Source organism: Phocoena phocoena, chromosome 5 (genome assembly GCF_963924675.1).
Source record: "Phocoena phocoena chromosome 5, mPhoPho1.1, whole genome shotgun sequence".
NCBI lineage: Eukaryota > Metazoa > Chordata > Mammalia > Artiodactyla > Phocoenidae > Phocoena > Phocoena phocoena.
The window spans coordinates 139,377,892-139,438,839 of NC_089223.1; the positions used below are offsets into that span (position 1 = coordinate 139,377,892).

The window sequence follows — 60,948 nt, forward strand, 5'->3', positions numbered from 1 at the left end:
AAGCTGCCCTGTTGATGTGCCTCTGTGTCTGGTGTTTCCTCCCTGCCTGTGTCTCACTTCTCACTCTTTCCTGCTTCCTAAAATCATCTCCTGAGAGCAGCTCCTGACCCAGGTCTTTATCTGAGAGCAGCTCCTGACCCAGGCACCCCGGCAGGAGGGAGGCAGCTCGGGAAGCTCGGAAGCTGCCGCGCGAGAGGCTCCGCTTCTTCCAAGAACAACTTGCGAGGGACTGAAAAGATACAGTGAGGGAAACTAGAGATGGAGAAGGAGGTGAGCGTAGACCAATGACTGGTTTGTGTCCTGAATCAAACAAACTGAACTAAATTAAACTAAACACACAGGCATCAGTTGGAGCGACTGGACGCTGCAGCGATGCTTGATGGTCAGTTTTCCAGATGGAATCATGGGATTATGGTTATCTTTATCTTACCCTTATCTTTCAGAGATAGACACTAAAATATCTAGGGATGGAAATGGTATGGTGTCTGAGTAATTTCTCAGAATAATTTGGAGGAGTAGAGGTGGGGAGGAATCCGGAGAAGGCAAGATTGGCCACAAGCTGTCCGTAGCTGGAGCTGAGTGATATATTCACGTGTGTTTATGATACAATCTCTCTCCCTTTGTGTTTGTTTCCATTTTTCCATAATAAAAACTTTAAAAGTTGCAAGCACATTCGCTGCTGGCCCTCTCTGCTCTTTTTCTGAAGTGCTCACCCGCTTTGGGCGCAGTACAGACTCTTGTCTTCTTCACTCTCCTCTCTGGAAATCAGGCTCCCCTGGGAGGCGGGGGTGCCTTTGTCAGTTTCTTCAGAGCTGTAGACCCTGCACCTGGAGTGGAGCCTGGTCCCGAGGCCACGTCCACGTGCAGATGACGGCCAGAGGCTGAGGCTGGGGCAGCGGAGCAGGAAGGTGGGTGAACACTGAAGGGTGGTCAAGGGCTGGCCCAGCAGACAGATTTAACAGAAGAAAGGTGGGAGGACACAGAGGCGACAGTTGATTAGAGAGTAGCTGAAGTTTCAGATTTAAAGACTAACCGCAGATCCAGACACTAACGTAAAGATGAGAGCATGCTGAAAGCCCTGAAGCTGGGGAAGGACGGGGGAGGTCAGCCACCCACCAGCCTCCTCTGGCCAGAGAAGGCACACGCTGATGGGAGAACAGCACCTACACCGTCAGAAGACACCACGTTGGCGATAGCTGAAGCCTGATTCTGACCAGGTATTCAATCACAAAGAAAGTCTCAGACAATTTGAAAAAAAATTATTTCATACAAATGACACTTTCTGACATCTCTGCAAGTAATATGGAATTAAACAATAAGACAGTTTTCTAAAAATTCTTGTTTGGAAAATTAGAAATACATTTCAAACTAACTTGTGAATTGCGTACAGAAACTAATGTGGAAAACTACAAGTCTCTGACGAAAGAAATCAAGAAGATCCCAACAAATGGAGAGATATTCCATGTACATGGACAGGGTGACGCAATACTGTCAAGATTTCAGTTCCTCCCAGCTGGATCTATCGATTCAATGCAATCTCAATCAAAATCCCAGCTAATTATTTTGTGGATATGGACAAACTGAATCTAAAGTTTATATGGAGAGGACTTCCCTGGTGGCGCAGTGGTTAAGAATCTGCCTGCCAATGCAGGGGACACAGGTTCGAGTCCTGGTCCAGGAAGATCCCACGTACCATGGAGCAACTAAGCCCGTGCGCCACAACTACTGGGCCTGCACTCTAGATCCCGCGAGCCACAACTACTGAGCCCATGCACCACAACTACTGAGCCTACACGCCTAGAGCCTGTGCTCTGCAACAAGAGAAGCCACCACAATGAGAAGCCCGCACACTGCAACGAAGAGTAGCCCCTGCTCGCCGCAACTAGAGACAGCCCGCACACGGCAACAAAGACCCTACGTCGCAAAAAATGAATAAAAAAAAAATCATCTTAAAAAAAAAAGTTTATATGGAGAGACAAAAAGTCCAGAACAGCCAACCTAATATTGAAGGAGAAGAAAAATTTGGAGGACTGAGGTTACCCCACTTCCAGACTCACCATAAAGTTACAGTGATCAAGTTAGTACGGTACTGGTGAAAACAGATAAATCGATCAATGGGAGAGAATAGAGAGCCTAGAAATAGAATCACACAGATTTGGTCAACTGATCTTCAACAAAGGAACAAAGGCAGTTCTATGGAGAAAAGACAGTCTTTTCAACAAATGTTACTGGATCAAGTAGACACCCACATGCCAAAACATGTAACACATGTAAAGACACAGATTTTACAACTTTCACAAAAATTATACACCTAAGTGTAAGACACAAAACTGTAAAACCCATAGAAGATAACATAGAAGAAAATACAAGTGACTGTGGGTTCGGTGGTGACTTCTTAGATACAACACTGAAAGTGTAAGCCATGAAGGAAAAAGGTGGATAAATTGGACTTCGTTAAAATTAAAAACTTCTGCTCTGTGAAAGACACTGTTAAGAGAATGAAACGAAAAGCCACAGACTGGGGGGAAATTTGCAAAACACGTCTGTTATGCAAAACATGCAAAGAACTATTAAATCTCAACAATAAGAAAATAACCGAAGTTTAAAATGGGCAAAAGACCTCACCAAAGATGATTTACAGATGGCAAACAAACACATGAAAAGATGGTCCACATCATATGTAATCAGGGAAATGCAAATCAAAGCAACATTTTGATACCGCGACATACCCAATGGAATGGCCCAAATCCAGAACACTGACAACACCAAGTGTGGAGCGACAGGAACTCTCGTCATTTCTGGCGGGAATGCAAAATGGTGCAGCCACGTTGGAAGACAGTGTGGCAATATCCTAGAAAATTAAACGTTCTCTTACCATTAGATCCAATAGCTGTGCTCCTTGGTATTTACCCAAAGGAGCTGAAAATGTATGTCCACACAGAAAGTCACACATGAATGTTTATAGCAGTTTTACTCATAATTGTCAAAACTTGGAAGCAACTAAAATGTCCCTCAGTAGGTGAATGGACAAACTGTGGTCTATCCAGACAATGGAATACTATTCAGCCCTAAAAATAAATGAGCTATCAAGCCATGAAAAGACACGGAGGAACTTTAAGTGCATATTTCTAAGTGAAAGAAAGAAGCCAGTGGGAAAGCCTGCACACTGTATGATTCCAACTACATGACATTCTGGAAAAGGCAAAACAGTGGCGCTAAAGGAAGGATGAGTGGTTACTAGGGGTCTGGGCGGGAAGGGATGGGCAGGTGGAGCACAGAGGATCTTTAGGGCAGGGAAACTGCTCTGTGTCACACTATAATGGTGATCATGCCGTCATACATTTCTCAGACCCATAGAATGTACAACACCAAGGGTGATCCCAATGTTAACCACAGACTTTAGTTAGTAACTGCATTGACACTGGCTCACAATTACAACAAATATACTGATGTTAATAGGGGAGGTGGTATACGGGGGCTGGGGGAGAGGGGACATGTGGGAACTCTCTGTATTTTGTGACGAATTTTTCTGTAAACCTAAAACTGCTCTAAAAAGTACAGCGTTATTAATTAAAAAACAAATTACTAATAAATATAATGAAAGAGTACAATACTTATATTCTGAAAACTATGAAACATTTTTTTTTTTTTTTTTTAAATTTATTTATTTTATTATTTATTTATTTATTTAGGCTGTGTTGGGTCTTTTGTTGCTGTGCACGGGCTTTCTCTAGTTGCGGCGAGCGGGGGCTACTCTTCGTTGCAGTGCACGGGCCTCTCATTGCGATGGCCTCTCTCGCTGCAGAGCACGGGCTCCAGGCACATGGGCCTCAGTAGCTGTGGCACACGGGCTCTAGAGCACAGGCTCAGTAGTTGTTGCGCACTGGCTCAGCCGCTCCGCAGCATGTGGGATCCTCCCAGACCAGGGCTCGAACCCGCGTCTCCTGGATTGGCAGGCGGATTCTCAACCACTGCGCCACCAGGGAAGCCCGAAACATTTTTGAAGAAAATTAAAGAAGACCTAAACGAATGGAAACACATCCATGTTCATGGATTGGAGACAATATTGTTAAAATATCAATTTTCCAGGACTTCCCTGGTGGTCCAGTGGTTAAGAATCTTCCTCCCAATGCAGGGGATGAGGGTTCAATCCCTGGTAGGAGAACTAAGATCCCACATGTCATGGGGCAACTATGCCTGTGCGCTCTAGAGCCCGCGCCACAACTAGAGAGCCTGTGCACTGCAACTACTGAGCCTGTGTGCTCTGGAGCCTGTGAGCCACGACTAGAGACAAGCCCTTGCATCACAACGAAAGATCCTGCATGCCCTAATGAAGATCCCGCGTGACACAACTAAGACCCGATGCAGCCACCCCAAAATAAAAAGATATCAATGTTCACCCATCTGATCTACAATCCATATCAAAACCCAGCTGGCTTCTTTGCAGAAACTGATGATGTGTATGGAAATTCATGGGACTCAGAATAGCCAGAACAATCTAGGAAAAGAAGAACAGGGCCTTCTTTGTTCTGGTGGCTTCTGGTTCTTCTTAACCGCTGGTGGCTCAGCGGTTAAGAATCCACCTGCTTATGCAGGGGACACAGGTTCGAGCCCTGGTCCGAGAAGATCCCACATGCCGCGGAGCAGCTAAGCCTGTGCGCCACAACTACTGAGTGCACGTGCTGCGAGACTGAAGCCCGTGCGCCTAGAGCTCGTGCTCCGCAACAAGAGAAGCCACAGCAATGAGAAGCCCGCGCACCGCAACGAAGAGTAGCCCCCGCTCGCCACAACTAGAGAAAACAACAAAGACCCAATGCAGCCAGTATATATATACATATACATCATATACGTATATATATATATATATATATATATATATATATATATATAAATTAGAAAAGAAAAGAACAAAGTTGGAGAACTCCCATTTCCTGATTTCAAAATTTACTATAAAGTGACAGTGAACAAGACAGTGTGGTACTGGCATAGGAACAGACATACAGATCAATGGATTAGAGTTGAGAGTCCAGAAATAAGCCCTCACATTTTTTTTTTAATTTTTTTTTTTTTTTGGCGGTACGCAGGCCTCTCACTGTTGTGGCCTCTCCCGTTGCGGAGCACAGGCTCCGGACGCGCAGGCTCAGCGGCCATGGCTCACGGGCCTAGCCGCTCCGCGGCATGTGGGATCTTCCCGGACCGGGGCACGAACCTGTGTCCCCTGCATCAGCAGGCGGACTCTCAACCACTGCGCCACCAGGGAAGCCCAAGCCCTCACATTTATGATCAACTGATTTTCAAGAACGATGCCAAGACAAGTCAGTGGAGAAAGCATAGTCTTTTCAAGAAACGGAAAACTGAATATTCACACGCAAAAGAATGAAATTGGACTCCTACCACACACCGTACACGAAAATTAACTCAAATGCACCAAAGGCCTAAACGTAAGGGGTCAAACTTTTAAACCCTTAGAAGAAAACATAGGTATAAATCTTGGATTAGGCATTGTTTCTTAGACATGATACCATAGGTACACGCAACAAAAGGAAAAATGGATAAATTGAATATCATCAAAACAAAAAACATACGTATTCAAAGGACGCCATCAAGAAAGTGAAGAGACAGCTCGAGGAATGGGAGGAAACTTTTGCAAATCATATATCTGATAAGAGCTTCATACCTAGAACACATAAAATGTGTAAGAATACAAACAACACATAAACCCTTATAACTCAACAAAAGAAAGGCAAACACTCAAAAAAATGAACAAATTGGGACTTCCCTGGTGGCGCAGTGGTTAAGAATCCGCCTGCCAATGCAGGGGACACAGGTTCGAGCCCTGGTCCGGGAAGATCCCACATTCCGCAGAACAACTAAGCCCGTGTGCCACAACTACTGAGCCTGCGCTCTAGAGCCCGCGCGCCAGAGCTACTGAGCCCATGTGCCACAACTACTGAAGCCCGTGCGCCTAGACCCCATGCTCCACAACAAGAGAAGCCACCTCAATGAGAAGCCCGTGCATGGTAAGGAAGAGTAGCCCCCACTCGCCGCAACTAGAGAAAGCCCACATGCAGCAACGAAGACCTAACACAGCCAAAAATAAATAAAATAAATAAATAAATTTTAAAAATGAACAAATTATCTGAATAGATATTTCTCTAAAGAAGATGCACAAATGGCCAAAAAGCACATGAAAAGATGCTCAACATCATTAGCCATCAGGGAAGCGCAAATCAAAACCACAAGATACCACTTCACACCCACTAGGATGGCTAGAATCAAAAAGACAGGCAAACACAAATGTTGCCAAGGACGGAGATAAATTGGACTCCTCAGGCATTGTTGGTGGGAATGTAAAATGGTGCAGCTGCTTTGGAAGGGTCTGGCAGTTCCTCAGAAAAAATTAAATGTGAAGTTAGCATATAACCCAGCAGTTCCACACCTCTAGACCCAAGAGAAACGAAAGCAAATGTCTGCCCCAAACTGGCATATAACTGTCCATAGCAGCATTATTGATAACAGCCTCAAGGTGGAAATAACCCAATGTCCATCAACTGATGAATGGATAAACAAAATGTGGTCCATCCATACAATGAAATATTATTTGGCAATAAAAAGAAAGGAAGTACTAACACATGCATAAACATGGATGAACCTTGAAAACGTTACACTCAGTGAAAGAAGACAGTCACAAAAGACCACATATTATGACTCTACTTAAATGAATTATCTAGAATCTGCCAGTTGAAGAGACAGAAGGCAGATTAGTGACTGCCAGGGGCTGGAATGCTGGGGGGACTGGGGAGAGCCTGCTAATGAGGACAGGGCTCCTTTCGGGGGTGAGAAACTGCTCTAGAATTGATCATAGTGATAGCTGCATATATATGCAAATATACTCAAATCGATTTAATTTACACATTAAATGGGTGAATTATATGACATGAGGATTGTATCTCAATAAAGCTGTTATTTAAAAGAGAGAATTACAAAGGAAAGTACAAAATATTTAGAACTGATGAAAATGAAAGTGCTACATGTTTATCTCCATGGTAAAAATAAAATTAGATAACTCACACCATAAATACACACGAAGATATACATAAATGACCATCTCACGCAATACACAAAACAGATATCCATCTCAAAAACACATATATGAAAAATTAGATACCCTCTCTCACCATACATACAAAAAATGAGATATCAATTTCATATCATACACAAAATATTAGATATTCAACTTACAGCACACACACAAATAGATACCTATTTCCAATGTACACCAGAAAATTTGGTAACTATCTCATACCATACACAAAATATCATGCCACACAGTAGACAGAAAAATGAGATACTAATTTCAGCCATATAGAGAAAAAAGCTAGACACTCACCTCACATTTTAAACAAATTAGTCAGTCATGTCTCACACACACACACACACACACACACACACACACACACACACCATACTTTTCCAGCTCAGAACACCATGCTAAAAGATTTATCGCGCCATATCCACACATAGAAAATTTGACACCCATCTTGAAGTATTTTTAAACAATAGATGCTGTTGGGAAGCAGTTCTCCGTGAACATCTCACACCTCTGTTTCTGCGAGGTCCAGGCTCTCAGAGCAAGGTCGTTTACAGCCAAGTCAAGAAGGTTTGTCTCAGAGACATTCCAGGGCAGACAGGAATGTCCCCACTGGGAGAAGATTTGCTTACATTTCAGAGTAAGGAGAAGGTTTCTCTCTCTGGAAGGCAGGATGGGGAGGTACCCAGCAGTCCTGTATAAGATCAGAGTTTCCTAATTTCAGGGTTCTTCTGAAACACACCCCTCTGCGGGTGCGGGTGCCACCTGCATGCCCGTGGAGACGAAGTGGAGGAGCTGCTCGGTGGCATCGCCGTGGCTGCAGGGAACCAACACTCTTTGCCTCTGACCCAGGGGTCGCGATCCCGCAGATGCACACGTGGGAGACTGTGCTGTCACCTTGCCAGCTGCAGGGAGAGCAGTCTCAGACCCTTCACGGTTTCTGACCTAACACACGCATCTTACCCCAAAGAACGAGATGCCCATTTTTTCCATTCAGGCAGAAAAATTAGGTAAACTTTCTACCCCATATATACACACAAAAGACAAAACCCATCTCACACCACACATACCTTATTAACCACTAGCCACACAGCCTTACATAACACACTGTGAACACACACTGGATACACATCTAATAACACACACACGAAATAGATGGACATCAGACCACGCACAACATTACATACCTACCTCCCTCTCCCCCTTCCTCTCTCTCCCTCCCTCTCTCCCCCTCCTTCTCTCTCTCCCTCTCTCCCCCTCCCTCTCCCCCTCCCTCTCCCTCTCCCCCCTCCCTCTCCCCCTCCCTCTCCCCCTCCCTCTCCCCTCCCCCTCCCTCTCCCCCTCCCTCTCCCCCTCCCCCTCCCTCTCCCCCTCCCTCTCCCCTCCCTCTCTCCCCTCCCTCTCTCCCCTCCTTCTCTCCCCTCCCTCTCCCCCTCCCTCTCCCCCTCCCTCTCTCCTCCCTCTCTCCCCTCCCTCTCCCCCTCCCTCTCCCCTCCCTCTCCCCTCCCTCTCTCCCCCTCCCTCTCCCCCTCCCTCTCCCCCTCCCTCTCTCCCCCTCCTTCTCCCCCTCCCTCTCCCTCTCCCCTCCCCCTCCCCCTCCCTCTCCCCCTCTCTCTCCCCCTCCCTCTCCCCTCCCTCTCCCCCTCCCTCTCTACCCTCCCTCTCTCCCCCTCCCTCTCTCCCCTCCTTCTCTCCCCTCCCTCTCCCCCTCCCTCTCCCCTCCCTCTCCCCTCCCTCTCTCCCCTCCCTCTCCCCCTCCCTCTCTCCCCTCCTTCTCTCCCCTCCCTCTCTCCCCCTCCCTCTCTCCCCTCCCTCTCTCCCCCTCCCTCTCTCCCCTCCTTCTCTCCCCTCCCTCTCCCCTCCCTCTCCCCTCCCTCTCTCCCCTCCCTCTCCCCCTCCCTCTCCCCTCCCTCTCCCCTCCCTCTCTCCCCCTCCCTCTCTCCCCTCCCTCTCTCCCCCTCCCTCTCTCCCCTCCTTCTCTCCCCTCCCTCTCTCTCACTCCCTCTCTCCCCCTTCCTCTCTCTCCCTCCCTCTCCCCCTCCCTCTCTCTCCCTCCCTCTCTCTCCTCCGTCTCCCTCCCTTCCTTTTCTTCCCTCTCCCCCTCCCTCTCCCCCTCCCTGTCTCTCCCTCCCTCTCTCTTTTTCTCCCCGCCCCAACAATATGACCTCACATCTTGCACATACAAAAAGTTGTGCATCTTGTTTATACACACACACACACACACACACACACACAAAAGAAGCCCCTACTTCTTCAAAGGCTGAATGGTTCTGGAAAGCGTGGGTGGATGGGGTCACAGGCTCCCCAGTGGGAAGGGGCAGCAAGTTGGGTCGCAGGTACTTGTTGCCAGGACCTTGGGGTGTATGTAAGCCTGTGCTGACCTTCCCCAGCTATGCTGGGGGAAGACAGAGGGGCAGACGTGGGCAGTGGGGAGCCGCCGCCCTAAGGGCTTCTCCTGGGGAGAGTCAACTGCACACAGGCCACAGTGGCCAGAGCGCTCCTTTGTTTGAGTAGATAGGCTCATGGTCCGGTGCAGGTCTGTCAAGCGTTTTCAGTGGACAGATTCCCTGCTCGGCCTCCCGCACGGATAAGGCTGAAGTCACGTCACTGTGATGGGCCGGAGAATCCGGATGCTGATTTGCTTACTCACCTCCCTGTCAGGTGGTGCTGGGGTGTGTGGCCTTCAGCAGCTGGGGACCGAGGGAAGCAGTAAAGGCTTAGACTCTGGGAGGGACGCTGTGCTTCGGGACCAGACAGGCTGGCCGGCTCCGCCCCAGGGGTGCGCTCTGGGGGAGTGGGCCCCCTCCGAGAACCTGCCAGGCTGGCCGGGGCCTGGCGACGCAGGGGCTACGGAGGGGGGCACAAGGCAGAAAGCGCGCCCACCCCACACAGTCCACTCTCAGCCACAACCGCATGCCGGCCCCGCCCTGCCTCAGGGATTCGGGTGTGGACAGACTGATTCCTGCCCCCACGTAGCTGGTCTTCTCCTGAGGGGAGAAGATAAAAACCAAGTAAAAACCAAACAAACGGATGAGGCAGCGCCTCTTGGAAGGTGAGTTTTCTTCTCCAATATCATCCTCAGCAAAAGCGTGCTGCCTTCGCTCCAATCTTGGCAAAGAGACGCCCCTCAGCTGCCTAATCGCGAGCAGGAGACAGTTTAAGGAGGACACATCAGCCTGAAAAAGCTTCGGTTAATGGCAGAGTGGGATGCTGATCGGAGTCTATATTTGGTTAAGAAAAAAGGAAAAAAAGAAATTGAAACAGATTTAGCCATAATTGTGTGCGTTGTATGTTATTTTAAACAAGCCTTTAAAGATGATTTTCGACCGTAAGATGCAAGGTGGGTTTTGTGCGGAGATCACTAAAGGGTATGTACCTCCGAGCTGTGATGGTTCCAGAGATGTGCACATGGGTTCCAGGTGCAGAAGCACACTTGTGTGGGTGCCGGTACAGCTTGAGTCAAAACCTGAACAGTGTAGATGCTAACGGTAAAGATAGTTGTCCAGAACTTAAACAAAACTCTTTCATTAAATGTGAGTAGAAAAAGTCATTGTTTCCAAATGAATGGACTTTCCACATTATGTAAGTTTTAAAAGTTAAGCTTCTTATTTTGAGATAATTATAGGTTCAAATGCAGTTGTAAGAAATAATACCAAGATTCCTTGTACACTTTGCCCAGTTTCCCCCAAAAGTAACATCTTGCAAAACACAGATGTACTCTATCACAGCCATAAAAAAGTTGCTCATATAATCCACGATCTTTTTAAGATTTCTCGTTTCACTTGCATTCACCGTGTGTGTGTACCTGACACGAGTGTATCACGTGTGTGGGTCCGTGTATCCACGCCACAGTCGAGATACAGACACATGCCCCTTGACAGCCTTTGCCCGTTTTCTAATTGGACATGTTTTTGTTGTTGAGTTTGGAGGGCTCTTTATATACTCCGGATACCAGTCCTTTGTGGGGTACATGGTTTGCAAATATTTTCTCCCAGTCTATGTCTACAATAACCCTTTGATAAGAATTGTTACACCTACAGATCACTCTGAGAAGACTTGACATCTTTACTGTGCTGAGTTCTCTGATCCATGAAAATGGTATCTCTCTCCATTTTTTTACGTCTTTATTGGTTTCTTTCATTACCTTTGCATAATTTTTAGCATACAAGTCCTGTGTACACTTTGCTGTTTACACCCAAGTATTTAAATTTCTTTGACATAATTGTAAATGGTATGTGTCTTTAATTTTGGTTTCCACACGTTCCAAGTTGGTGTATAGAAATGTGATTGATTGTTCTGTGCTGCCTCCGCGTAAGAGCCCTCTGGGTGGGGAGGGGAGTCCCACAGCAGAGCTGGAGCATCACAGAGGCGGAGAGCACAAGGCAGCATCACGTCCGTTTATGTCAGCCCCACACAGGGGGCTACAGAGGTGCCCTCAGGAGGAGTAATACTAGGGGAGCCATGGAGAGGTGTCCAAGGTGGACCTCGGGGGGGAGGGAGGAAGCTGGACAAGAGACTTCCCGCGCCCACAGGGGAGCTCTTGTGGAAGAGGGACAAGGTGGTAGCTCCCTCCTCCCTCCCTTCCAGCGCACAGAAACCTACATCTCCTAGCTGGGCCCCAGCTGTTTTCTCAGCTGTAAACTGCAGATAATAACCAGGTGGGAGAGGCTGCCTTCCCCCGCCCTGGGCGAAGGCCCGTGGTCTGGCACAGCTCCTTCCCCTGTCGGGGGATCTGCTCTACGGGGCTGAGTCTAATAACTAGTGCGGATTCGAGGCGCTTTGCAAACTGACCCCAGCCTCCTCTTCCAGGCCGGCCTTCTGCTGCTCCTTGTGACTTGTTTGGACCTCAGGCATTGGCGGCGGGGGTCGGGGGGGGGTGGGGCGGGGCTGGGGGTGTGGGTAAGGATCTTTCCATAACACCTTCCAGGAAGTGTGGCCCCCCCTCGGGGCGGTGACTTCCCGGCGCCCTGTCCTGCACCGGCCGCGTGGGCGCCTCCACCGCTGGGAGCACACAGAGGCCGCGGCCCTGCTTGGCCCCTGCCAGGGGACCTTGTTCTTGTTTCTGCGGCCGCCTTCTGTCCCGGCCGACGGGGGAAGATCCAGCTTCTGAATCGTCCCTCTTCCGCCTGGCGGGGTGGTGACCCCTGCCCGACCCCGCCTCCGAGGGCGGTCCCAGCCCACGCGCGGCTCCGAAAGCCGGCAGAGCCGGGGCGCGGCGGCGACGGCGAGGCGGGCGGTGGCCCGGCCTGGGGGCGCCGCGACTCCGCCCGGGGCGTGCTGGGGGGCTACCGCCCCTGCGCGCACCGCCGCGCCTTCCTGCTGCTGATCAGGGAGGCGGGGAGGCAGGCCTGGCGAGGCCGCTGCTCCAACGCCACGGTACGGGGCTCGGGGCGCTGGGGCGGGGCTGCGAGCCGAGGCCGGGACCCCGCTGAGCCCCGACTGCCGCGCCCAAGGGCTCGCGCTCCTCGCACCCGCCAGCGTCCCGGTGCTCGCCGGCCGCCGGCTCTCCGGAGAATCGGACAGTGAGAACCCGGTTGCGGCCGGTCTGGGACCGGCCCTCCACCTCTCGGGACCTGCGGGACGGTGGGAGCGCGGGGGCGGGGCCGCCGGCCACCTCAGGGTGGGACAGGCGCGGATAACCCCTTCCCTGGCCGCGGCTGAGCAGGGAGAACGGGGCTTGTGTCTGCCCTCGCGGGGGCTGCGTCTAGATCCTGTGACCATCGCTGGTTTGGAAAGGATCCCTCTCCTGCCACAGGAGGGGGTCACTGTCCACAGACAAGAAGGTCTCCTCCAGTGGTGCCCCCCTCCCTTCTGCAAAGCCAAACCCCTGGCACAGGCCTTGGCATCTGGCTCTGGCTCTTGCCCTCCCCACCCCCTTACCTGTGCCCTGGATGCCCTCCTTGGGTTTCTGACTCAGTTCCAAGGTCCCTCACAGGAGGCCTTCCTTACCTGCCCAACCGTTCTCTTCATAGCTACCCAGCTGGGGTCTGCAGTGACCCGTCACCTGTTCTAGAACTGTCCCCACTGTTGTCTGGGACTGTGTTCATCACCACAGCCCCTGAGACCAGAGAAGCAGGCAGTGAGAACCGGGTCTGCCAGTTCCAGGGACCCAGCTCTCCCTACCTGCTTCTCCCCCAGACTCACCCCCGAGGCCCCAGTCGCTCTGCCCAGCCCGTCACACGCTGCCTGCCGGGCTCAGCCGGTGGACCTCTCTCCTCCCTTCCAGCCCTGGGCCGGGCCACCTCGTGGGCAGCTATCTGCACGCGTGTCCCAAAGCTGACCCCCGTGGCCGCCTTCCCCGGGGACCAGGCTGCAGTGCTGCCTGCACCGGCTCCCTGGGCTCCCCTCGCCTGTGCTGCTGCGTCTGCCTGAAGGAACATCGCTTGGCCTCCCTCAGGATCCCAGGGCCTGGTTGGGCAGCCTTGGGATCACGTAGTGCAGAGCTACAGGTGGCGGCGGGACCCACAGCTCAGGGAGGTGCCAAGCGGTCGAGGGACAGTCAGAAGCAGAGGCCGAGAGGAGGAGAGGTGGCAGGCGAGGCAGGAAGACATCGCCTCGGAGAGGTTCTCGGGTGGCAGCCCCTCTTGGATGTCATTCCAGACTTCTTGGGGCCTTTTCCCTCCTCTCCTTGCTGGCTGGCCCCATGCTGGGACAGGTGGCCTCTGCAGCCTGGGCCTGGGGTCTGCCGGGACTCCAGAAGCCTCTTTTCTCTGCAGGACTCACCACGTCCCTGTGTCTAGACGCTGTGAAGCCAGAACTGGTTGGGGTGCATTGGTCTCCCCCAGCCCCCTGAGCTGCTCTGATGAGTCTGGGTGTGGACAGGCATTGGGCGGCCCTAAGAAGGCCCTTGGACACCGCAGCTGTCCCACTGCACTTGTCTCGTTCACAAGTCATTATGGAACAAACAAGAATCGCACTGGGAATTGTCATGATCTCTGCGTGGTCACGACGGAGCAGGGACCATCAGGTGTGCCCTGGCCAAGTCCGCGTGGCCCCTTGCTTACTCCCTTTGCAGCCAGATGAGCAGGGCCCTCGGGTTCTGAGGGGCAGTGTGAAGGGAAGGTGGGGCTGTGCTTGGAATGAGGTCTGGGTGGCCCCGGAGTGGGTCTGGGTGAGAGCCAGCGTGTGGGGCGGCCGCCAGCGTTCTCACAGGACGTGCGGGGGCACCTGGCAGGCTGGGAACAGGTGGAAGGGAAATGTCGTGCAGTGGGGGCAAACAGTTGTCCCCACGTCACTGTGTGTGTTTTAGACCTGTCTCTGCCCCTCTGGCCACAAGCTCTGGGGAGGAAGGAGGGTGGGGCGAGGCTGGCGAGGGATGATGAGCTTGGCTGCTCAGCAGGGCGGGTGTGGTAACCAGATGCCAGGCTTTCTTGCCGCTGGGTCAGGCCGGGCAGGAAGCAGCTGGGCCTGCGTGGAGCTCTTCCTAAACCTGGGAGATCTGCGCCCGGCTCTGTCCTGAAGAAAGGGAAGGAAGGGCAGCTGTTGCCTAAGCTCGGTGTCACGTGAGGCTTTGTGGTCAGAGCTCCGTCTGGGTTAGGAAGCCTGGATCTCGGAGCCTCCACGGTGGGGAGCCTGGCCCGGGGCGAGCTCCTGCGTTGCTGGGTCCGCGAGCTGGAGCGCTCACAGGCTTGTTTTGCGCCTTCATCTCTGGGCCCAGCTGGGCCTGCCTCCCCCTCCCTCCTGCATAAGCCCTTGTCCACCTGGGTGTCCCCCACGGGCACTGAGTGTCCGCTGAGTGGCCCCCAGTGTGCTCCTCTGCCTGGCCCATCTGGGCAAACTACGCATGCACGTGGCTGGGGGCGGGGGCCCTCTCCCGTGCTCCAGCTCTGGCCGCACCCAGTCTAGGTGCCCCCTCCCGCCCCCGCACGGTGGCCACCTCTCTTCTGCTGACAGCCCTTGGGCCTTCTCCTTGGAGGGTCAGTCCTGGGGCGGACTTGCTGTCCTGCAGGCTCCAGCCAGGTTGTGGCCTCTGTCTGCCCCCAGGACCACGCCTGCAGAGACGCTGCTGGTCTGTGGCCCGGGCGTGCTGGCTGAGCCCCCACTCCGTGCCTTCCCTCTGGCGTGACCGGGAGAAAACCTGGCCCTGACAGGACCACTGGGCCTTTTCCTCCCGCAGACCAGCCAGCCACGCGCAGGACAGCAGGCAGTCGTGGTGTCGGTAGTGCCTCCTGGGCTGGTGCCGGCCTGTGTCCGCAGCTGTGGCCCAGCTTCGCACCCGTGACCGACACGGTCAGCCGGCACTTCCTCCTCTCCACCGAGCAGATCAACTGGCTCTCACTGGCCTACCTGGTGGTGTCCATCCCATTCGGCGTGGTGGCCATCTGGGTTCTGGACTCTGCTGGGCTCCGCTGGGTGGTGAGTCAGACCCCACACCGGGGCCCGCTCTGGGATGGGCGGGGTCCCCGAATGTGGGCTCGAGAGCCATCACCTCCTCCCTAGATCCGGGTCCCCAGCCATTGCATGGTGGGTGGAGGTTGGGGTGCTGGAAGGGGGAGTCTGGGCTGGTGGGCAGCTCTTCTGACCCCAGCCCTGCAGACCGTCCTATGTGCGTGGCTGAACTTTGCTGCATGACCACCAGCCGCCAGGACCCATTTGCTTTCCTCACGGGTGGGCAGAGCCTCTGTGCCCTCGCCCAGACCCTGGTCATCTCTCCAGCCAAGCTGGCCGCCTGTGGTTTCCCGAGTACCAGAGAGCCACAGCCAACACGATTGGCACTGTGTGTGAGTCCCGGGGGTGAGGCCGACGTCCCCGCTGGCTTAGCGCGTGGCCCGGCACCTCTGCGCTCCCCGCTCTTGGAGGGTGGGGACTCCTCCTGGGGGCTGGGGACCAGCCTGCCACTCTGAGCTGACATATGTCCCCGTCCATTCAGCAAACCCCCTGGGCATCCTGGTGGCCAACCCGCTGTCTCCCACCCTGGTGAAGAAGGAGGAGGACATCCCCTTGATGGTGAGGGAGCTCAGGAGTGCGCGCACGTGAGTGTGTGTGCATGCGTGCACATGTACATGTGTTTGTGTGCATGTGTGTGTGCCCGTGTGTATGGTGTAGAGTGTGTCCATGGATAGCCACGTGTTTGCGTGTGTGTGTGCATGCGTGCACGTGTACATGTGTGTGTGCATGTGTGTGCCCGTGTGTATGGTGTAGAGTGTGTCGGTGTGCATGGATGGCCACGTGTTTGTGTGTGTGTGTGTGTGTGCATGCGTGCACATGTGTTTGCATGTGTGTGTGCCCATGTGTATGGTGAGTGTGTCGGTGTGCATGGATGGCCACGTGTTTGCATGTGTGTGTGCCCGTGTGTATGGTGTAGAGTGTGTCGGTGTGCATGGATGGCCACGTGTTTGCGTGTGTGTGTGTGCATGCGTGCACATGTACATGTGTTTGTGTGCATGTGTGTGCCCGTGTGTATAGTGTAGAGTGTGTCGGTGTGCATGGATGGCCACGTGTTTGCGTGTGTGTGTGCATGCGTGCACATGTACATGTGTGTGCATGTGTGTGCCCGTGTGTATGGTGTAGAGTGTGTCGGTGTGCATAGATGGCCACGTGTTTGCGTGTGTGTGTGTTTATGGGCTGTGTGTGCACGAGTGCCGTAGCGGCGGGCTCGTGCGTCCACACCTGTCTGTGAGTGTGCACTTGCCACCGTCTGCGGTCACACATGGGTTGCACTCCATGCTTGTGGGGTTTCCTCATGTGCAAGTGTGCAAGTACTGGGCACCTTCCCGGCATCAGGCACAACTCCAGGGGCCGGGATGTTCGGCGGTTTCCTTGGCGGGGAGACAGCTCCGGAGAGGCGAGAGGCCGGCTGGAGCAGAAGGAAGCGTTTGTGGGGGGCGAGGGAGGGAGATGGGGGGGCGAGGGAGGGAGATGTGGGGGGCGATGGAGGGAGATGTGGGGGGCGAGGGAGGGAGATGAGGGGGGGCGAGGGAGGGAGATGGGGGGGCGAGGGAGGGAGATGAGGGGCGAGGGAGGGAGATGTGGGGGGCGAGGGAGGGAGATGAGGGGGGCGAGGGAGGGAGATGTGGGGGGCGATGGAGGGAGATGAGGGGGACGAGGGAGGGAGATGTGGGGGGCGATGGAGGGAGATGAGGGGGGCGATGGAGGGAGATGAGGGACCAGCAGACTCTGAGGTGGATGTGAGGCTGAGGGGTGGGGCCTGCAGCCAGAGGCCAGTGTGTCCACTGAGCAAGGGGAGGGTGGCGGGAAGGGTCAGCCCAGGTGCAAAGCACTGGCGTGATGGACACCTCGGGGGCGTCTGAGGGGAGAGTGACTCCATCTGGTCCAGAATGACTCGGAGAGCCAAGGGTGTGCCGAGTGTCCAGGGAGAGAGCCAGGGCTTTGATCGGGTGGGGCAGTGGGGCAGGCTTAGGGCTGGGGGGTTGGAGGTGCGCCGAGGTGAGAGGGGCTTCCAGCTGGGCGAGTGTTGGGGTCATTCACAGAGGTGGGAAGGGGTTCCAGGTGGCCATTGGATGGAGCTCCCGGAGAGCGCTGAGCTGAGGCTGTCGCTGTTGCGGTCATCTTTGGGTGGTATTTTGAAAGCTGGGTTTCCAAATGCAGCAAAGCAGAGCAGCCCCAGCACAGCCCTGGGGCTTGCCGACGTCCACCTGGGGATGACCTGTGGGGGTGGCCGGCAAGGAGCCTGGAGCAGCGGGCGTGAGGCACCCACACGCGTGTGCACTCATGCATACCCTCCTGGCAGCTGGGCATCTACATCATCCCTGCTGGCCCCTGCTTGCGTCTGGGAGAGCAAGCCCCCCGCCCCACCCTCCGCGGGGGCTGTCCACTCCACTGCACAGAAGTTCCTAGCGGGGCTGGAGCTGGTCAGTGCCGCGTGTGTGCTGTGGGATCCCGGGGCGGGGGATCCCAGGAGGGGGATCCCAGGAGGGGAAGGGGGCGGGGCTGCCCGGGGAGCCTCTGGCTGTGCTGCTGGAGCTCCTGGGCTGAGCAGCCCCTCCCCTTTAGCTCGCAGGGAACAAGGCCTACATCATCCTGGCCCCTGGCCGCGTGCCTTGGGGGCAGCATTGGCATCTTCTCCAGCTTCTCGTCCCTCCTGGAGCAGATCCTCTGCGTGAACGGGCACTCCGGCATGGGTGCCGGCCCTGCCCTGGGGGCCACGGCAGGACGGAGCTTTGGGGGCCCGTCACCCCACAGGCTCTCTTCCGCCGCTGCTCTCCCGCTGGTGGCTGTGGAATGGCCCACGACCTCCCCAGGCGCTGGGTTTCCACACCTGGACGGGGTGATGTGGGTGCTACTGAGATGCTGTGTGAAAATTTGTGTCTGCAGACAGCAGGGTGGTGGCCGTGGGGAGGGGGTGCTGGCAGAGCCCAAGTGTGTTCCACTGGGATTTCGTGTGGCGCTTTCCGCCATGCCCCAGCCACCCCAGCCCTGGGGGACCCGCTGATATTGGAGATGCAGAGGAGGGGGCCTTGCTCTGCTCATAGCACCTCTGGCCGCGCCCTCCACTGTCTGCATCAGCCCTGGGTGTGGGGTTCAGGCCTCTCGTGTTCCCAGTTTTTCAGGGGTGACCGGCACTGAGGGGTGTCTGCAGTAGGCAGGCCCTTTCTCTAGCAATTGTTGAGCTCCTGGCTGGGGGTAGCGCAGGGAAATGGCACCTCCAGGGGAGGACACCTCTTCCCCCAGCCAATGATGCAGCCAAGCCTTCTGTGCCATCCTGCCTGGGCCTCAGGCTCCGTTCAGTGACCCTGCCGTGGGCTCCCCGGTGACGGCGTACATCCTAAGGGTGAGGGCCTCCTCCTGGGGCCCAGATGACAGGTGCCCCCGCCTCCTCTCCTCCTCCAGGAATTTGTAGGCTCTGCGGGGCTCTCTTCATTGCGTTTGGGGTCTCGGGGGCGCTGCCTCTTGGCCTGTCCGTGGACCAGACCGAGCATTTCGCTGGAGCTGTCAGGATGGGCCCCGCCTGACGTCTCTGGTCTGCTGGCCTTTGCCCTGGGGAGAGTGCTCTGGGCCGAGACCACCTTGCACGGGTCAAAGTGGGGTGCCCCGGGGCGGGGGAGTCGGCAGGTCGGCCGTAGCGGACATCCAGGCCCACTCTGACCCTGGGCGCTGCCCCGGCCCCCGGTGCAGGGCCTGGCTGGGTCTGGGCTGGGTCTGACTCCTGCCGCAACCGTCTGCACAGCTCACCGCCCCCAGGGGTCCCAGCTGGCCGCCACCTGCTCGCTGCTTGGGCCTTGGGCTGTTTGCTTCTCAGCGGCGCCTGTGGCTGTGCAGCTGGCTGTCGAGCGCTCCTTCCCTGTGGGTGAGGGTGGGCCGCGGGCCTGGTCCTCGTGCCGGGGTGAGTGCCCGTCCCCCAATGCTTCCCTGGGGACCCGGAGAGCCTCCCCTCACCCCACCCCAGGCCACACAGCAGGTGACCTGAGCGCCTGCCGTGTGCTGGCCTGGGCTGGCCGCAGGGCCCACGGTGACCAGAGCAGCGCCCTGCCCTCGGGATGACTACGGGTGCCGGGGAAGCAAGCAGTGCCCCAGGCAGGGCTGAGGGCCTCGTGGCTGTGCAGGCAGCCCGAGGGTGTGCTAGCATGGCGCTGCTGGCCTCCCTGACCGTGCGCCGCGTGGAGCTATCCTTCTCCGCCTGCCGGGACGGCCAGGACCCGCTGGCCTGAAGGGTGAGGGCCGCAGCCTGTGGGGCTCCGAGGGCGCAGACCAGCAGGTCGGCCCCCACCCAGCCCTGGAAATCTCCCCTCCGTGCGCCTCTTGGCGACTTCCGCTGCCCTTGGTGGGCGGGTGCGGGGCACCCACGGCGGGGGTTGGGGGCGTCGGGTGGGGTCAGAAGGCAACAGGCCGAACCTCAGGCTCAGCCTGGTGGGAGCAGCCCTGAGGCCCTTACGAGAGCTCAACCTCTAACCCCTATGTGACTGGTTTTGAAATGAGATCAAAGAGAGACAGGGAGAGTCAGAGAGTGAGAATGACAAAGACGGAGACAGAGAGTGTGAGAGACGGGAGTGGGGTCGCCACCAGAGAGATGGTTGCACGCCCTCGTCCCCAGACCCGGTGCGGTGACCTCGGGGCTCATGACTGTGAACCCACCTTTGGGGCCCCTTGGGGCTGGGACAGGATCTGTCCCCGGGGTCACTCTGAGGTCATGGTTAGTGGGGTTCGGGGTCCCCTGCACCCGGGGGGCACTCTGGCACTTGGGGAACCTCGGCAGAGCTGGGCCACGGCCCCCCGGAGTCCACGTTGCTGGTGGCCGGCCTGTGCGTCCTTTTCGGCTGCCTTGAGGTGCTCTTCTTATACACCCCATACCGGCGCCTGCAGGCCGAGGCCGACGCAGCCCCTCTGTCCAGGAAGACGTGCGCCCGGCAAGCTCGGCAGCCACCCCCGAGGCCCCCGCGGCCCCCCCTCCGGCCCCAGCAGCCCCTCCTGGAGCCGGTGATCCTGGCTCCGCCTCCCTCCCCCTGGGAGTCCTCTGAGACGTCATGGGGCCCCTGCAGCAGACCAGAGGCCGGGGAGCAGTTGGTGCAATGAGAAGCGGGCCTGGGGCCGTGAAGGGGCAGCCAGGAAAGGCAGGCCCTGGTCCCCTCGGCTACACCAGTCACGCCTGAGGCTGGGACAGTGCCAGCATCCGGGGGGCCCGGGGTCCTCGAACACAGGCAGGCTGGCCCAGGGGACTCCCTGTGGATGTAGCAAGGAGAGCTGCCGCTGTGTAGGCAAGAGGCCGCTGACCAGGCAGGGCACTCCGGTGGCCAGGCCAGACCCAGGGTGGCTGGGGCAGGGGCTGCGTATGGGCAGGCCGACCTGGCCTGGGGGCACGGCTGAGGGGCGCTGAGTGGGCTGGGGATTCTGAGGGCCCCAGCATGGCTGAGTCTGGAGTGGACAGGTGTGGGGAAGGCCTTCCTTGAAGGAGCCTATCCCAGAGCCATGCTCAACCTCTGCTGAGCCCTGAATGAGCAGCCCCCCAGCCAGGCGCGAGCACAGGTGGGGAGAGCAGGTGGGGCCAGGCTGGGCCGGAAGCAGAGGGTGGGCCCCACGCAGACGCTCCCACCCCCTGAAGACCCTCCTACCCCCAAGGACACTCCCACCCCCAGGGGGGCACCTTCTCCCCCAGAAAGAGACACTCGCAGGCCAGTTTGTGGGTTTGCATTTATTGAACTGGCTGCGCCCCAGTGCGGGAGGGGTGCCCCTCACTCCGCCTCCCCGTGGGTGAGCACGTAGCTCAGTGCCTTGTAGTCCAGGTTGCCTGCAGCGTCGATGGTGGAGAACTGGAACATCTGGTCAACCTGCGAGTTTGGTGGGGGTCGTGAGGCCCAGGCAGGGGTGGGAGGGAGTGGGAGGGTCCCCGAGGCCGCAGCCAGCAGGTGAATTAATTACAGGAACTGGACTCCAGGCTCCTTCTTGTTTCTGTGCTTGGGGGGAAGGAAGTTGGGGGGAGACCCTGCAGAGCAAGGGTTGGGGCCGGGGCGGGTGTCTCCCTTCCTGGACACCGGGCGTCCCACCCTCCCCAAGGCTGCAGCCTCTGGGGGCTGAGGCACCTCCCCTTCTTGAGCCCCCAGAGCCCCGAGAGCCATGCTTGGGCTCCACAGAGGGCCTTGGGGACGGGGGTGGGGTGGGGCGAGGGGACAGACCTCCTCAGCAGTCATCCTGTCGGCCTGGGACATGAGCAGCCGCCTGATACTGAGGACGGGAGGGAGGGGCCAAGTTAGGCTGCTCTGGAGCAGGCATGGCCCTGACTGGAGGGGTGGCCCCGGGGGAGCCCCGTGACGGGTCCACATGGGGGGACAGCGCTGCTCCGAGGTGGGTGTGCCCCCCCTTCAATCCCAGCCGCTCACAGGGCAGATGCCTCTTGGGAGCCTGGCTCCGGGTGAGTCCTGGGCACTGGGGTGGGGTGGGGGGGTGCCCACAGGGAGCCTTCCCTGACCCCCATGCCCCTGGGGGCCAGTGCCTGGCGCACCGAATAGGTCCGTTCACGGTGCCTGGCTGAAGTAGCCCCCAGAGGGGCTAAAGACCCAGCGATGGCACTGAAAGGCAGTGACCACTGGCCCCGTGTGGGTAGGGCTGATCCGGCCCTCGGGTACCCTGAGGGACTCAGGATCCCGGGCAGGCCAATCAGGACCTGAAAGCGGGGTGGGGCGGTTGGCACCCCTCCTACCCTGGTGACGCCCGGGCGCCTGCGGCCACACTCACTAGTCCTTGTTGATGCTGCCTTTGCCGTCGGAGTCCAGCATCTTGAATGCGTTGAGGATGGTCTCCTCGGCATCCGTGCCTGCCCACAGGAGGCCTTGAGTCCTGGGCGACTTGGGGTCCACGCCCTTGCCCACTCAGTGCCCTGAATGGCCTTCCCACTCTGAGCACCTGGGAGACCCTCAGCTCCCACCCCAGGGGTACTGTTCTCGGGGTCCCTTGGGTCCCGCTAGGCCCAGAGCTGGGCGAGTTCCCAGTGAGGGACAGAGGCCCCCATCAGTGGGCGAAGAGTTGGGTTTGGGCTGTCAGCTCACCCACCCTGGGGGACTGACAGGGCCCCACAGATGTGGGTCCCAGAATGCCAGGTCCTGGGGCTTTTCAAGGGATCTGCAAATTTGGGTTTTTAGGTGAGACGTGTGGATCTCTAAGTGCCTGGAACCACGTAAGCGCACACGCTGCGCTGGCAGACCTGTGGGCTGGCCCGCACTCACCGCTCAGCTTCTCCCCAAACATGTTCAGGAACATGGTGAAGTTGATGGGCCCTGAGGCCTCCCTGAGCATGGCGTCCAGCTCCTCTTCCTTGACGTTGGTTTTGCCTGTTGCACACGTCAGGGGTGGGGCGGGGGGGGTCACAGGGCAGGAGTGTCGCCCGCCCTGGCTGCCTTGTGGTCCGAATAGGTGCCCCACGGGGCCACCCCCCTCCATCATTCTCCAGGCAACCCCAGAACAAAGATGGGGCGACCGGAGAGAGGGAGGTGAGTCAGTGCAGGCACCCTTGGCCCAGGCATGGTGGATGGATACAGGTTCTGAGGGTCAGCAGAGCCCCAAACCCCAGCCCCAGGAGGTGGACTGAGTGGGGAAGAGAAGCCGGAAGGCCTGTGATCTGTTACCTGGGTGTGAGGGGGCACCCCCCAGGTAGAAACCAGCCTGCCCCCCGCCCAGCTCCAAGGGCAGGGCCGCCTCAGGCTGAGGACAGCCGTCCCCAGGTGGGGAGGGAGGCAGAGCTGCAGGCTGGGCCGTGACGCCTGCGAAGGACGAGCCTCTGGTGGGTCTCTGTGTCCTCTGCCAGCTGCACTCCTGGGCCTCCTGACCGTGCCGGGGGTGGGAGTGCCAGCCTCCGCCGCGCGGGGGCAGCAGCGCCTTCCTCGAGCTCTTTACCGTCTCCGGCTCTGGGACGCCCATGCTTGGGTTGTGCCACCCGCCCTGTGATGCCCTCTGCCTGCCCTGGTCAAACTAGAGGGGAATTTCTCCCCAGGAGAGGCCCCCCTCCCCCTCAGAGCCCATGGGAAGTCAGGTCAGGCTTTAAGGCCCAGGAGCGGAGCGAGGCTCTCTGGGACTGGAGCCGGAGGGCGGGGGAGTCAGGGTGCTGTGCTGGAGTTCTGCCCCCGGGGCACATACCCAGGGAGGCGTAGGTGTCCTTCAGGTCCTCCTTGTCAATGAAGCCGTCTCGGTTCTGGTCCATGAGTGTGAACGCCTGAAACCGAGGCCAGGTTCACCAGGCTGCACCCCCTTTCCTGGCTCTGGATCGAGGGTCTTGTCACCTGCGTTACACTTCCCAGGGGACCCCTCAGGTATGAGCTTCTGGGTGGAGGGGTTCCCGGTACAAGAGCAGGGCCTCACCTCCTTGAACTCCTGGATCTGGGTCTGCTCAAAGTTGGAGAAGACATTGGATGACGCCCTCTGGGCCCGCAGGGCTCCCCCCTCCTTCTTCTTGGCCTTCCTGCTGGCCTGAGATGAGAACACCAAGGCTCAGGGTCCCCTAGCCTGCCCGAGGGTCTCCTTGGGGGCAGCCAGGCATTTGAGGAGACTTTATGCAGAGGGATGGGTGCACCGTGGCATCTGGGGCTCCAGGGGGCCCCAAGCCCGTGTCCCTGGGCTGGGGCAGCTGCCCGTGCTTGGCATGGTCAGAGGGACCCGTGGGGGGCCCCTGACAGAGCACAGCACCCAGGGTTCACCCTGAACTATGCCCTGCTCAGTCTGCAGTCCAGCCAGGAGGACCAGGGAGCAAATGAACCGTGCTGGCGGCCAGAAGGTGGAAGGGCTTGTTCTGGGGATCCCACTAGGGTGAAGGCCAGGACCCCCACCTTCCAGCCCCAGGCTGTCACCAGGGCTTTCATAGGGCACAGATCTCCCCCAAACCCCAGCACACACAGACCCTCACACATGTGCACAAACTCAACTTGTGTGCACACGTAATCAGGCAAAACACACTCATGCGTGTGACACGTGCATACACACCCATCCACACGGTCCCACGTGCACATCAGGTACAGACACACCTATGTGTGTACACACAGCACACTCACCATGCCTGGGTCTGCCTGATGCAACGGTCTGTGCCCTCCCTGCTGAGGTCGTCCGTCTTAAGCTCTTACCGAGTCCCCCAGGACAGCTCAGACTCCGGCTGCCACTCCCTACAAGGACAGGCTCAGGGCTACCCGGGGGACTGGACAACTGCAGAGCGAGCTTTGGCAGCCAGCAGTGAGTCAGACGCCCCCATCCTGCTGGCCCAATAGGCCCCTGGCCTTCAGGCACCTCCCCACCTGCCCCCTACCCTGGAGTCTGTGTTCTGTGCATCTCTGGGGTGACCTGCACATGGGTCAAGGGCCTGGGGACTGCGGGAACCAGAGGAAGGGGCACCGTTCCCAGACTTGCACACACTCTGGTGGCCAGTCGGCAAGCGCTCCCTGAGTATGTCTGTCTGCCCTTGCCTCCCCGCCTTGGTGGCAGAGACGTCCCAGGCCCTGACCCCAGCCCTGGGGCCAGCCCTCCTGTCTCCACGGCAGGGAGCTCCTTGCCTGGCCCTCAGAGGGGGATGACATTTCTGGGATAGAGGATGGCCCATGTGGGCTGGGCTGGGCCCAGCACTCAGCCAGATCTTCCTGCTACAGCATGGCCCCAGGGGCAGAGTCTGGGGAGGGGACCTGGCCCAGGTGCCCGTTGGTGGTGCCAGATGTTGGAGGCCACCACAGAGCCAGGGAGAAGATGCCCTGGTCCTTGATGGTGGGGAAGTGCAGAGTTAGTGGCAGGAAGGGGTGGGGGTGGTGGGTCTGCAGGCTGAACAGGAGGAGGAGGCCAGTGGGCGGATGAAGTGGGCAGATGGAATTCCACGGTGGTTTCATACCTGGAGAACAAGTTTTCTGAGCCTCCGGGGCCAGGTCTGGGTGGGGTTGGGATGAGCTGCAATCACTGGGTGGGGGTCCTCAGGGGCACATCTCCGAGCCACACAGCACCTGCTGCGGCTGGAAGGCGAGGGGCACACACCCTCCATCACGTGGTGCTGCTGAGGTGCTGCCATCCGCGATCCCAGGGCCAGCTCACCATTTGAGGAACCTGGCTGGGGATGCGTGACCCGCCTGGAGGGACCTGGGGGCTCCTGGTGGCTCTGTCTGGAGGACCCCTGGAGGGCTAATGTGTGACCGATGTGGGACACCTGGGCCTGGGCTGCTCGGGGACCCCATCACTCCCAGCCAGGCGGGTCTAGGTGCGACGCCGGGACGGACCTTGGCTGGGCTGCGGGAGTGGGGAACAGCACACCGAGAGAGGGCTAGGCCCGTGGGGTCTGTGCTCAGGAGGCCCAGGCTTGGGGAGGGCCGGAGGAGGCTAGCTGAGCCCCTGGGGAGGTGTCCTGCGGCCGGCCTCGGTCTGAGCACAGCTCTAAAGATAGCCACAGAGCCTGGCTCCTGGGAGAATATCGGGACTCAGCACGGACAGCTGCCCTGACAGGTGCAGGGGTGTCAGCAGGCAGCCCCTGCGTCCTGAGCCAGGTTGGATGCCCCCGCCCCGACCCCACCCCGACGTCCCCAGGAAGGACTCCGGGCCAATGTGGGTCTTCCCAGCTTCAGGGGTTCCCTGGACGGTTTCCGTAAACGTGTGTTCCTGGGCCTGTGCGTGCCCTCCGCTGGCCGCCACTCCCCCCGGCACCGTGGAAGCTACTGGTATGTGGTCCCCCCACCAGCACTCTGGCCCCACCTTCAGCCCCAGAGAAATTTATTTTTGATTCTGGAAAAATGAGTTGCTGAGGAATCTGGTTTATTTTAAAATCCAGGGAAGGGAAAACACATTTGCCACCTGAGGTCATCTGCCTGGCTGCTCCAGGGCAAGATGGAGGTGGAGGGGTGGTGCTCAGCATTGACACAGCATGTGGGTGGTGGAGGAGGGTTACTTTGTGCCTTGTGGAGTCAATGTGTGCCTACAGCTTCCTTGGGAATGAATGAGTGGGGAGGGGGTGGGTCAAGAGGCCCTCCCCCCACCCCAGGCCCCCCAGAGGCCACAGAGGATGGGTGTCAGGCAGGAGTCCTCAGAGGGTTCAGAAAAGAGCCCAGCTGCCCTGTAGGATCCACCTTGGCGTTCCCACTCCCAGCCCAGGAAACAGCACAGGTGATTTACTAGCTTCCCAGTGGAAGGCCCAGAGCCAGGACTCCCCAGCAAATGGAGACGGAGCAGGGTCTGCTCAGGCCCCTGGTGGCTGCCGAGGGGCTTCCCCTTGGTGCAGATTTACTGAGCGCATTCTGTGCGCCCTGGAATTTTTGTCCCTGCATTCTATTCTCTTTAGAATCGGAAGTGATCTCCCCTAGCAGTGGAGCAGGGATGCTTGTGAGCCCCGAGCCCTGGTTCTCCGGGAGTTTATGCCTGGAGCAGCACAGGGCCCAAGGCATGGGTGGTCCTACCACCAGACCCCCAAGCCCCGTTGCCATGGGAACCATGTGTCAGCGCAGCAGGCTCAGTTGGGAGGCTGTCCGGCCACCACTGCCCATCTCTGGGCAGCCTCTTTGCACACCTGGTCTTGGTCAGCTGTGTCTTCGCTGGGGCTGACCACAGATCTGGGGGAGACAGTCTTCTCCTCTGAGGGGGCCAGAGTACCCCACCAGTGCAACCCCTGCCTCCCCAACAGAGGGCAGCAGAAGTGAGCGAGGACCTATCTGATGTGAACCTTGAAGCTTGGGGCTCCATGATCCTGAGGGCCGGAGTCGGGGAGACCCAGGGAGCAGGTTCTGCTAGGGTGGCCTTCTCAGGAAGACCTGAGCCCCCTTCTGCTGGAGAGGCTCCTAGGGTGAGGAAACTCTAGCTCTGCCGGGGGGCTGGGTCTGGGACCGGGGGTGGGGGTGGCAGGAGGGGGCACCCCAGGCAGTGCGGTCCTGGGAAGCGACTCGGAGGCCACATGGTCGGCCTGGCCTCTCTGTGAGCCCAGAGGGGCCGGCCACAGCCACCCCTCTCTGCTGGGAGCCGGCCTGCACTCAGGTTACATTTTGTACCCGGACCCCGGATTCCCTGCCCAGAGCCTCTAGCCCCTTCCTGGGCTGTCCTCTGGGCTGGCCTGGGGCTGCTGCGGGCCTGGACTAGCCTCGGCGTGGCTGGGGCCGCCCTGCAGCAGTGGGCGGGGCGGGACAGCCCAGGGAAGGAGAATAGCGAGAACTCTATTTCGCACTTTGTAATGTGGACTTATACTTTTCAAATATTTGTACCTGTGGTGTGCGGGCCTCGATGTGTGCTCAACCTGGTCCGAAAACGTCAGTGCCTGGAAGGGTCGCACCCGCTCTGGGGAACAAGCACGTGCCGCCTGGGCCACTGCGCATGCGGAGCCAGTCGCGAGCCGCGCGCCTGGTGACGTCAACCCTCCGCGAACGGGTGCGCGCGCCGTTCTCCCTCCGGCCGCCAGGGGGCGGCTCCGGCGCCTTCTCGCTGCTGACGGCGCATGCGCCCACCCGGGTGAGCTTCTGCGTCTCCAATGTTTTCCGGGCCCTTGGAGCGTCCTCCTCGGTCCGCGTTGTGCTTCCGGCGCGAAGGTCACGGGCAAGATGGTTCCGCCAGTGCAGGTCTCTCCGCTCATCAAGGTGAACCAGGTTTCGCGGCCGCGGCCGGGTGCTCGGCTTCGCGTAGGCCCGCGCGTGAGCGACTCCGCGGAGCTCGAGACCTCCGGCCCGGCCTCCGCTCGGCAGGACAACCACCCCTCTCTCACCCCGCCCCCGCGCCCCGACCCGGAGGCTGCGATTTTCCCCCGCCCCCCGCATCGGCCCCAGACGCCGCGGGTGCGAGCCCCCCCTTCCCCGCACGCGTCCCCCGCGCCCGGGACCCCCCGCGGGCTGAGAAAGCCCCCGGACCCCGGTTCCGCTCCGCCGGTCCTGACCGCCCTTTCCCCGCAGCTCGGCCGTTACTCCGCCTTGTTCCTCGGCGTGGTTTACGGAGCCAAGCGCTACGGTGAGTGACCACGGGCGTATAAAGCCGTCCCAGCCCACGGGGCGCTCACGGGGCTTCTCGACGACGGTGCGGGGTCCCGGGTGCCGGGCAGGAGAGGGGGCAGGGCGGGAGGCGCCGGACCCAGAAACCCGAGCGGGCTGGACCCTTGAGCGCCGCCGCGGCAGGCGTGTAGTTTGGTCGGGCAGCCTCTTGCAGCACAGAGACCTGAGTGAGGGGCGGCAAGACGCCCGGGGTGGCAGCGGGGACCCTGTAGCTGCCCTCCGGGTGGGGCTCTGTGTTGAGGAGTGAGTGTCAGGCCTTTACGCATATCTAGGTAAAACAGGTATCTCTGGCGTTCACGGTGCACTTGAAGATGACTTTGCTTGTGCACTGAGTTCCTTTTACTCAGTGCGTCGGTGAAAAAGTTCACTGATATCATCCCTCCCTTTCCCTTTCCTTTAACAGATTACCTGAAACCCCGGGCAGAGGAGGAGAGGAGGATAGCAGCCGAGGAGAAGAAGAAGCAGGATGAGCAGAGGCGCATTGAGAGAGAACTGGCAGAAGGTACTCGTGCTGCCGAACCTCGTGGATTTGCTCTCCACCCGCATTTCCAGAAACAGCTGCTGGTCCAGATGAGCCCCACAGTGGAGGGGAAGGGCCGCTGTCTTGGTCCCTGCTGGCCCCTGGGTCCTCTTCTGGGGGAGTGGGAGGGAGAGCAGCTGTGGGTGTTGGGGGTGCATGGTGCTAACTCCCTTTAGTGAGGCCTTGGGCGTGAACTGTCAGCCACCCTCAGCGAGGCCCCAGGACCAGAACCAGGCTCACCTCTCCCTGCCTGCGGCGGCAGCTTGCGGTCAGGACGGGCAGGGGTGAGGAAGGCCCAGGCTGGGAGTGCAGCAGGGCATAGCCAGGCCCACCACGGAGTGAGATACTGGGTGGTTTAACGCCACGCGTCGAAAGTGGGCCCTTTGGATGGCCCGAGTGTGTAATGGCGCGTCTGTTTTCCTTCCAATCTTTCAGCCCAAGAGGACAGCATATTAAAGTGAGCCCGCCTTTCCCCGGAGCAGTGTGGATGAATAAAGCCTCCTGTACTGTGTGATTCTCTGACTTCCCTTTATTGTCCTCGGTTGTTTGGTTTCTGGACTCAGACTCAGCAGTTGTGTTCCTACCTTCTCAGGTTATGTGGGGTGTGGGTGGGGAGGGATTCCAGAAGAACCAGTCAGTGACCAGTGCATAAACCGGGCGGGATGCACAGAACCTCCATCGCCTGCTCCGGGGTATCTGTGGTGGAGGCCAAAGGATGCAGTCTGTAGCGGAGACACAGCTGGCCAGGCGTTGTGAGCACTGCTTGGTCTTCTGTGCTCCGAGCCTGGCCCAGACCCTTGGATGGGCAGGGGAGGGGCAGGCTTTGCAGATGGTGGGGGTGGAGATGGCCTGATGCCTTTATGGTTGGGACCTGGATCTCCATCGCCCTCCTGCACGTTCTCCCCTTGACCCCAGGGAGGGGATGTGGCCTCCTGAGGACCAGGCTGGGGTGCAGCTAGGTGTTCAGGGGGCTTAGGCCTTTGTGCCTGAGCAGACGGCAGACTCCACCCCTGGTGGCTGTGGCCTTTCATCCCCAGGCCTGGTGTCAGAAGTTGCTGTTCCCGGTTTTGTGCCAGGAGCAGATTGCCTAGGCTTAGAGCCCCAGTTTATTTGTCAAACGGGTTCATCTGCAAACGTGAGGAGAAGGTGAGAAGCGGCGTACAGCCCTGTTTTCAGTTAAGGTGAGGCTGGAGTGCGTGATGGTGCACACGCCCTGGGGTATCGTGAGGTTGGTGGGTAGCTGGCACTGGTCCCCCTGGGAATCTGGAGGAGCCCCAGGTGCCACTGTGAGCTGAAGGTTTTGTGGGGCGTGTCCATCCCCCCCGACCCCCCACCCCCGCCGGGAGTGCTGGCAGAGGGCAGCATCTTGAACCGGCCTTAAAACAACTCATTTGGCCTTGCAGTTCTGGCCAAGGCTGCAGCCAAGAAGAGTTTCCAGTATCTGGAAACATTTGCTTTGGAGCTAACGTTATGAGCTAAAGGTCCTTAATTTCTATCAGGTAATTTAGGACCCATTTCAAGCGTGAGTTTTGCATTGCCCCATTCGGGTCTGACTCGCTTTTCTTCCCGGCTCAGAACCATTAATTAGGTCCTTGGAGGCATATGGTTGCTCCCATGAAGGAAACCTCAGTGGTGCAGGAGGACTTGGGCAGGCCACCGGCGCTGGTCCGTCAGCGCGGTCCAGAGCAGCTCCCGGGCAGCGTTCGTTACAGATTATGTTTGCACGGATCGCTCACGTCTGATCACTGCTGTTCTCGCAGCCTGGACCTTTCTGGCAGGATTTTGCGGTTGGTCACAAATGAGCGTCCTCCACCAAGTAAAAAAAGGGCAGTGTGTTTTCTTTTGATTTTATTCTCAATTTTTGTGCATGCATTTCTTCCTAGACCAGATGGGAATTGGCATCTATGTATCCATTTCTCCACCCATATATACATAGATACACGTGCAGTGTGAACATATTCACCCGGTGCTTTTAGACACACAGTTTACAGACCCTTTTTGAAGATCTTGGTGGCATTACTGTGCATCCAGAATGTGGGTGAGTGTAAGGTGGGCTGTACCGTTCAGACCATTCATGGTTGGCTTTGGTTCGTAAACACACAAACCTTAAATTGAAAATATCCAAAATGGTCTTCAGCTGTTTTCTCAGGCTTCTTAAGCTCTTGTACCAGTGGTTAGAGGCACAGCCCCAGTCGGGTGAGGGGGCAGGGGGCCCGCTGACCGGCTCACAGGATGCAGCAGGTGGAAGACTGGGGTGCCGGGCCGCCGTTGCAAACTTCTGTGCCGGCTGCAAGAGAAGACAGGATGGTGAGCGGTGAGTGAGAAACGGGCGCGCCAAGCTCCTCCCCTCCACACACCCTGCAGGAGGAAGGGCAGAGACAAGCCGATTAGCCCAGCAGTTACTAGTTTAGCCCTTGGTGATGCTCCAGCCTGGGCCTCTGAAGCTGGCTTGTTTCTATTGGTTCCCTCCCCTGCGGGACATTTCAGGGAATGGCGACAAAAGTCCCAGAGCGCAAGCAAAAACCAAGGCAGCAGCTCACAGGTTCTGATTTGGGGGGCGCGCTGAGTGGTTCCAATAGAGCCACGCTCCCGCAGTGCAGGGTGAAGGTGAACAAGTGCAGCGGCGCAGGGAAGGACACCGCGCGCTGACTCCTAGCTCGCTTCCTGTCATTTTCTATGTGTCTGCTCTTTATCTCTGAAGCTGGCGTGGGAGCGTAGGTAGAGTTTCTGAGTCCTTAAGAGGGCACTGCTGATTGATTATGGAACAGAGGAGCTGTTAAGAGTTCACGAAAAAAAAAAAAAAAAAAAAAAAAAAAAAAAAAAAAGAGTTCACGATATTTCAGCGTGGCTTTGCTCCCTTTTATAGAGGAAGTAACACTCAGTTACTTCCCTCCTGAGTCCCCGGCTAGGACCCCAAGCGCGCCCCCGTGCTCGCCAGCTACGCTGAATCAGCAGGGCTGTTCCTGTGGGATGGGCCTCCCCACGTGGCCGCCTGTGCCCTGTGCAGCCAGGAGCCGTGGTGCGCCGACCACAGGGCCTCCTGAAGGCTGGCTTTTCTCCGGGTTGAACTCTGTTGCCTCGTGCCCGCCCCCGCAGGCCGAGGCCCGGCTGTGTGGTCTTGGCGGCGGCAGGTGTGGAGCGCAGACCTTTTTTGGCCGCCGTCCTCTCCGCCTCCTTCCTCTGCTCGTCCTCCAGGGCCTTCACCTTCACCTCGTACTCGTCGGCCAGGGTCTTCCACTCCTTCCTGTTGTTCTGCAGCCGGTCGAACATGGGCAGGATCTCCTCGTGGAAGCGGGAGAACTCCTGGAAAGGGAACCGAGAAGTCGGACCACAGCCCCAGCGGCTCCTGGGAGGGCTGGGCTGGGCTGGGCTGGGCTGGGGCATGGAGGTGCCACGTGCCCAGCAGAGGCCTGAAAAGGGAGAAGGACGTGGGGGTTTGTGTCCTTGAGGTTAGAACAGGAGCTGTGGGGCGAGGTCCCCAAGAATAGAGTAGAAAGCATCAAAGCAGAAGGGACGTTCCCCTGGCAGAGGGGGGGCTGGGAAGGCGGCCCAGACGTGCAGGTCTTGGGCCTCCTTCACCCTCTCTCATACGCACATCGCATGTCACACACAGCCCACGCTCGCCCAGGAACGCGTGTGAACGCCCGCAGGCTGTGTGGGTGGACGCAGGTGGGGAAGGCAGTGGGAGGGGAGTGCCTGGTGGTCCCCGGCAGTGACCACCTCAGGACCGGCATGTGCACCCTGGTCCCGCCTCCCTCCCCAGCACTGACAGCCCCCGCTTGGCGGGAGCAGAAAAGGGAGCTGGTGTTTCGGTAAAGGGGTAAAGGGAAGCGTGAGACCTCGGGGGCTGGGGTGGGGAGTGGGGCAGGAGGGACGTCACTCAACTCAACCTGAAAACCTCGGAGTGTGGGGTCTGCCCCCCCAAGATGGGCGGGGCCTGTGACGTCATGGTGTGTGTCAGTCGGGAGGGCTCTGCCCCCTCCCTCCCTTGCCAGTCCCTGGAGCTGATGTCACAGCACCTGTCCCAGCTCCTTGGCATGCGTCCACTGTCACTGGGCTGTACCCGGGTGTTTGCTGGGCTGCGTGGACCCCCCTCCCCCCAGGGTGCAGACACTGCACAAATGCACGTATACTGCAGTCAGTGCCCTGAAAACAGCGTGCAGCCCTGGGCAGGGGCGCCTTAGCCGGGGTTTGGGAAGGGACATTTGAGGTACGACCTCGAGGTGAACAGGAGGACGTTCTGGGAGGGAGAAACTGGGGGTCTGATGGGGAGGGGACCCCTTGGGGTGACGCTGAGGATTTCGATTCCGAGTGCAGACTCAAGGGGGATGGGAGCCACCGTCCCCCCCGCACCCCCCCGCCCATCCCCCGCCCCTCCCCTGCAAACCCAGCCAGGCCCTGGGCCGCCACGCTCACCTTGTACACGAACGTGCACACAAAGTCAATGAAGCCGACCTGCAGTTTGGGGAGCTCGGCCGCCTTGTTCCGGTCCATCATCGGCTTGTGGGGGAGCAGGGACACCGTGAGGCACCTGGTGGCAGGCGTGCCTGACACCTCCCCAAGCCCCCAGGACTCAGCCCCACCCCGGCTCGGTGAAATTGTCCACGGAGACAACAGAGCAGCGCCCTGGGGATGAGCTGGCCTTGGAAGGGAAAGCCAGGACGCCCCTTCCCTTCCGACCCACCGCCCCGTTCTGGGGAGCTGCCCTAGGCAGCGCTGGGCTCAGGCCACGTCAGCCAGGCGTGGAGCGCAGAGCCCCTTCCTCCAGCTTCCGCCCCCCCCCCTTGAGCTATCCATGGTGCTGACCCAAGGCCTGGGCCGTGACTCCCAAGGGGGCAAACCCCCATGCTCTTGAAGGAGCTGTCCTTGGTGTCCAGACTCTGGATCCCCCTCCCCCACCCCCACCCCCGGTTGCCTCCTGGCAGGCCCTTCCTCGGAGTTGCCTCTGTCTGGAGCTCGGCGTGCTGGAGTGAGCCATGCAGGACCCTAGAGGCCTGGCCCGGAGGAGACTGCCAGGCTGCCTGCCCTTCCCCCAAGAGACCTTGCTAGTTGGTCAGGGCACCCTTTCCTGCAGCCCGCGCCTGGCCCCAGAGCCTTCCCAGCCCGGTGCTCAGAGAGCTCTTCAGTGGCTGGAGTTGGCTTGTGAGACAAAATCTCTCTCCATCTCTTCTGCCCATTGTTGGGTAATGCTCGTGTCCTTGTCCCCATGCAGGTGCCACTTCGGTCTAGCAACAGGTTCCTGACCCCCACATTGCTGAGCTGAAGGTCCCGGCATCGTTATAGCCCTGAAGGCAGACTGAGTTCCAGTCACGCCCAGACGGGCCTCGCTCCCTCCCCTCCGCCCCTGTGACCTGGCGACCCCTGTGACCTGGCGACCGTGCGCACAGGTCCAAGCCCCAGGGTCCTTCCAGTACTGGACAGCCCTACCCCCCGGTCCCCGCCTCCTCTCCCCCTCCTCCCTGCAGCCTCAGCCACAGCCAGGGGGAGCCCTGGACTCCAGCCACCAGCTCTCTCCCCACGGGCCAGGCCTGCCCCGCCCTGGGCCTTCCTGGAGCAGCTCACGGCCGGGCAGGGCTCGCTGCAGAGCTGCCTGGACCCGTGGAGGCTTTCGGTCGTGAGCCACAGTCCGGCTCTGCAGCTTCGGCAACGGCTTTCCATCACTGCAGGCATCACAGTTTTACCCAATCCCTGCCTTTTGCGCAATTTACCCAGATTCGGTCCCAGCTAAATTCTCACCAGATTCATGTCACATGACCCCACAAAGTGAGAGTTAGATCCCAGGACCCCAGACCCCCGGGGGTCCCCTGTCCGAGGCTCCCAAGCACCGTGATGGGTATATGGAGGATTCTGGAAGCAACACTCACGATGGGCTGCTGATCCAGAACCGTCCTCTCCAGGTCCCCTTGTTCCCAGAACTCAGCTGCCACCAGCAGAGCGACCTGAAAGGCACACGGAAGGCAGGCGTGCTGTGGATTCGGTGATGGTCAGATATTGTCCTGAGATCCTGTCAGGTTGGCCGGTGCCCTTGGTCTTCTGCACCCCAGACTCTGGTGTCCCTACTATTCAGGTTGGGAGTGCGGCAGCCCATTCCACCGTGGCGGCACTGGCTGGGCCCCAGAGCTGGGCAGCAGCCCTCGGCACTACTTGCAGATGAATGGCTCTGTTTCCGCATCCCAGGCTCCACCTGGATGCAACCCCGTGAGGACTGGCAAGACGTCTGGGGCCCCGCATGACTCTGACCTTGCTCTGGACTTCCCAGGGCTTGGTGATGGCAGACAGGTCACACGCCGTCATCATCATGGCCCTGTGGGCAGACGGAGCTCCAGGCACATCCACACTGGCCTCCCCCCTTCCCCTCCACCTCTGCAAGGCCCAGTGACCGTGGAGGCACAGGTCCAAGTCCCAGTGTCCTTCCAGCAGTGGACGGTGCTACCCTGCACACCACTCCAGGCCTCCCCTACGCTCCCCATCTCCTCGCCCCTCTCCCTAGGCAGCCAGGGACGGGAAGGTCAGCAAGTGCTTCTTGGGGACCAGTGATCTACACATACTTCCTAATTGGACCTCTGGAACAGGCCTGGGGCTGGACGCAGTTCTGAACCTGCACTTTGCAGGTGAAGGGACGGAGGCTCATGAAGTGAGCACGGTATTTAATTGTGGACAAGGCCTGTCCACCCCCAAGTCCTACTGCTGCTCCCCTGAAAGGAGAGCGGGCGAGGCGAAGCATTGGTAGGAGGCACTGAAGCTGTGAGAAGTGGGCTGTTCCTGCTGTGGAGCGTCTGGGCCCTGGGGCTCCCGGTCCTGCGGGGGAAGCTTCGCCCGGCACTCACATGACTATCTCCTTGCGCGTTGTCTCCAGGGAGAGGTACTCCACCCAGCTGTTCCTGTCCTCGTAGTTCTGGGACTCATCCACAATCTTCTGGAACATCGTCCTCTTCCTGAACCCCAAGGACAAAGGGAGGGAGTCGACCCCCGCCCCCTCACGCCACGCAGGACCACACGTCCTTCTTGATCTCAACCCACATGCCCTTCCAGGAGAGGAACCAAGGTGGGGAGTGCAGGCTTTGTGGGGCCCCGGGGCGGGCTGTCTGCCTGGAGCCCCAGGTGCCCCCCGGCCAGGCTCCCTCCCCGTGGGGCCTCCTGGTGGTGTCCACCAGGCGGGCGGGCAGTGGCACCCACTTGAAGTAGAGCGCCAGGTCTGTGGCGATGATGGCGATGTCCATGAGGTGGATCACGTGCTCGTGCTGTCGCCGGTTCAGGTTCTGGTAGATGTTCAGGGTCTGCAGGCAGGGCTCTGGTCACAGGTGCGTGCCCACACCCCCCGTCCTTTCCCCTCCCCCAGCCCTCCTGGAGGTCATCCGTCTGTCCCTCTTGGCGTTGCTGGCCAGCTTCTACCCAAGGGTCATGGGCCCCAGGCCCAGGTGGCCGCACATTGCACCGAGAGGCCCCCACCCCCCTTCTCCCCCCCAACACTCCGGGGACCTGAGCCCACCCCACCCCCCGTGAGGGCATTTCCAAACTGGAATCACCAGGCCCGTCCCATCACCCCCATCGCCACCACCACGAAGCCTGCCTCCCTTCTCCAGTGCCAGAGCTGTGTGGTGTGGACGCTGGCGGTGGAGTTCCGGGGGTGCAAGTGAAGGTCAGTCGGCCAGGAAATACAGCAAGAGAGCAAAGGGAGGGCACGCACCTCCTCGGAGAGCAGGAACTTCCCGAACTCCAGGTGATGTCGTTCCAAAATCGAGGAGCCATGGAGCTTGGCTAAAGGGTTCTGGGATCTGTCACGGAGGTTTAATGAAAAGCAAGCAGTGGTCAGGAGCCCCAGAGCAGCCTGTTTGCCCCCAGCTCCCCCCATGAGGAAGGGGCACCCCTGTGGGTGCAGCAGGCCCTCAGAGGCAAGCGCTCTCCCCAGCCGCTCTGCTGGGAGGCAAGCTCTCCGCAGGCCCCTCCCCGGGGACGCTGTGGCTGCCTCCAGCGCACAGCCACGTGGGCGCCCCAGGAGCGCGCCTACTTCATCTGGTACAGGTTGTTGGTGCCCCGGTGGTCGATGTCATGGCACAGGCCGGCGGTCACCATGGCGAAGGCCTCCAGGTCCGTGTAGTAGCTCTTCAGTTTGCCCGTCTGCAGAGACAGGAGCCCACGATCCTGCAGCCCGTGAGCACCCTCGCCTGCCCTTGCCTCCCTGCTCTGCTGGGTGGGGGCAGGGGCGTGGGAGGCGGGGAGCTGGGCCCGACCCCACTGCCCCTTCCCAGCTCACGTGCTCTCCACCCACTTCCCGGGCTGGGGGTGTGCGCCAGTCAGAGGGGCCTCTGCCCTTGAAGGCCCCCACCTCCCACGCGGATGAGCCACCACCTAGGGTGCTGCCCTTGGAAGTGGGAGGGTCTTCACCACCCTGATCAGACAGGTGAGCCCTCTCCCCACCCCCGCCGCACCCACGCACCATGAGAAGCGTGAACATTGTCTGGGCCACGTTGAAGCCGTGGCGCCAGTTGTGGTAGGTGATTCTCCGGTACCCCTTGCTCACGGAGAACAGGAACCGCACCAAGACCTGAGGGAGGCGGAGATGTGGGCTCCAGGCACCGAGCGCCCAGTCCCACCGTCGCTCTCCCAGCTGACAGCTGTGGGAAAGGCCCACGTCCCGTCCCCGCCCCACCACTGGCCTTTCATGGGTGGCACCTGCCGGGTGCACCCGGGGTGGCAGGCAGCCGGAGGGGTGGAGCCAAAGCCAAGAGCAGGGCATCTGGGCCTCCGTCCTATTGCGAAGCTCCAGATTGAGACACGGACCCCGGGAGAGGGGGCTGGGATATTTCAGAAGACGAGGTCCATTTCAGCCATGGGTATCTGAATGGGGCAGGATGTGTGGGCACCTGGCCCAGTGACGGGGGAAAGGGGATGGTGGATGAAGGTCCGGAGGCCGAGGGGTGGCAGAAGGGTGAGCAGTTATCTCTGGACAATAGAACGTGGGCCCAAGGGAGCCTCTCATCGCTTCCACTGTGGTTTTTAGGGCCAGAAATTATTTGGAAATTTTTTATTCTGTTAATACTTTCTACAGTTTATTTCTTTTGTGTTTTCCCTTTGTTTTTTGTACAATGTCTTTAGAAAATGCCAGCCTGCTGCACTTGTTCTCCAGGGCATAGAGAAAGACCGTTCCCTCATTTGGCCTTGGGGAAGCAGATGCTCCCTGAGGTGTGAAGGTGGAGGCAGGGCAGAAGCTGGAAAACCACAGGGAAGCAGCACAGCTGGGAAGGCTGTGCCCCTCTCCCTGGGACAGTCTCTGAGGGGCCCTCTGTGCTCACACCTAGAGGGTGCTGTGTGCTTTCTGCACAGGCGCTGGGCTGCTTCTGCCTCCTCTTCCTCCAAAACCAAACACCCACTGCTGCCCAGTGATGCACTTGATGATCAGACTGCCTGGGGTACCTGTGTGACAAACCTCCCGTCCGTCCGTCCGTCCGTCCGTCCATCCATCCATCCATCCAGTCAGCCAGCCAGCCAGTCAGCCATCCATCCAGCCAGCCAGCCAGCCAGCCAGCCGGCCATTCATCCAGCTATTCAGCCAGCCAGCCAGCCGGCCATTCATCCAGCTATTCACCCATCCATCCATCCATCCATCCATCCAGCCAGCCAGCCAGCCATCCATCCAGCCAGCCAGCCAGCCATCCATCCATCCATCCAGCCAGCCAGCCAGCCAACCATCCATCCATCCATCCACCCATCCATCCATCCACCCATCCATCCATCCACCCATCCACCCATCCAGCCATCCATCCATCCATCCACCCATCCATCCATCCATCCATCCATCTATCCAACCATCCATCCATCCATCCGTCCGTCCATCCAGCCATTCATCCATCCAGCCAGCCAGCCATCCATCCATCCAGCCAGTCAGCCATCCATCCATCCATCCACCCACCCACCCACCCACCCATCCATCCATCCAGCCAGCCATCCATCCATCTATCCAACCATCCATCCATCCAGCCATCCATCCATCCATCCACCCATCCATCCATCCATCCATCCAGCCAGCCAGCCAGCTAGCCAACCAGCCAGCCATCCATCCATCCATCCATCCAGCCAGCCAGCCAGCCATTCATCCAGCCATTCACCCATCCATCCATCCATCCATCCATCCATCCAGCCAGCCAGCCATTCATCCAGCCAGCCAGCCAGCCAGCCATCCATCCATCCAGCCATCCAGCCAGCCAGCCAGCCATCCAACCATCCATCCATCCATCCATCCATCCATCCATTGATCCAGCCATCCATCCGTCCATCCATCCATCCAGCCAGCCATCCATCCATCCATCCATCCATCCATCCAGCCAGCCAGCCATCCAGCCAGCCAGCCAGCCATTCATCCATCCATCCATCCATCCAGCCATCCATCCATCCATCCAGCCAGCCAGCCAGCCAGCCACCCATCAATCCATCCATCCATCCATCCATCCATCCATCCATCCATCCATCCGTCCATCCATCCAGCCAGCCAGCCAGCCAGCCATCCAGCCATCCATCCAGCCAGTCAACCATCCATCCATCCAGCCAGCCAGCCAGCCAGCCATCCATCCATCCAGCCAGCCAGCCAGCCATTCATCCAGCCATTCACCCATCCATCCATCCATCCATCCAGCCAGCCAGCCAGCCAGCCATTCATCCATCCATCCAGCCAGCCAGCCATTCATCCATCCATCCAGCCAGCCAGCCATTCATCCATCCATCCAGCCAGCCAGCCAGCCAGCCAGCCCGCCATCCATCCATCCATCCATCCATCCATCCACCCATCCATCCATCCATCCAGTCAGCCAGCCAGCCAGTCATGTATTCTAGGCACACTTGCCCTGTATATTTTGCTGGCCTGCACTGTCCATTCTGTAATGAACATGTTTGCCCCCAGACTTCCCGCGGGACCTGGGACTCCTGACCACCTCTCCCCGAACTGAGACCCTGATCATGAATGACCCCTCACCTCCTGGGGGATCTGGAACTTTCGAACCACTCCCAGCTCGTAGTACATCTGGATGCCACATTTGACCAGCTCCAGCTCCGTGCACTCCAGGTCAGAGAAGTGGAACTCATAGATATCAAACTTGGTGGGCCCCGGCAGCTCTTGCTTCTGTGGGAAGGACTGTGGGGCTGAAGGGGGCAGGCCCACCGAAACCCCGCCCGTTCCTTGTCTCTTCTCCTCTCAGGACACTCTGCCCAGCATCAGACCCCCCAGGTGTCCAGTAACATCAAGCCGTAGCCTGGGGCACTCACATCCCCTCCCAGCTCAGCCCCCTTCCTCTCCCCTTTTCCCATCTGTGGCCCAACAACAAGAACTTACCAACTGGGCAGACACGGTGATGTTGTCAGGGAAACAAACACAAAGATACGCACATGCACAGGCTCACGCAGAGAGACAAGGACACGTGAATATACAGGCACACGGAAGGACACAGACACATGCACTGACACGGGCACACGCGCAGGAACGTGGACGCGTATCAGCGGCAAACATCACAAGCTCACGCTCTGTACCCAAGCTCACTCCGGCCTCCTGGGAATGGAGGCGTCCCCCCACCACCCTCAGGCCCGCCCAGTCTCCACCTGGGGGCGGGAGTCAGGTTCTGACCAAGATTCTCCCCAGCTCATCTTCCTCGCATTCGGCAGGCTCCTTCCCGAGACGCTCTCTTGTTGGCTAGGAGAGAGACCGTGTGCTATGAGACAGAGCGACAGTGTCAGCTACATCCCTCATGACTGTGGGACGAAGTGACATTGGGCACAAAAGAACAGCGGGAGCCTCCAGAAGCCCCAGCTGAGGCCTCTGGCTTCAGAGACGGGGACGATGAGAGCCCAGCCGGCTCTCGGTTCCTACATGTCCCTGCCTCTCCACGCCTGTCGAAGCTCTCCACTAGGGCGATGATGGTGGAGGCCTTGCACTGCACGACCAGAAGGGCCGTGGTCGCTGCCTGCCCACAGCTGAGGGCCTGGGGCCCAGGGAAGGGCCGCCCGGCCGTGCGCGGCGAGCGGGCTGCAGGTGGTGCCTCTGCTGCTGGGATGCCCCACCTCCCCGCGGGGCACCGACATACCAGGATCAACTGGATTTCGTCCCTGTCGCATCTCACGTGGTACAGAACCATGTCCTGGGCGATGTCCTTGCGGTTCTCCAGCCTGTTCATCTTGTCGTAGGTGTCGGCGTTCAGCGCCGACCAGCCCAGGAACTGCGTGAGAGACTGTAGGAGCGCGTCACCCACCACGGGCGCTCCCCGGTGCGCAGGGGGCCGGCCTCCAGCCCCTGGGATGGGGCCTCACAGCTCCTCCCGGGTTCTCGCGCCGGGTCAGGGCCCGGAGCAGGCGGTGTCTCCGCCACACAGGCGTCGCCTCTGGGGCCCACTGGACAGGCGCTTACCTCCATCAGGAGTTCGTCCTGCTCATCGAAGGGCTTCCCGTCTTTCCTGTTGTAAAACGTTGCGACCCCCACAATCTCCTCCTTCTTGTTGACGATGGGCATGGAGAGGACGTTCTTAATAATCCACCCAGAGTCGTCCAGAGGCCCTTCCTGCGAGGAGAGGCGTCTGGAGCTGACCGCCGCCCTGGGTCTGGCCCTGGCCCCGGGCCCGGCTTGTCAGCCAGGGAGTGTGAACCTCGCTTCTTCTGCCCTCAGACTGCGGAGACTGGGTCACTGTTCCTGTCTGTTGGCCCCCAAGGGTGCGTGCTGTGACTTCTCCCCAGAGGAGAAGGGAGGCCTTGTCCACAGGGGCGGCCTCACTGTGTGACTGCTGTGGTCGCACAGGGTCCCACTCTTGGAAGGCCCCCCGCTTGACTGAATGCCCTGCTGCCAAGTTCCTAATAATTGTTGAGCAAGGGGCCTAGCACCCCCGTCCCAGTGGGCCTTACAGTGGGTCCTAGCTCACATCCCACTGATGCCTGGCCGGTGAAATAGGGACCCTGGCCAGTTCCTGGAGGAGGCCCCGAGACACAAAGCCCGTCTCCACTGGTCCACTTGACCTAGGCCTACTTCAGAAAAGAGCCCGCCCTGGTCACGTGTCCCCACATGGAGCAGACGTGAACCCTCGCCAGGCACAGCCGTGCCCAGCCAACACGCAGACCTGTGTGTACGGAACACGTGTTTGCTGCCGTTAGCCTGTGAGACGTGAGGTTGTTCCCTAAACAGCAAAAACGAATCCAGTCCCTCCTTTCTGAGTCACAATGTCGTCTTTCCTAAGTATGAATGAATAGATACCTGAAATTTGAACATTTCATCAGCCTGGGCATTCATAATGTTACAGATCTGAAAAAGGACCAGAAACACAGTTTCACTTGAAGCGGCCAAATGTACGGTACGACGCTAACATAGACTCTGTCCAAGCTGAGGAGCTTCCAAGTGAGCAAAGCCGGGCACACGGGCCGGTGGGAAGGGCTCCGGGGACTCACAAAGCCACTTTCTGCCACGTAGGTTGGAAGGCCACTGGCGAGGGCCCAGTGGTCGGCGGGGGGTGAGCTGTGGGAGAGAAGCAGAGGGTCAGAGGACCAGACGCTCAGCTGTGTGTTCGATTCCCGTCTCTGACCCCAGGTGGGCTGTGGGGAGCTGGCAAGCACTGGAAGAAGACGGGGGAGGCCAGGGGTGAGGTCTGGGGGCGCCTGAGCGGCCTCACTCCTCTCCTCTGCCCACGCTGAGGCCCCTTGCCCTACAGGGGCCGCACGCATCCCAGTCCCTGCGTGGGACCTGCGGGCTGGGGTCCTGACAGGCTAAGGGGGCCACGGAGGCCACACGGCCATGCGGCTGGAGGGCTGGTAATGGCTAGCTGCCGCCTGCCAGTCTCTCTGGGCTGCCCTGAGCTCCACGCGGCTCTGCTGCCCGCTGGGCTGGGTCCCCTCCTGTCCCGCCCCATTGGGTGTGCGGTGTTGGGCCTCCCCTGCCGGGGGCTCCACCTGCTGGGCTGTCTGGGTCAACCAAAACGAGACCCTGAGGGCCTCCAGGGCCAGTCGCTGCTGACAGGGCCGCCTGGACAGCTCATCTGACCCCCTGGACATCCGCACCAACAGCCGTGGGGCTTCGGGCCTCCTCAGGCCCCCACTCATTTCCTCCCAGACCAGTAAGTGGGCCTCCCTCCCCACCGCATCCTGCCGCGCCCCCCAGCTCAGGGAGCACCAAGGTGTGCGGGGCTGAAGCTGGGACTGCTGACTCCGCCGTGACAGGTCCTCAGGCCAATCCAGCCGGGGTCCGGGGTGGTCCTGCCCTTGGGCGACGCTCCTCATAAAACCCCGACACTTACGGGATGACCTTGATGTCTTCCTTGCCGTGGAGGATGTAGTCGATGACTTTGTAGAAGACGATTTCCTGAGAAACAGACCACAGCAAGCGTGAGGGGCTCCCCGACGGGAACCCGTCACAACATATGCCCACATAGGCACACAGGTGCACACGGTGTACACACACGCCACCCGTCGTGGGACACACATTACACACTGGTTTACATCTGTCTTCCCTCCGTCTGTGTCCCACTCAAGCCCATGCAAAAACTGGGCCCTGTGCTCCTTCACACATACGCACGCAGCTGACCCAGGCCTGTACGTCTGTGACACACACACACACACACACACGTAACTATGAGAAGCCGTGGTCACAGCCAGCCTTTGTGCAGAGAATCCTGCGTGCACTTGGCACACAGAGCCCGTGGAATCCTCTGATGCCCTGTCATTATCCCCGTTTGACAGGAGGGGAGACTGAGGCATGGCCACGCTCTGAAGTGTGACCCGGGTTGGACACACAATAAGTGACAGAGATACCTGCCCATGTCCCTACCCTGCTCACACACACCCACGAAGCCCCACTCAGGCAGATGTTACAATGATTTAAGAATAGGGCAGCAGGAGGTTAGGGTCAACCAGAACCGATGTTGGTCTCTACAACTAGGCTGACAACCCTTGTCAGGAGACCAGGCCTGGCCCTCGGCCCCAAAGCACCGCAGGGCTGGAGTCAGGGGAGATGGCCCCCGGGGTCCTGACCTCTGCAGCGGTCAGATAGCCAGCCGGCCCACAGCCTCGTCCTCGGCCCCCACACCCTTCCCCTAGCCTTCCTTCCCTCTCCCACCCTGGGTCGGGCCGGGACAGGCCCCTTCCCACCCTGGGGTTGGAGCCAGGAAATCCAGGGTGCACGGGCAGGGCCTGTCCCTCCCCCCAACCCCATGACTCACACGGCCGTCAGGTGTGCGTGGGCCTGAGTACGGCGGGGCTTCCCCCATCAGCACAGGCCACACGTCAAAGAATTCCTGGGTGGAGGAGAGAAGGGAGTGAGTCCTGAGTCAGCGGCGGAGCTGGGCGAGGCTGGCCGGGAGGTCTCTGGGGCGCTGAGGCCTCACCTTCTCCTTGGTCATGTCCAGGAGGCCCACTGAGTATCGGTCGCAGTTCAGATAGGCCCGCACAGTGTAGAAGGCCTTGTGGAACTGCCTCTCGATGTCCGTCAGCTCCTCAAACACCTTGTTGGCTGACCACAGCAGCACCTGGGGAGTGACACACCTGTGGGTCGTGGCCACACCTGCCCACACCCGTCTGACCACAGCGGCACCTGGGTGTGAGCTGTCACGCCTGAGACACACACATTCACACACGCTCTGACCTCGGAGCCCTGGGGGACACTGGTGACGGTGCCTCTCCCAACAGGGTGCCGGCACCAGGCTGGGATCCAAGCGCGTGACTCCCTGCTCCCTGCCGCAGGGGCCCTGCAAACCTTCTGGAAGGTAAAGTCTCCAGTCTTTGGCCACATCCCTGCCGCTCACTGCCTGGTGCTGGCCTCAGGCTGGGTTGGTGAGGGAATGAGTGAAAACTGAAATCGATTGCTGTGAGCTTGAAGGGCAAAGATCTGACCAGCCAGCCCTCCATAATTAGCCTGTGAGAAGCTGGGGCTTGAGAACATGAATTCATTGTTTCCTGGATGTCAAGTGCTTTTGTGGTCTCTGCAAAGTGAGTTGAGAGTGGCCCTGGCCAGACCCTGCCCCAGACATTGACGCCCACCTGGGCCCCAGGCTGCTGTCCAGGGCCACCCATCGGGCTCTCCTCCCCCCTCCTCAGCCACGGCCCACGGGCAGGTCCCTCTAGACCCCACCCTTTCACACTCACTCACCACCTCCGTGCCCTCTGACCTTTAATAAGGGCGGCCTGGTGCCCAGCCCCTCCGCCTCCACTGCAATCTTCCTTGCCTGGCTTCCTCCCTGCCGGCCACCCTCGGGGCCCTCTGCAGCACCTGTACCCTTTGTTGTTACAGGTAGGGATGGGCACTGGAGACCCCACTTGCCCTAGAGTCCTTTCACCAGGAGGCAGCCCACTGCCCATCTCGCTCTATTGGTAGGGGAGGCTTTCCCAGCAGCCCGGCCCCGCCCCCTCTGCACCCACTTCCCCCCATTGGTGGAGGAGGCTTTCCCGGCAGCCCGGCCCCGCCCCCTCTGCACCCACTTCCCCCCATTGGTGGAGGAGGCTTTCCCAGCAGCCCAGCCACGCCCCCTCCGTGCCCACCACTCCCCAATGGTGGAGGAGGCTTTCCCGGTGGTCTGGCCCTGCCACCTCTCTGCCCGTGTGTCTGAATCGCACTCCCACTGTGACCTCAAAGCTCACTCTGACCAACCACAGGGCCTTTGCACAAGCTCTGTTCTCTGCCTTCACAGCCCTCAGCCCAGAACTTTCTCATCCTTGAGCCTCAGCCTAAAGTGGCTCAGGGAAGGCCCTCCTTGAGCACCTGCGGCACCAGATGCCCTGCAGCACCCCATCTCGTCCCCGGCCTCTCAGATGTACAGCCTCATTGTCTCCGGACTCGACCGCAAACTCCATGAGGTTGGGAGGCACAGCTTTTTCATGGCTAGAGCAGTGCCTGGCCCCTGAGTGCTCAGCCTGCATTTGCAGAGTGCGTGGGAGGCGGCGAGATTCGCTGTTCTAAGGATCTTTAATCCTCCCAGCATTCAGAGGGCAGAACCTCGCTACCCCATTTTACAGGTGGGGAACCTGAGGTCTCGAAGTTACTTGACTTTCCCGAGGTCACAGAGCTGGGGAGCCGCAGATCGGCATCCTTACCCACTGCGCGTGGGGGGGAGGTAGAGAGTTCCGTGCCGGGTGCATTCGTTTCCAGGCCGTTAGCGGCAGGGGACTGAGGGGCTTAGTCACCAGCTGACAGAGGAAGGACATGCAGGGCAGTGGGTGTGGGTGACCATGGAGCCCCCCTCCCCCGACACATGTGGGAGACTCCCAGGTGGCAGACTCTCTAGGAGACCCGCGTGCCAGTGAGAGCAAGTCTGTGAGTGTGGGTGTGTGCGAATGTCAGTCACCCGTGCATCCATCCCACAGGTACTCGCTGAGCTACCCCTGGGTACCAGTCCTGGTTGGGACCAGAACCCATGTCACAGATGTCAGGGTGGGGGAGGTCGGGCGCTCAGGGATGTCCTGGACAGCTGAGCTCAGGGGTGGGTGAGGGTATCTGGGCCACACACCTAATTTCTGAGCCATCTGAGTAATTCAGTCCCCGAACTCATCCCCTAGGAGGGGGACAGAGTGAGAAGGTGTCCCCGCACAGCCTCTAGGCGAGACCTTCCTCCACTCTCCACCCTGTCCCCTCTTTCTGTCCCAGCGGAGAGGGTCCTGTCTCCCCTGCCCTTCCAGTGCCCCAGTCGGACCAAGGACCAGTCCCCACGTTGGACCCTGCTCTGAAGCAGGTACTAATATGGCCCCAAGGAAACGGGGGCTCAGCGGGCCAGGCAGCGTGTCCACGGTGGTCTGAAGCCAGAAGCGCGGGCCACCCTAGGCCTCTGCCCTTCCCCTTCTTCCTGTTTCCATTTTTAACTCTCTGAGTTGAGTCCAGGGTGCACCCTGAGTGAGGTGCAGGCATCTTCGGAGGCACCTGTAGCCACTGCCAGGTCAGGGTTTAGAGTTTTCCAGCCTCCAAGAAGGGGGCTTTCACTGCCAAGGGAGGGGGTTCAATCCCTGTTTGGGGAACTAAGATCTCACAACCCATGCGACCAAAAAATAAATTAATTAAATTAAATTAAAAATTAAGAAAATTACATTAAGGCAAAGGTAATAAATACGCAAATGAACTGCTTCCTCATTATTTCGCTACAGTTCACTGTTATTCATACTCCTAAGGTTTCTGATGGTGGAAAGAAGGTCCACACTGTCTCTTCCCAACCTCATGTCCAGTGACATCGCGGTGGGAGCTGCAATGACAGAACCAGCCTGCACCGCCCGGGGTGGAGGAGAGCCAGCCCCTCCTTGCTGCTTCAGACTCACATATCCTGACCTCTGAACGCTTCCACTTGTTCACAGATCAGGGCTGCGTGACAGCATTTGAGCCTGTATGCTCTCTCTGTAGCTCCTGCATCGGGACGTCTCTCACCCCATCCTGGGAGGGGCAGCACACATGCTCCAGTCTTCACACCAGCCAGTGGGTCGTAGACAAAAGCACAGCCTGGGGGGCAGCACGGAGGCCAAGGCCCTGCACCCCTGGGGACTTTCATCCAGTTGTGGTGCAACATGGACTGTTGGGCAGGGGGAACCACAGCTAAAGCTGGCCAGTCAGCTTGATGCAGCAGGTCTGAGATAAATTCCAACATCCCAGGGCCAAACCTATGACTTCTTTGTTGCTTCTATGGCCTCTGACCAAAGTGGCTGAGACACTCTCAAAAAGGGATTAACGGGAGGCCCTGAGCCAGAGTCCATGGAGATAGTGACCAGGAAGCACTGACAGTGGTTCTTGACTAGGACCCTGGAGGGCTGCTAAGGTCCGGGCGAGGGAAGGGTGGGCACTGTGCTGAGAGCCGCTTTAATTGGAGGCCGGGGCTCCCCTACAGCACGAGGAGGAAGCGGGCACCAGGCTGAACCACAGGCAACGTGGCCGCCAGGCTTGGTTCATTTTAGACTTTTCTTTTCAAAAAGAGCTGTGAGGTAGAGCTGTGAAGTAATTAGGTTTCTTTAAAATGCCATTCAGAGTGTAAGGTCTCAGAAACGGCTTTCTACCGGGATTAGGCGACGTCTGAGGGGAAATCAAAGTACTTAATTGAGACGTGTATGCCCATTGTTGGAAGTCCCCTTTAGAATTCCCACCGAAAGCACGTCTGTACGTGCACGCGGTCTGAAGAGCTGGAAACGAGTCTCCAGGTAGTCGTGTTTCCTAAGTGTCAGAAGTTCATTTGCTGGAATGATATTTATTGCCGGCTTTAGGTCTGGTAAACTGGACAACAGAACAGACAAAAATCCCCAACTCTTAGAATTCACTTTCTAAAGCGGGGAGGGGTTGGCAGCTAGAACATGTACAAACCGACCAACCAGATGGCTTGGCACAGGGAGATGAGTAAATGCAGGGGATACGGCAGGTGGAGTTGGGTAGGGAATACAGGGCCAGAGTGTGGGGATGCTCAGGTCGGGGGAGATCTCTCCACGGAGGAGCCATGGGGTGTGTGGGACAGTATTCTTGGCAGAGGGACCTGCAAATACAGAGGTCCCTGAGGGGAGCATGGCTGGGGCGGAATGGTGGAATGGGGTGAGCCAGAAAGGTGCAGGGGAGTCCCTGAAGACCACCAAGTGACAGGACCTAAGTTTTCAAAGTATGGCTCTGACTGCTGAGTTGGGGTGGCTGATGAGAGGTGCAGAAGGACAGGGACCCTGAGACAGTCTGCATGAGGGGGAGCAGAAAAGCGGGGTATCCAGAGAGGGAGGTGGGGACTCAGGACATGACAGGCAGAGAATCAAAACCCTGGCTTCTCCTGAGACCTGACTTTCCTATAGAGGGAACACAATCCCCCTGGGGGAGATCCACTGGGGGAAAGTGTGTGTGGTGGGGTAAGACCCAGAAAATGCTCCAGACATGCCTCACTAGGCCCGCACCTGGGGTATGTGGGGCTGGATTTGAATCTTGCCTTGAGGCAACTGTTATGGAGCTGCTGATACAAATTTGGGGAAATGTCTTCACAGCAGTTAGGTTAAGGGGCTTGGCTGAGAGGAAGCTGGGAGAAAGCAAGCCTCAAAGCAAGGGCAGAATGAGAGCCACTCAGAACACCTCCTCCAAGGGAGATGGGCTAGACCTCACCTAGGGCAGATGGACACACAGCGAGAATATTTGGAGAAATAAAGCCTGGAAACCCCTGGAATTTGATGAAAGACATGCATATTTCCACCCAAGAAGTTCAAAACACACCAAGTAGGATGAACTCAAAGACACCCACACCAAGACACATTATAATCAAGCTGTCAAAAGACAGAATCTTGAGAGCAGCGAGAGAAGTGACTCATCACATACAAGGGATCCTCAGTAAGTTTATCAGCAGATTTCTCATCAGGAACTTTGGGCCCAGAAGGCAGTGGCCTGATGCATTCAAAGTGCCTAAAAGAAGAAGAAAAAATAACGGCAAAGCTGTCCTTCAGAAGCAAGGGAGAAATTGATGCCCCCAGAAAAACAAAAGCTGGGGGGATCATGACCACTAGACCTGCCCTGCAAGAGCTGTCCTGCAGGTGAAATGAAAGGACCTCAAAGCTGTATGGAGAAATAAAGATCCCAGCAAAGGTAAATACATGAGCAATTACAACAATTGCTGGAATTATTGTAATGATGAAAACTATAAAACATCGCTGAAATAGATTAAAGGAGACACAAATACTTAGAAAGACACCCTTTGCTCATGAATTGGAAGACTTAATATTGCTACAGTGTCAATACTACCCAAAGTGACCTACAAATTGAATGTAATCCGTATCAAAATCTGAATGATGTTTTTGCAGAAGTAGAAAAACCCATCCTAAAGCTCATATAGATGCTCAAGGGACCCTGAATAGTCAAAACAATCTTGAGAAAGAACAAAACCGGAGGCCTCATATCTTCTGGTTTCAAAACATAGTACAAACCTGTATTAATCAAAACATGTGATACTGGCATAAAGACAGACCTACAGACCAGAAGAATAGCTTATAGAGTCCAAAAATAAACCCCAGCCTATATGGCCAAATGATTTTTGACAAGAATGCCAAGACCATTCAGTGGGGAAAGGGCAGTCTTTTCAACAAATGGTACCAGGAAAACTAGATATCCACATGTAAAACTATGAACTTAGAAGAAAACACAGGAAAAAACGTCATGACATTGGATTTGTCAATGATTGCTTGGATATGGCTTGAAAGACACTCACAACAAAAGAAAAAAACAGACAAACCGGACTTTCTGAAAATTAAAAACCTTTTTGCATCAAAAGACACCATCAACAGAGTAAAAAGGCAATGCACATGGGAGAAAATATTTGCAAATCACACTTCTGATAAGGGATTAATACCCAGATTATGTAGAGAACTCCTAAAATTCAACAAGAACAAAAACAAACAACCAGATTTAAAAATGGGCAAAGAACTTGAATAGACGTTTCTCCAAAGAAAAAATACAAATGACCAATAAGCATATGAAAAGATGACCAATATCACTAATCGTTAGGGGAATGCAAATCAGAACTACAGTCAGAGCTAACTAACAGCCGTTAGGATGACTAGTGTTCAAAACAAAACAAAACAGAAAACAAGTATTGGCAGGGATGTGGAAAAATTGGGACTGCTTTGCACTGTTGGTGGGAATGTAAAATGGTGTAGACACTTTGGAAAACAGCATGGAAGTTCTTTAAAAAATTAAACAGAATTACCATATGATCCATCATTTCCACTTCTGGGCATACACTCAAAAGAATTGAAAGCAGGGTTTCAAAGAGGTATTTGTACACCCGTGTTCACAGCAGCATTATTCATAATGGCTAAAATGTGGAAGCAACAAATGCGTCCAGCAACAGATGAATAGATAAGCAAAATGTGGCCTATACATACAATGGAATACTATTCAGCCTTAAAAAGGAAGAAAATTCTGTAATATGATACAACAGGGATGAACCTTGAGGACATTCTGCTCAGTGCAAGAAACCAGTCACAGAAAGACGAATATTGTCGGGTTGCACCTGTATGAGATAACTCATAGAAACAGAAAGTAAATGTGGCTCCCAGGGGCTGGGATGGGGGCACTGGGGAGTTAGCGCTTAACGAGATAGAGTTCCAGTTTGGGAAGCTGTGTAGAGTTCTGGAGATGGACGGTGGAGATGGCTGTGCAACATGAATGGACTTAATACCACTGAACTGTAGCTTAAAAATTGTTATGTGTATTTTACCACAATGAAAATAATGGGGAAAAAAATTAAAGGGATGCAGAAATATATACCATGCTGACACCAAGCAAAAGAAAGCTGAATAGTTATATTAATTTTATACAAAGCAGACTTCAGGAGAAGAAAAATGATCAGGAGTAAAGAGGGCTATTACATAACGATAAAGGGGTCATTTCTCCAAGAAGACATAACAGCCCTTACTGTGTATGCACGTAACAACGGAGCATCAAATTCCGTAAAGAAAAACTACTAGAACTGCAAGAAGCAATGGCTAAATCCACTACTATAGCAGGAGACGTCAATGTTCTTCTTTCAGTGAATTGATAGATCCAGCGGGCAGAAAATCAGTCAGAAAATAGTTGAACTAAACAGCAATGGGTATAATGAATATCTATAGACTACTTCATCCAACAACAGCAGAATACACATTCTTCTCAGGGTCACATGGGACATTCGCCAAGAGAGACCATACTCTGGGGCACAAAACACATTTGAAAGAATTAAAAATCATAAAGAATACATTCTCATACCACAGGGCAATAAACAAGAAGTCATTAACAGAAAGATGTTGGAAAATTCCAAAACAGATTAAGCCATACACTTCTAATTAATACATTTCTCTTGAGAAGAAATCTCAAGAGAAATTTAGAAAGATGTCGAACTAAATGAAAATGGAAATAAATACATGTCAAACTTTGTGGGATGCAGTGAAAGCAGTGCTTGTAGGGAAATTTACAGCATTGAATGTACATATCAGAAAAGAAGAGCGATCTAAAATCAGTAATCTAATCCTAGGAAACTAGAAAAAGAAGACTAATTTAAGCCTAAAGGAGGCAGAAGAAAATAAGTAATAAATTGTAAAACTCTCTGCCCCCCAATTTAATAATCTAGATTAAATAGCTTAGATTAAATGAATGTTTCAACGCCTTGAAAGACACAAACTACCAACACCCACAGAAGGAGGAATAGAATAATCCTAGTAGAGCTGTAAGTATTAAAGACATTGGATCAATAATTAATAACCTTCCAAAAAGAAAGCACCAATCCCTGATGGATTCACCGGCGAATTCTACAAAACATTTAGGGAAGAAACGACACCAATTCACTACAATCATTTCCAGAAAATAGAAGCAGAGGAAGAGCTTTTAACCCATTCCCTGAGGCCAGCATTACCCTAATACAAAAACCAAATAAAGCCATTACAAGAAAGAAAAACTACAGGCCAAAATCTCTCGTGAACATAGGTACAAAAATTCTTAACAAAATATTAGTGAAACAAATGCAATAGTATATATAAATAATTATGCTCTGTGACCAAGTGACAGTTATCCCAGGTGCGCAAGGCTGGTCCAGCATTTGAAAATCAATTAATGTAATCCACCATATTACCAGGCTAAAGAAGAAAAAAATAACACGATCGCATCAATTGATGGAGAAAAATATTTGACAGAATCGAACACTCATTTGGAATAAAAGCTCTCAGCAGAGTGGAAACAGAGGGGAACTTGGTCAACTAGATAAAAATTCTACAAACACCCTACAGCGAATGTCATACCTGATGGTGAGAAACCGGTCCTTTCCCTAATACTGGGAGCCAGACAAGGATGCCCCTCTTACCACTCATAGTCAGCATCGTACTGAAAGTCCTAGCAAATGCAATAAGACAAGGAAAGGAAGAACAACGGATAGAGATGGGTGGGGAAGGAGAAAAACTGTCTTTGTTTGCAGATGACATGATCATCTATGTGAAAATACCAAGGGATCAATCTTTAAAACCTCTTGGAACTAGTTACTGTCTTAAGGTCACAGGATAACAAGGTTGACATACAAAAGTCAGCTGCGCCCCTTTATACCAGCAATGAACAATTGGAACTTGAAATTAAGAACACAATACCACTTACATTAGTATAAAATTAAATTCTTAGGTACAAGTTAACAAAATATGTACAGAATCTATATGCAAAATCAACAAAACTCTGAAGAAATCAAAGACGGTCTAAGTAAACAGATATTCTCCGTTCATGAGTTGAAAACTCCTTATTGTTAAGATGCCAATTCTTCCCAACTTAATGTGTCAGCAAGCTATTTTGTGCATATGGACAAAGTGATTTTAAAGTTTATACGGAAAGGCAGAACCCCACAAAATAGCCTGCACTAGACTGCAGAGAAGCAAGTTATATGGAAAGGCAGAACCCCACAAAATAGCCTGCACTAGACTGCAGAGAAGAAAGTTATATGGAAAGGCAGAACCCCACAAAATAGCCTGCACTAGACTGCAGAGAAGCAAGTTGGGGGGTTGAAATTACCAACTTCAAGACGATAAAGCTATAGTGATCAAGACAGTATGGCATTGGTGAAAAAAATAGGAACATACATCAATGGAACAGAATAGAGAGCGCAGAAGTAGACTCACACAAATACAGTCAACTGCAGTTTGACAAAGGAGCAAAGAAACTCAATGGAGAAAGGCTGGTCTTTTCACTAACTGCTGCTGAACAACTGGACATCACATGCAAAAAACGGTGTATGTAGACACACCTTTCATGAGATTAACTCACAGAACTGAGTGTAAAATGCAAAACTATAAAACTGCTAGAAGGTGACATAGGACAAAATCTACGTGACCTTGGGTTTGCTGAGGCGTTTTAAGATACAACACCCAACTACAATCCATGAAGGAAAAGTTTATTAAATAAATTTATTAAAATTTAAAGCTTCTGTTTTTCAGACTCATGGACATAGAGAACAGACTTGTGGTTGCCAAGGGGGAGGGGTTGCGGAGGGATGGAGTGGGAGGTCGGGCTTAGCAGGTGTAAGCTTTTATATAGGGAATGGGTAAATAATAAGGTCCTACTGTACAGCACAGGGAACTATATTCAATATCCTGTGATAAACCATAATGGAAAAGAATATTCAAGAAGAATGTATGCATATGTATAACTGAATCACTTTGCTGTACAGCAGAAATTAACACAACATCGTAAATCAACTACACTCGATTTTAAAAAAAGAGAATGTAAAGGGCTTCCCTGGTGGCGCAGTGGTTGAGAGTCCGCCTGCCGATGCAGGGGACGCGGGTTTGTGCCCCGGTCCGGGGGGATCCCACATGCCGCGGAGCGGCTGGGCCCGTGAGCCATGGCCGCTGAGCCTGCGCGTCCGGAGCCTGTGCTCCACAACAGGAGAGAGACCAAAACAGTGAGAGGCCCGCGTACCGCAAAAAAAGAAGAATTACTTAAAAAAAGAGAATGTAAAACTTCTGTTTTTCCAAATACACTGGTAAGAGAATGAAAAGACAAGCTGTACTTCTGGAGAAAATATTTGCAAAATACATATCTGATAAAGGACTTAAACTCCAGTTTTACCAAAAAAACTCTTAAAACTAAACAGTAAGAAAACAGACAACATAATTTTAAATTGGGCAAAGGATCTGAACAGACACCTCACCAAAGAGTAGGATATACAGTTGGCAAATGAGTATTTGAAAAGATCCTCAACATCATTTGTCATTAGAGAGTTGTAATTTAAAACAATAATATGAAACTCCTATTCGAATGACTAAAATCTAAATAACTGACAATACCAAAAGCTGACAAGGATGCAGAGTGACAGGAATTTTCATTCATTGTTGATGGGAATGTGAAACGGTATAGCCACTTCTGCACAGTTTCTCAGAGTTAAACACAATTACACCATATTATCCAGCAATCACACACCTTGGTATTAACTCAACCGAATTGAAAATTGTACCCACACAAAAACCTGTCTACAAATGTTTATAGCAGTTTTATTCATAATTGCCCCAAGCTGGAAGCAATCAAGATGTCCTTCCATGGGTGAATGGATAAATAAATTGTAATGCATGCAGACATTGGAATGCTATTCAGCAACAGAAAGAAATGGGCTGGGAGGAGATATGGGGATGTATGTGTACATATAGCTGATTCGCTTTGTTATAGAGCAGAAGCGAACACACCTTTGTAAAGCAGTTATACTCCAATAAAGATGCTTAAAAAAAAAAAAGAAATGGTCTACTAAGCCATGAAAAGACACGGAGGAACCCTAAATGCATATTACTAAGTGAAAAAAGCCAGTCCTAAAAGGTCCCTACCATATGATTCCAAGTGCATGACATTCTACAAAAGGCAAAACTATGGAGACAGTGACAATATCAGTAGTTGTCAGGGCTTTGGTGGAGGTGGGTGTCTTTAGGGTGGTGAAATGATTCTTTATGACACTGTAATGGTGGGTACATGTCATGATGCATTTGTCAAGACCTATAGACATTTACGGCACAAAGAATGAACCATAATGTTTGCAAGTTTAAATATCATTTGGTAGGTTGGGGGACTCCAGGAAAGAATGCAGACTGTGACAAGAGAATGCAAGAGATCTCACGGAAGCAGGTGGGGAAAAGGTGCTGACCTCAGCGTTTTTGGAAATGCGTGACGTCTGCAAGAGTAAAGGCAAAGGAAGTGCACACATCTCTGTGCTCCAGTGATGAACTTGTTTCTCATGGGTCACAGGTACCCTGCTGTACGCGTGCAAGGGGGCTGGACAACAACGTTAAGTGGATGGCAGAGGACGGGAGCCAGGGGTCTCCATGTAGCGTGGTGGGGGGGGGGGCGGAGGCCAGAACGATCCACGTCGGGATGACTGGTGTTGGTGGCATCAGCAAGAAGTCAGGCTTAACTTAATACAGATTCAGATGGTTACACGCAGAAGTACTTACAGACGTGCACCTGCACGGGCTTGTAGACACACACCTATCTCCTCGCTCTGTCAGCTGAGAGGACCTAGAAGCTATGACACGCCAAGCCAAGATCACACCTGGTGCCCAGGTCGTTGTTTCTAAGACCGTCTCCAGCAAAAAGAACCAGTACTCCTTGAGGAATGGCTAATTCCAGGACTGGGCCGGAAAATACAAATGAGATGGAAGCATTTTGTAGTGCCAGAGAATAAGGAGGTACAGAACCCCCAAACCAAAAAAATCCACCCACCAAACAACCAAACAGATGGGGTCGATGGGCATGTCAGAGGGCGCAGGAGCTGCTGAGAAAACAAAGAAATCAGTCGGGTCGCGGCGGAAACACCCGAGAGTCCCGACTCATAGACAAATGTCGGCAGAAGGAAAGAAGCGGGCCGAACAAATCCCCCGTGCAACCCCGTCCCCACAGCGTGGGGCTGAGTCCACCTGGTGGCCTTCCGACGTGCCCTCCGGAGCCCCACGCTGCAGTCCCTCTGGCCGCAGGCTTCCAGCTCCTCTGCAGCCTCAGGCCCTGCCCAGCGCCCTCTCTCACGCCCTGCCCGCCCCACTGTGTCCGCGCCCCCTACCGCCTTCTGCACGGGCCACAGAAGGTGGAGCGCCGTGTACCCCCGGGGCCCCCAGGCCTCCTCGCTCAGGGGGAAGCCGACTGCAGTCCTGGAGGCCATTGCTCTCCTGTGTGGCCAGAGGCAGAGCCCATCGGGAGGCTCGGCCGCGGACTGTGGGACCCTCAGCCCCTGCTCTACGTTCATAATCCGCCCCTGCTCCTTCCACAGAAGGCTTGAGGCAGCTTCTAAGGAGGAATGCTGACGCCCGTGTTTGCAGGTGGTCACAGCCCTGGGGACCGAGGGCGAGGCACCCGGCCTCGCTGCCCTCAGCTTGGCATACTCACAGCTCCACGTCCACAGCCACGAAAGCCCCGGGCCCTCTCCCTCGGCTGCCCAGGTGCCCACAGAACCATGTGCCTCTGTCCAGAGAGACCAGGGTGGGGGGACCTGGCCACACTCAGGCAGCCCGGGGGGCCTGGAGCCAGTGGGGGTGCCCTGGCTGGCAGCACGTGTGGGTACCTGGCCTCGGCGTGTCTCGCAGTTGTGCAGGTAGCTTAAGTGGTAGATCTTCAGGTTTAACGTCCCAAAGTTCAGATACTTCAAGAAAACCTGAAACAGGAGTTGTGACAACAGCAGATCAAAACCCTGGTTTTCGGATGTGTGCCCAGGTGTGCGTTTGTGGAGGAGAGACCCGGCTGCCTGTAGATGAGCCCTCGGAGCCGAGCCTAGGAGAGGTGCCTACACAGACGTCACCCGCCAGGCATGGGCCCCGCCAGGCACAGGACCGTGAAGACCCCGGGGACAGACGCGTGTGCGCGTCCAGAGGGCTCCCGGACACTCACGTCTTCATCTTCACTTGTGAAACACGGGCCGTCCAGCTTGTTCACAGCCATGATCACAGCCACAACATCTTTGCCGTTCATGATGGGCGTGGCCAGGATGTTCCTTGTCACGTAGCCCGTCAGCTCATCAGCAAAGGAGCTGAAGTGGGGACACTGCAAGGCAAGAGGAGAGAAGGGAGAGGCCGTCGCCCTGCGGACCTGGAGGCTTGGTCCCCCTGGTCCCTGGGGGTCAGGGCTAAGCTGCCCAGGCCAGGGCTGAGACCCAGGTGGCTATGCCCCGGGTATCAGGAGCCTGGGAAGCACACGAGGACACGGCCAATGGTCTGCCCTCGGGGCTCCAGCCTGCCTCAGTCTCTATCACCCCATCTCAGAGCGAGCGACCCCCAGCTCTCGATCCACGGGCTCTGCAGAGTCCTTGCAGGCTCTGCACGCCCCCTGGGCTGCGGGCAGACCTAGCTCCTCCCACGTCTGCTGCCATCTGGCCGACTGGCCTTCTAGATGCCTCTTGACTCTGTCTAGTCCTCCTGTCCCCAAGCCCCTCCTTGTCTAGGCTGCCGTCTCCTGCTACCCTCAGCCACCCTGGGCCACCTCCCATACCCAGGACCTATCTGCCAGGCCCCAGGGGGCGTCTCCTGGGCCCACGCTCCAGCGGGCTTCCTGCCCCCACGATGAGACCTTTGCCCAACTCTGGCCCCCAGGGCAGGTTCCCCCAGCCTTAGAGTTGCTCTTTGGGGCCTCTCCCTAGTCAGGGGCCAGTTGAAGGGCTCTCAGGTCTGTCTCCACAGGGAACAGTTCATCTGAGCTTTGTCCTGGCCCAGTTGATTGAGTGTGACCAGCCTCAGGCCCATTGCCCCTGAATCTCACTGCCAGAGACACCTGCCCGCCCCTGTCCCCATTCCGAGGATTGGCATCCACCCTCCGCCCCACAGAGAGGACCTGGGCCTTGGTGCTTCCCTGCCCCTCCGACCCAACCCACTTCTTTAAAGTGCCCCCAACTCTCTGCTTCCGCTGTCCAGACCCAGTCATTGGTCACCACAGCATCCCCGGGCCCCCCCGCCTCCTGGCCCAACTGTGCTCGGCACGGCTTGCTCAGTCCTGCCCCCTCCTCCCTCCTCTGAGCCATCCCGGCTCCTGGGAATTTCCTCCCACGGCCAGCCGCCCACCTCGACAGGGTCTAGATGCCTTGGCGACATGCCGGACCCTCTGGGACCTCCTGCCCGGCTGCCTCCCCATGAGCCCTGGGGTCTCAGGGGCCACAGAGGGGTGGCGGGGTGACATCACAGCCCTGCGGCGCCCCCTCTGGCCACCGCTGTCCACACACTCCCCCCCACCCCGCCACGGTGGGACACAGGCTCTGCCTCAGTTTCCCCTCCATAAAGTGACATCTGGGCTTCATGATACACTTATTGGAGACTCGACTTTTTGCTGATTTTGACCCTGGTCTCTGCTCCACTACAGCGTAGCCCTGAGGATTAAGGTGAATGCCATGCCCCTGCCCCGTGAAGGAGGCGTCTAGCATGCTGGGCAGTTGTGGAAACATTAGAGGGAGCTGTCCCAACGAGGCTGGAAGAGAAGCTGAGCCCCAGGGAGAGACAGCCCCGTCCCGGGGCGGGCACAGGCAGTTTGAACCAGATCCTCAGAGACACCAAGAGCACAGGTGGGGGGTGCAGCTGGAGGCTCACAGAAGGGAGGGGGCAAGATGTAGTGGGAGAGGCGGGGGTGGCAGGGGAGGCACTCATTGTAGCCCCCCCATTCCTGCCGGACTTCTGTTCCTGGTAATTTATGCTCCTGACATCCCAATTCACGGGTGACCCGTTTCCTAAAAAGGAAGCGAAGATGAAGGTAATCCGAGAGATTACTCTATTCAGGTCGCTGGGCCGAGGCTTGTTTGAGCAGATAAGTTTAAGAGGATTGCAGCCAAGGAGCCAGGGGTCTGGGGGTCCGTCCACACGTCCGTTTGTCTCCAGGGACGAGGGGACATTGGCTGCTTTGGGAGAGGCCTGTCCCGCTGGATAACGCCCTCTGGATTCCGTCACAGAAAGTGGAGGAGGTGAGCCAGCCCAAGGCTCCTGCTTCCCGCTCCCAGGCCATAGCAGCAGCCCTCTCCGGGGTGGGACGGAGGGGACGGGAGAAGGCGGCCGGCTCTCCCTGCGCCCCCTCGGGGCCCTGTCCCTCACACGTGTCCAACAGGCGTGGTCCCCCCAGTCCCAGCCCCCCTCTCCCCTGGGGCATCTGTCCTCCTGGCACCCCGCCCCACCCCCAGAAGTGTCATTGGCCTCCCCCTCCTTCCCGTCCAACCAGAACCTGTCCTCCCAGACTTCTCCGCTCCAGGCACTCACTGCGTCCACCCCTCCTGCCCCCTCCTGGACCAGCTGCTTCTTCTTCTTCTTTTTTTTTTTGGCTGCGAGGCCTGCAGATCTCAGTTCCAGGATTGAACCCAGGCCGTGCAGTGAAGCTGCCGAGTCCTAACCATTGGACTCCCGGGGAACCTGGACCAGCTTCTCCTGAACCCCCAAACTTGCTCGCCCCAGTGAGCAGTATGGTTAGGGCTCTGGGGTCCACTGGCCCCTCCATTCTGGGCCTCTGCGCCAGCCCCTGCTCAGACGCCGTACTCCCAAACCCCCATCCAGGGAATCATAGGTCAAGGGGGCAGCAGGGCCTGCCCAGGCTGCCCTCCCAGCCACCCCAGGGCCTCCTTCCTTCCCGCGAGCTCTGGCCTGGACCTGTTCCACTTGCCTCTCTGGCCGCCTTCCTAAAAGCCGAGGGCCCCCTCACAGCCAGTGGGCTGACCCGTCCTTCGGGGACTGTGGGAACCCTTCGCCAACTCCCACGAGGCCCAGGACCCACCTCCGTCACATCCTTGACATTCACCACCTTCTTGGTCTGAGCCACGTGGCCCACGACCCCAATGTCCAGCGGGAAGAAGATCTCGGAGTCGGGAGGCACCAGGCAGTCCTCCAGGGCGCTGCCAGGCTGCACGCTGAAGAGGCGTGTGGCGAGCTCGGCCGTGCCGTTGCGCTGGCGGTACATGAAGAGGCTGCAGCGGTCGGCATGCAGGATGGAGCAGAGACGCCGCAGGATCTTGAAGACCACGCGCTCCATGTTCACGCTCTCCTGCATGTCCTGCACCAGCTCGAACAGGGCCGTGCTCTCCTCCACCTGGCACAGCTCTTGGAAACTGGTGCAGCCCGCCGGGCACCCATCCTCGCAGGTGCTGGCCACATCCTCAGGGCTCAGCTTCTTTCCAAAGTACTGGTCCGCAAAGCCAGGGTTCTGGTCCAGGAACGTCTGCACCTGCTCCTCGCTGAGGCTCATGGTGTCCGGCTTCCCGTCTGAGAGAAGCGCCAGACCCCAGCGCACAAGGCCCTCCCGCAAACACTGTCATCAGCAAAGCCTTTCTTAGCGACGATTACCGTACCAGCTGGCACGCCCACGCCTGCTCGCCCCCCTCCCCTTAGGTCCCGGACTGTCCGCTTCCTGCCTGGGAAAATCAGACCCCCTGGACTGGGGGCTGCAGTGTAACAGCTCAGGACCTTCTGCCTGAGGCAGGGATCCCGGGCGCTGGGATAAGCCCTCACACCCAACCCCTGGAGAGGGGTAACCCCTGGAGTGCCATGACCCCTTCTGCCTGAGCGGCCACCCGAGGACTTGGAATGCTCCGACAGGTAGCTCCAAG

The 60,948-nt window shown here is 57.0% G+C and overlaps 4 protein-coding genes across 4 annotated transcripts; 2 read left to right on the top strand and 2 right to left on the bottom strand.

Annotated features, from left to right (window-relative positions):
- Positions 1 to 10,120: 10,120 nt before the first annotated feature.
- SLC49A3 (solute carrier family 49 member 3) lies at positions 10,121 to 20,560 on the top strand. Its single transcript, XM_065877303.1, is given in 15 exon segments — positions 10,121 to 10,142; positions 12,018 to 12,466; positions 15,287 to 15,445; positions 15,626 to 15,650; positions 15,653 to 15,754; positions 15,757 to 15,810; positions 15,960 to 16,036; positions 17,781 to 17,794; positions 17,796 to 17,901; positions 18,044 to 18,070; positions 18,072 to 18,171; positions 18,881 to 18,991; positions 19,218 to 19,337; positions 19,508 to 19,692; positions 20,246 to 20,560. Coding segments are annotated over 15 exon segments (1,866 nt in total).
- Positions 20,561 to 21,216: 656 nt separating this feature from the next.
- On the bottom strand, positions 21,217 to 25,511 carry MYL5 (myosin light chain 5). Its single transcript, XM_065877304.1, has 8 exons — positions 25,447 to 25,511; positions 25,138 to 25,270; positions 23,834 to 23,941; positions 23,612 to 23,687; positions 22,705 to 22,809; positions 22,217 to 22,295; positions 21,658 to 21,706; positions 21,217 to 21,312 (listed from the first exon to the last, which is right to left on the bottom strand). Exons 1-8 carry the CDS (start codon positions 25,509 to 25,511, stop codon positions 21,217 to 21,219), a joined length of 711 nt encoding a protein of 236 aa, XP_065733376.1.
- A 2,500-nt stretch (positions 25,512 to 28,011) lies between these two features.
- On the top strand, positions 28,012 to 29,433 carry ATP5ME (ATP synthase membrane subunit e). The gene is made up of 4 exons (XM_065878192.1): positions 28,012 to 28,047; positions 28,357 to 28,411; positions 28,856 to 28,954; positions 29,414 to 29,433. The coding sequence occupies exons 1-4, from the start codon at positions 28,012 to 28,014 to the stop codon at positions 29,431 to 29,433; spliced, it is 210 nt and encodes a 69-aa protein (XP_065734264.1).
- Positions 29,434 to 30,811: 1,378 nt separating this feature from the next.
- PDE6B (phosphodiesterase 6B) lies at positions 30,812 to 60,630 on the bottom strand. The gene is made up of 22 exons (XM_065877946.1): positions 60,120 to 60,630; positions 57,273 to 57,425; positions 56,950 to 57,039; positions 44,314 to 44,454; positions 44,149 to 44,223; positions 43,228 to 43,292; positions 42,386 to 42,452; positions 42,195 to 42,242; positions 41,361 to 41,510; positions 41,041 to 41,184; positions 40,584 to 40,649; positions 39,939 to 40,085; positions 37,410 to 37,517; positions 36,981 to 37,090; positions 36,660 to 36,747; positions 36,149 to 36,249; positions 35,800 to 35,907; positions 35,213 to 35,276; positions 34,837 to 34,911; positions 33,389 to 33,472; positions 32,119 to 32,275; positions 30,812 to 31,259 (listed from the first exon to the last, which is right to left on the bottom strand). The coding sequence occupies exons 1-22, from the start codon at positions 60,585 to 60,587 to the stop codon at positions 31,198 to 31,200; spliced, it is 2,571 nt and encodes an 856-aa protein (XP_065734018.1). The 5' UTR covers positions 60,588 to 60,630; the 3' UTR covers positions 30,812 to 31,197.
- Positions 60,631 to 60,948: the final 318 nt, after the last annotated feature.

Bases quoted from the DNA above. Each gene is read 5' to 3' on its own strand.
- MYL5 (XM_065877304.1), bottom strand. From the start codon at position 25,511: ATGGCAGCACCTCAGCAGCACCACGTGATGGAGGGTGTGTGCCCCTCG. The intron at 25,271-25,446 runs GTGCTGTGTGGC...CCTCCTGTTCAG, and splicing joins TCGCCTTCCAGCCGCAGCAG to CCTGCAGACCCACCACCCCC. The intron at 23,942-25,137 runs GTCCCCTCCCCA...TTCTCATCTCAG, and splicing joins CCAACGGGCACCTGGGCCAG to GCCAGCAGGAAGGCCAAGAA.
- ATP5ME (XM_065878192.1), top strand. From the start codon at position 28,012: ATGGTTCCGCCAGTGCAGGTCTCTCCGCTCATCAAG. The intron at 28,048-28,356 runs GTGAACCAGGTT...CTTTCCCCGCAG, and splicing joins AGGTCTCTCCGCTCATCAAG to CTCGGCCGTTACTCCGCCTT. The intron at 28,412-28,855 runs GTGAGTGACCAC...TTCCTTTAACAG, and splicing joins TTACGGAGCCAAGCGCTACG to ATTACCTGAAACCCCGGGCA.
- PDE6B (XM_065877946.1), bottom strand. From the start codon at position 60,587: ATGAGCCTCAGCGAGGAGCAGGTGCAGACGTTCCTGGACCAGAACCCT. The intron at 40,086-40,583 runs GTCAGAACCTGA...TCCTTCCCACAG, and splicing joins ATGAGCTGGGGAGAATCTTG to AAGCAAGAGCTGCCGGGGCC. The intron at 34,912-35,212 runs GTCAGAGTCATG...TGTGCCTTTCAG, and splicing joins CCTGGGAAGTCCAGAGCAAG to GTCGCTCTGCTGGTGGCAGC.